Below are 53,376 nucleotides of genomic sequence, written 5' to 3'. Positions count from 1 at the left end.
GAATTCTTGAAACTGGCATTGTTTCAACAGGAACTTTTATTGAGAGACAGTAAAAGCAGAAAATCAAAGAAAGATCTGAATAACTCTCACACGAAACATTACATTAAAACTCCCCTTTCAAATCCCTCCCCAGTGCCCAACTTTGATTTCAGCCAATCCACAGGTGTGAAGTTGTTATGGGAACCGGAGTGATAAGGCACGGTTCTCAGGCATTTCAGTTTCTTCCCAGTCTCTTCCAGTGGGCAAAGATAAAGCAGATGGTCCCAGGCACATTCCTTCCCCCTCCTTTCACACCTAGAGAGATACATCAAAGGTGAAGAGAACAAAGTAAAAAAAATACATCCCAGAGCCCACAAGATTTATCCCCTCCCAACAGAGTGGATCTTCCTCCTTCCCAACAGAATGACAGAGCCCTGAGAATGAGGTTTGAGGGGACCTGACATGCTGCCCACCTTAAAAGAAGGAGAAATCCACCAGGGGGTTGTCATCATAGTCACTGTCGGATGTCCCCGGCTTTTTCTCTGGTGGAGTCGGGGTTCCCCATCCCAATTTTGGGCAAGGAGGGAACTCTATGAACTCCAGGCTCTTCAGGGCTGCATCTTTTGGGCACTGGAAGGGCTTGGTCAGTTTCCCCCCCCCCGATGGTCATTCTGTCTTTTTCATGAGGGTTCTCATAAGGCATTCCACAGCCTAGTGGCCTTTCTTGCCACATTTGAAGCAAGTGATTGAGCGCAGTGTGGCTGCCAAAGGCTTTGTTGCTTCCCTTTTGCCTTCTGGCGGGGATTGTCTCTACACTCTGCCCAATCGATACTGATTCTGAGCTTGGTCAATCTCTGCTTCTTCAGCCAAAATGCACCAGTCATGGAGGCGGGCAGAGGCCCCTCGAGCAATGCAGGCATGGTACAAGTTGTTGTTAAGCCCGTCTTTGAAACAGCTCATCAGGATGTCTTCTGGCCAGTTGAAGTGGCACACCAGGTCCCAAAACTCTTTGGTGTATTCAGCTATGGGCCGGCAGCCTTTCTTGATGCAGTCCTGTGCCTTCCAATCCACTAAGGGGTCTTCAAACTGCCTTCTCAGTGCTGCCATGAAGCAGTTGAAGTTTCGAAGGTCAGGTGCATCAATTTTGTGTAAGGTCACCATCCATCTGGCCATGGCACCTCCCAGGGCTAGGGTGACGGCCCTGACTCTGGCTCCTTTGCTGAGAAGTTCCCGCCCATACTCCTGAATGTAGGTGAGAATGTGGACAAGGAAGAATCCCAGTTATTGAGGGTCCCCATCAAACGTAATGCCAAGCATGGAGCTCCCTTTCCACTGACTTTCTGGACATTACACCCTGGCACAGCTCAAGCTGGAGTAGCTGTGGTGGTTGTCACTCCTCCTGCAGAAGCTGCAGTGTCTGCCAAGGTCTCGGGAATGGGAGACTCGCTTTCCCCTCATGCAGACCCCTCTGCCAGTTCCTCACTTGCTTCTCCATGGCTGCCAACTTCTTGCCATTTCAAGTTCTGGAAGGCTTCCACCATCATGTTTATAACCCGCTTTGGGAACCGGTTAGCTTACCTGCTTCCATGGGCAAAAGTTCTCTTAGATGGAAAAGAAATTTATAGTTTCCACTATTCCGTGCCAATTCTTTTTCAAATGTTGGATGTCACTTTGCACTTCCAGTCAGGTTTTGAAGCACATACCTCTCAAAATTCTTCACAGCCATGGTCTGCCTCAGTACATAACCACTGGTTGCCCATTTTCAAGGGTTGTTTCCTGCCTTAGCTCTTAGTTCAGTGCATCCAGGTTTGTAATGTCCAATTGAGGTTAGCCAGTATGCAAGCCAGGCTATTAAATTTTCTTAAATTGCAAATAGTGAGCCCTAGGACTCTCAGTCTGAATCCACCAGTGCAAGATATTCAGGGCTTGGGTTTGGCGATCTCTTTTCTGCTACCTCCTCAGTGAGGGCATATGAATTGCAAGTCACCTGAGGGGGGCTGGTTCCATAAACCTTGGAATTTGCAGGAACTTGTGCATGCAAAGCTTTAATGACACAGGGCAAGAATCAGGCTGGAGCTTTACTGAAAGTAGGTGAAAGAGATAGACTCAGTGTGATTATGAATGGTGTGTGCGCGCGTGTGTGTGCAGCTACTAATACAAAACAGGCAATACAAACATTCTGGATAAATTTTCCTCTCACCAGACAGAAATCCAAGGTGTTCAGGACTTGCTGTGTCAACTATTCCCAAATGCCGTCACTCCATAAATACATTCAACTGGCTTATTACAATACAAATGGGGCAAGAAAGAAGACCTGAGAATGAGTTTCTGCCCTCCACCCCCTAGTCTTCCCCTGTTCTCTTCTGAGGCTTCACATGAGGGCCAATGGCTCCAGGACTCCTTCCTTCCTCTGCAGCTTTCACAGGCCTCTGGGGGAATGGTAGGACCTGGGAAGATCTGTCCCACTCTGGTTGCATGGTGGCTTTTTAGTGGATGGCTGGATTCAAACCCAATTCTCTGGCTCAAATGAATGGAGGCAGCATCTGGGTCACTGTGCTCTGCTTTCAAAGGTTGTGTGTGTGTGTGGGTCATCTGTGTAGGGCTGAAAGACATGAGAGCAAGATCTCCCCCCTTTCTGGGTGGACTCCCCCAGGAGAGGCAGACAAAGGCAGGGAGAACAGAGGATAAGAAAAGGAGAAGTAGAATTGGGACGGGGGGGGGGGTAGCTTGCAGGCAGAGTTTGGAAAGGCATTAATACTGCAATGGTTAAAGAAACAGATAGGCAGACAAAATGAGGACATCATGTTTCAGGAAAAGGAGACAGATAAAACCCATTTACAACACATACAGTAAATGCGAGAGAAACTTTTCCAGCAAATGAACTTAAAACATTCCCTCCTGGTAACACTGGGCTGTTCTTAAGAGTACAGAGAGAAAAATGCCTTGTTGAATGCCTTGCTGAGTCTAAGTATATTATGTCCACAGCATTTCGCTGGTCTACTATTAATATAGTCACTCTGTCAAAAAATGAAATATTGGTTTGGCATGATCTGTTCTTAACAAACCCATGCTGGCTTTTAGTTATAACTTTTTTTGTTTCTAGATGTTCACAGATCTGTTTTTTTAATTATTTTTCCAGGATCTTCCCAGGTATTGAAGTTAGGCTGATTGGTCTATAGTTTTTTGTGTCTGTTTTTTTTCCTTTTTTGAAGATGAGAACTACATCAGCTCTTTTCCAATCCTCAGGTAATTTCCCCCGTGTTCCAGGATTTTCTAAAGATATGGTACAATGGTTCCGAGTTAACATCTGCCAGCTCCTTCCGAACTCTGGGATGTAATGGATCAGGTGTCAGGGCTGCCTCTACCCAAATCCTAGGGAAGAAAAACCTTCACTCCATAAATTTAGAGAAAAGGTACTTTTACTAGGAAAGAAGTGATTGCGGTTATTTAGGCAAGATGTGAGACAAAACAATTTGAAGCATCAAATTGTAACAAATGCAAAATCCCACCCCCTTGCAACTAGGTAACCAGAGTTCACCCAGCAGCCAAAAATGTTTTGGGAAAGTCTTTGAATCAGGTGCACCATCTCTGGCTGCTGCATACCAAGCTTAAAAGAAACGACTTCGGAGAGATGAGCGAAGTCCAAGCTGGCTGTTACACAACTTCATGAAGAATTTCCACCATCTCTGTCTCCTGAAGCGCATTTCCCTCTTTCAACTGCTTATTGCTCCCTCTCCCCTCCCCGTTGCCATGACAGCTGACAGCAAGCAAGCAAAGATGGAGGCTGACATCAAGTCCTGGTGATGTATATTCATCAAGGACAGATAGGTGTTCTTGCTTATTTTTATTTTTATTTCTAGTCTGTCTTTTACAGCTATGTTTTTGGAAGGTTGAGCTATAGTTTCTTTTTGCGTTAAGACTGATGCAAAGAATGAGTTAAGCAGTTCTGCTTTCTCTCTGCAGCCTGCTACTTCCTTGTTATCTTCTCTCTTAACTCTCTCTCTCTCTCTCTCTCTCTCTCTCTAATTGTGGGAAGTCAGCCTCACCGAGAAGGAAATATTAAAAGGTCAGAAAAAACATATTTCCTCAAAGGATCTTAAAGAGGCAGAAAAGCATGTCCAGTTTTTCTTAATAGCCCCAAATCTCCCTCCCCCAAGCAGAAACCAGTGCTATAGAAATGCAGATGTAAATAATCCTGGAAGGTTGGAGGCCCCCAGCTAGAAGATTAAGAAGACACCTAAAATCTACATAGCCCACCCAAACTCTAAGACAGGACATAACAGGATTAACCCACAGATGCCAAAGGGACACAGGTCAAAATACATGACACAGGAAATACAAAGCCTCAAATCGGAACAGGAAACACCCTCAAGAGCCCCAGAGGGTATAAAAACCCACTCTCTACATGTGCTCCCTCTCTTTTCTCCCAGAGCCATCTTCCTGTCTGGCTCTCCTCTTCAATAAACTGTGACCTTCTTTCTAAAACAGTCACCATGTTGTTTGTTCCTGGCTTGGACTGAACCACAATGAATACTTTTCCTTCAACACAATGTAAAAGACTAAATGGAAACAAAGGAATGCCCCTTTGAGCCAACCTGAGTTTTGATTTTTAAAATTTTCACTATTTAAAAAAAGTGCCAGTAATGTCATTTGACAAGCTGCTTCCAACATACTTTACAAATTGAAGGGCTATTGACAAACTGGGGCAACATGTAAGTTATTAGGTGGCCTACAGACACGGTGGCTCAGTGGGTTAGGATGCTGAGCTTGTTGATCAGATGGTTGGCAGTTTGGCGGGTCGAATCCCGAGTGCCGCATAACAGTGAGCGCCTGTTACTCGTCCCAGCTTCTGCCAACCTAGCAGTTCGAAAGCACGTCAAAACGCAAGTAGAAAAATAGGGACCACTACGGTGGGAAGGTAACAGCGTTCCGTGCGCCTTTGGCATCTAGTCATGCCGACCACATGACCATGGAGACGTCCTCGGACAAGCGCTGGCTCTTCGGCTTTGAAACGGAGATGAGCACCGGCCCCTAGAGTCGGAAGCGACTAGCACACATGTGCGGGGGAACCTTTACCTTTACCTTTACAGTGTATCAAGTGGATCTTATAATCATGGATATCACTAAGCTAGGTTTAATCTGTTGTGGGAACATGCTCCAGAGTGATCAGTGATACTGATTCAGCCAAAAAGTACTAGTCTTCATTCATGTGTAAAAAATGGATGCTTTAGATCAGGGGTGTCAAACTTGCAATGTCATGTGACGTATCGTGACTTTTCCCCCATTGCCAGCAATAGGGTGGGTGCAGTTTCACTATGATACATCTGGCCTGTGGGCTGGCAGTTTGACACCCCTGCTTTAGATTTACAACATTTAACAACTAAATAGGATGCAAGATATTCAAGACAATCACAAAACTTTGGAACCACCTATTCAATTGGGAAACAAAATAACTTTGAGGTGCAATGCATTGTTAGCATTAGCGAACTCTTTTTTTTCCTAAGCATTTTACAAAGTCTTACAAAAATCTGGGATGCTTTTGAAAGCATAAAATGTGAAGGGAGACTCCCAGTGGTAACTAGCAGCAATATCATGGCAAAGGGAAGCAGCAACCCAAACTTCCAACAAATAGGGGTCAGTCCGAAGAGTCCTCTGCATTCTCCTCATTGCCAAATGGATCCCCTCCTCTTTGACCAAGGGACAGGTGAACACAAAGGCCCAGACAGATCCACCCAGTCCCACCAAAGGAAATGACCTCCCCATTTATTATCAGTGACATGTTTTTCCAAGCATATTTTTCCTCCTAACTAATTGCCAGGAGAGACATTACAGATTGGAGATGAGGTGAATGAAGGTTATCACCTGCCTTTCAACCAGAGACCCACACCTCACACTGCATGTGTTGCTTGTGTCTGGAGTCAAAAAAGAAAACCACAATTCAGAAACCATGGCTAGGTATATATTAGTATTTTCCACTTCAATAAATCCCAGTGCTTTTTAGTGCTTTCACTGTTTTTCAATAATTTGTGAAAAATAGATGAAAGTCATATTCTTCAAATTTTATTTACTGTTATCAGCTCCATCTTCAAGAGATTTGCCAAATCCAGTTAAGGTGGAAAACTTCATGTGTGCTTTTTAAAATCAATATTTTTCCGTCTTGTGTCACATTAACCAGGAAGACAAAGTTCAAGAGAACTTCCCGGGGGAAAAAGAATCACCAAACTTCTGAACAAGATGTCAAGACTTGTGTTTATCACAGTGCAGATGAATTGCAACCTTCATTTGTAGTATGACTTCAAAATCCTTTGAAAACCGAGATTCAGTGTTAGTTTCAAGATCTTGAGAGATCATTATAGGTCACAGACACTCATCTCACTTTCCTTTGCATTTTGATATTGATGTCAACCTCCAGCTGAAAAGACCAACTAAGAAAAACACCAGAGCCATTAATTACACTAAGGTAAACTTTTTTGGATAGAATCATTACCACCGGTTTAAAGTGAAAGCTAGCTCTGAAGAAGCGGTGGGAAGCAGTTAATAGAACGAATCTCCTCCTCTCTCTGACAATTCAGGTCACATTATCCAATACATCTCCCTGTGATTAGTACGAGAAGACACTTTAGTTCACCAAAAGAAATTTTCGTGTCTCACAATGGTAAGAACACCTCTGGTTTCAAAGTTCTCCCCACCTTCCTCCCATCTCTCTTAGCAAGCTAGAAGCACGCAGCCGTCCTACAGGCAGTAGGGTCCATAGCCTGACAATTGAAACCTGCTGTATCCATCAGAGAAGAAACTATAGAGCAAGACCATCCTAGCTATTTTCAGCTTTCAGAAAAAAGTGCAAATTTGGAGAGCCTTCTGGATTGTAGGAAAATTAATACAGCAGGAGAACCCTTGGACCTACTTCTCACATGCCCAACTGATCTTTTTATGGAACAAGAGTCCAAAAGGTCATCTTGTCACAAGACAGGACGGAAAAGTTGGTTGTTTGGCTCTGCCTTTCAAAGCAGAAGCTCCCTCAGTTAGAGCTAAACAAAGCGATCACCCCAGGCCCTATTCAAGGTGGAATCCCTATATCCGGTCCTCAACTAGCCATGTGCCTGAATCTAAAGTTCTTGTTCACATTTGAATAATACTTTTTTTAAAAATCCCATTTATATCCCGCCCTTCTCCGAAGACTCAGGGCGGCTTACAATCTAAAGCACAAATCAATGTGCTTAGCAATAGCCTTCATTCTATGTACATGCCTGCTTATTAGGGCTTTCGGGGGGGCCCAAGCGGCATTATTACAAAGTCAGCTTATTGCCCCCAACATTCTGGGTCCTCATTTTACCTACCTCGGAAGGATGGAAGGCTGAGTCAACCTTGAGCCTGGTGGGACTCAAACCTGCACTAATTGCAGGCAGCTGGTGTTACTTAAGGAGGCATTAGCCCACTGCTCCACCAAAAGTTTGCAAACTTTGTTGGACATTACCTGACAGCACATGGAAGAAAAAGAATGTGAAAACATGGGGGGCGGGACCCTCTAATTGTCTCACTTCAGCTCTCTGAAAGCTGACTCTTTCCATCAGAGTAAAGCTCAAGTAATGGCCAGAGGTGGATCTTCACAGTTGGATGACCAATCAACAAAGCCCAGGCTTCACCGAACTCCATCAGGAAGGATGATCATCACGAGGCAAGGCACAGAAGTGAGAGCTGTTGATCGCTGTAATAACATGCTATTAGCCCTTTGAGCAGAGAGGTCACACTGGCTTTTTATGGTAGCATTCAGAGCCTGTACATGTGGTGGGATGCAGTTTTTGGCTCCAGACAACGACCGCCAGCCAAATGCTGTTTTCTTTGATGCAGAGCTACCAAAAGGCAACTGAATTCTAATTCAGATCCAACTTTGTCACCCACAGTGTGCTCTAGAAATTGTAAGTGACCTCAACAAGTTGCAACCTAGACAAGACCTGCAACCTCTCATTTCATGTATTTCTCATTCATTGGCAGCTCTGATGTGAGGCTCTCCTTCGCCCTCCTATGACCTCTGGATCTAACAGTGACGCAAAGGGATTCTGATGGCAGCTGAGATGGGCTCACATTGAAGTCAAAAGGACACCCAATTCATCTGTTTCTCAATCGTTAAAAAACTTAATTCATTTTTGCTATATGCAAACATTAAGTGCCAACTAGGTGTAATATGCAAGTGTCTCTCTCGAGGTCAGTTGAAACTCAAAAGGGGGTTAAACAGGGGTGCATTTTGGCCCCCTTGCTCTTCAATTTTTACATAAATATGGTAAAATGGTTAAATAATCCAAATTACCACCCCCCCCCAAAAAAAATAGGTGACCGAAGAATTGCTCTGCTGCTCTATGCAGAGGACGCTGTGATTCTCTCCAGGACTCCAGTTGGCCTTCAAAGAGCCTTGCAAGCCCTTGTCCAGTATTGCAAATATAATAAACTGGACATAAATTATGAGAAATCAAAGGTTATGGCTTTTGCAAAAAGGCCCAAACGGTACTCATGGTATTTAAATAGCCACAAAATAGAGCAGGTAACCACCTTTTAAGTACCTAGGGGTGGTCATCCATGCCACCAGCTCACAAAAAGCCCATGGAGAATACACAGCTGCCTCTGGCCAACGATCAGCGAATGCCATTTTTAACTTTTTCCGCACAAAGGGAGGCCACTGTGTTCCAGCTCCAGTTAAGCTCTTTCTTGCCAAGTCACTAGCACAGCTTCTCTACGGGACCTTGCTCAGACCCTCAGCTTTGTGTTTTACACTACTGGAGAGAATTCAATCCAAATTTATCAGAACAATTCTCCAGATGCTGCGCTGTGTCCCAAATGCACTTCTGCGCCTGGAGACAGGATTGACCAAAGTTGAAGCAAGAACCTGTAGAGCTTCCTTTAACATCTGGCTAAGGTTTAATAGCTTTCTGCAAGGCCTTGGTCCATTAATTCTTCAAGATAAATTCTCCTCTTCATGGATCATGGCAGTCGAGTCCAACCTTGCCAAATTAGGCTTCTCATCAGCCTCAATTCTCAAATTGGACTACGACTAATCAAAACAAACCTTGCGTCAAAGAATAGAGGACATCGAGAGGCAAGCGGACTTAGGTATAGCTCCGCTGTTTCTGGCTCCAGACTCTATTAGATACGTGGTTACACTTGCCAGGTATCTTAGTCAGTTGGAGTCAGTAAACCACCGGAAAGCACTCTCACTCGCACGGTGCCATGCGTCTCCATTGGCTGTCCTGTATGGCAACTATAAAAAGACACCGTCTGAAAGACTCTGCTCCTGTGGCTGAGGAGAGGTGGAGACCATTGGATACATACTCCTTTGATGTTCTTTCTACAGAGCCATTCAGAAAAACCATAGGTAAAGGTAAAGGTTCCCCTGCACATGCGTGCTAGTCATTTCCTACTCTAGGGGCCGGTGCTCATCTCCATTTCAAAGCCGAAGAACCAGCGCTTGTCCGAGGACATCTCCGTGGTCATGTGGCCGGCATGACTAGACGCCAAAGGCGCACGGAATGCTGTTACCTTCCCACTGTAGTGGTCCCTATTTTTCTACTTGCATTTTTACGTGCTTTCGAACTGCTAGTTTGGCAGAAGCTGGGACGAGTAACAGCCGCTCACTCTGCTACGCGGCACTAGGGATTCAACCCGCCAAACTGCCGACCTTCTGATCAACAAGCTCAGCGTCCTAACCCACTGAGCCACCACGTCCCATATCCTCCCCATAATTGATAGTAGCCTGGTCATTCGGAAAGTATTTATCTCCAGTGGCTGCTTAAGGATAAGTAGGCAGTGATCACGGCACAGGTGGCCAGATTCTGTGCAGCAGCATTGGGAATTCACCAGAAACATAAAACATTTTAGATTGCTTTATTAATCTTTTATAATTAATTTTATTACGTGTTCTTATCCAGCATTAGACCATACTCAATATATATTTACTGTCAGGTCAATATAATTCAGTTTTTCTGAAGCTAGCTAGTTTTTGTTATATTGTCTGTAAAACTAGGCAGACCTTGGTCACCCATTGATTACATCATTAATTGTAATATATTGCTAGGTCTTCTTATGTTGGTTCTGTTTAGTTTTGTTTTATTTGAATGTTTATGTGTTGGCCTTTGGCTGTAATAATAAATTGATTGATTGAACTAGGTTATTCGTTTTATTTTCCTGAGAGTTCTGTGGGTCTAAAGGTGCCAGGTAGGTGATACTCGCTCCCTGGGGCATCTTCCGGCAGGCTCATATACATGTTCCTCACCCCTGCTTTCCAAAATGGGTTTACATAGGGCAATTCATACCATGATGCTATACCAGAAAATGCCCCCCAGGATAGACATGGGACACCTATGGGGAAAGTCAAGTGACATTATGAGCATCAGCAACATTATGGAAACAATGTGAATTACATAATATGCAGCAGAAGCCACAGCGATGGTTATGCATCAAGACATCATCAGAGTCTATATGCAGATATTACATACTTCACATCCACTGTGTAATGTCATCATGATGCTTGTAGCATCCACCAGATGCTAATGTTATGCCAGGGAGTTGGAAAGTCGCCACTTGTTCACCTTGACAGAAGGATGATTTCAGATGCCAGAAAGTCTTGCTCACAAACAATGAGAGAGGAGGTCAGTCTGTAGGAAAAGGCAAGTACATTTCTGAGGATGTATGGAAGGGCACGAGGAAAGATTTCTTTCATTTCTTGTGGGTTTCGCAAGTAGAGGTAGTCTATAAGGGCACACCCCATCTCTCTGATACCATATTGGCACAAAGGCTAGGATCCCATTCACTCAGGACCAAGTGAAGAAAGAGGGGCAAATATTGGGTTGCAATTGGTAGTAACTCCCCTCTCTCTGGCATAACATAAGCAGCGGAAGCAGACCGTGAGAAGAGGAGAAGCCAGAAAGCCTAAAACGCCACTGAAAAAGGCTTCTGAAAAATGCCACTGCCAGGCTCCATTAAGACAGGGCCCCATTCACTTGCATCCTCCTTTAAGCTAGCCCTGGCCTGCTGGCTTAAGCAGAATAACCTGAGCAAGTCCAGTTCACATCTGAATTGGGGCAAAATATTCTGGCATATGGAACTCCTGGAGGAATTCTGGGGTGCGGCTTTCCACACTTGGAGTACTCTGCCACGCATCTCATGGCCAGAGCAGGTGCTGATTACTTGGAGGAAGTAGGAGAAGTCCAGCAAGTTGGTTTCGTTCAGTTCAAGATCATGTTGCAATGGAAGCTTCCCATCCAACACCAAAGGCTCAGATTGGGATTTCCCCAAAGTGCTGCCAGCCTGTTTATTTTTCCATGTTCTTCCCAGATTGATCTGGAAAGTAAAAGAGAGATAGCAAGTTCAACAGTTCTCATTCCAGACAGAATTATAGGAGCTGCTTTGCTACAGATAAAATTTGAAGCGTTCTTCGGCAGCAAGTCAAAATAGATCCAGTAAACCAGGGGTGTCAAACTCAATTTCATTGAGGGCCGCATGAGCATTGTGGTTGCCCTCAGGGGGCCAGGTGGGTGTGGCCAGGGTGGGTGTGTCCTACTGGGTAGGCGTGGCTAGAGTGCATATGGCCTACTGGGTGGGCGTGGCCAGCTCTACATCGTTCGCATCAAGGGTGCCTATGGGGGCCTGGGCAGGAGTGGGACAGATCTGAGGGTCTCTGGCAGAAGGAGGGTCTCTGGGCCAGGGCCAAGGCAGTGGGGGCCGTTCCCTCACTGTTTCCAGGATGGCTTTGCGGGCCGCATGAAACCACCTCGCGGGCCGGATCTGGCCCCCGGGCCTTGTGTTTGACATGTCTGCAGTAAACTGTTGAATGTTAAAATGTACACTGCCCTTGACTTTAACAGTTGGACTTTCCACTGTGAAAAATTGGGCAACTAACATTCCACCATATTTGGGGAGAGTTTCAAGGTCAGCTGCCCAGAGCATTTGCTGGTGAAGAATCGTGCGCAGGGGTACCTGGTTTGTATATCTGATGGATGATCTCCTTTTTTGGGAAAAGGGAATTCAGCTATAGAAGATGGGCAGGAAGAGTAGACTGGTCCCCATGTTTCAATTATTTTGAGGGAACGGATGGGGATCATGGGGCTTAAGGATTTTGTGTCTATTTCTTTCCCAACCTGGGAAAATTCAACCCAATTTGGATAGTTTATAGATTGAATGGAACCCTTAAACACCAGCCCTTAAACCCTGCCCAGAGCTTAGCACAGTGGATGGATAGAAGAATGGATAGCCTCTAATACAATTCTGGAAAGGCTTGCTGTGTTACTGAAAGCTACTGGTACATTTTCTGATCATTTAGAACTCTTCGCAGTGAAACTGCATGGAGTCCACAGAACGTTGTGGCCAAAACTATTTTCCCAAATATTACATTATAAGATAGTATTAAAAATAATTTTACAATCTGGGAAAGGTAGCGGAGGTGGTAGGTTAACAATACCTTTATGAACAAATGTGAGAGAACTGCTAAATATTCAGAAACGAGATTGGCTCTTTTGGGGGCCATCGTCGAGGAATTCATGACCCAGGCCATTCCCACACTTGCCACATGAGACCTGCAAGGAAATTAGTGGGAAATAAAAGTAAAAACTCTCTGCTGTCATTTATCAGCTGCTTCTATACAAAGACCCTTTTCTTGAAATCAGCTGAAAAGCAGAATTGCAGCCCATAACAGAGTACTCCATGTCCAATCCCATAGTTTTTCCTACAAGGTTTGTTCAGAAGGAAATGCTATTCCCTCTGCAGTCCCTTCTTCTAATTGCTTCCTTACTATTCATTCCTTGGGTTTTTAGTCTTCCTCATGGAAAGCAGTCTTTGATTATTTACAATATCTAATTATTGATCAATATATTCAAGAAGCTTCTAATTGAAAATGTGGTATCTACAAAATACCTCAAAAGCACTATAATATTTTCTAAACACACTTACAAAATTTCATAAGGCTTTAAAAATCTGGCTATGTGTCAGAGCCTGGTGCCCTGAATGTGTTAAGGGTCCCGTTTCTTGGCTTTACTGACAATTAGTCTGATACTGTAATTTTCTCAGCTGCTGTACATATTTATTTTGTACAGTTTTCATTGTTTTAGAATTAAAACAATTTGAATCACTTGGGTGAGATGGGTGTCTAGAGAAAATAAATAAATACAGTTTTTGAGGAAAACCCGTAGACCTGATCTAAAAAAAAAGAGAAAGACAAGAACTGTTTAAACTGTAATCCACTGGCATCGACACTGGCTATAAAAAAGTAGGCAAAAACAAGAGGATAATTCTACCTCGCGCCATTATGAAGGAAGATACCCTGTTAAAGAAGCTGCTTGCATTCTGAATAAACAGGTTCTCTTCAAAGCCAAACCTTGGAAACAATCCCTACAATTTCAAATGCAACTCTGGGAATCACCAGATTTACCAGGCAACTTCAGCTGCATTTGGGATACTGATTCAAGAACTCTGCCCTTGACAAGGTTTGAGTCCGTTGCAACACAACCCAAGTCCTCACCTTGAAAGCTCCTGGCCGTTCTAGGTACTTGGAGATGCTGTCACTGTGAACAGGATGGGTAAAGGCTGGCCAAGGGGACGAATGAAGGAATTTGGACTGGCTGGAGAATAATTCATAGCCGCATTTGGAACAAACGTATATACCTGTGACGGAGGCAGGGAAGAAGAAGAATATGTATGACATGGAGGAATTAAATAGGCATGCATTCACAGGAAGGCTGGGGTGCAGAGGGAAGCATGTCTCATTACACTCATCTCAAACATCAGCCAAAAATTTATAACCATCACAGGTTTTCTATAAAGTTGCCATATTTTTTCCTTCTGCACACATTCCTACAGATAGTTCTTGACTTACGACTGGTCACTTAGTGACTGTTTGAAGTTATATTGGATCCCCGCATTACTTAAGACCCAATTCTGAGGTTCCAATGCCCCCTCACCACGGTCACATGGCTGCACTTTGGGTGATAGGCAACTGGCCCATATGACCATTTGCAGCATCCCACAGTCATACAACTGACATTTATGATGATTTACCTGGAAACTGATGTTTATTTTTGGTTTATGTAATGTAATTCAGTGGTGAGAAAAGGTCTTACACTTAGATGAAAAAAATCAAATGCACAGGCATAGAATGGATGGTACCTAGCTCAACAGTAGTTAACTGTGACGGAGATCTAGTTGTCCTACTGGAAAACCATTTAAATATGAGCCAGCAGTGTGCTGCAGATGCAAAATAGCCAATGTAATCCTAGTATTCATGAACAGAGGAATAATATCAAGACCATATGAAGTATTAGTACCATTAGTACCACTGTACTAGTAAAATCACACTTGGAATACTGTGTTCAGTTGTGCTCACCACAATACAAAAACAATGTTGAAGCTCTAGAAAGAGTGCAGAAAAGAGTAACAAAGACCATAAGGGGTCTGGAGGCTAAACCGTATGATGAGAGAACTAGTCTAACAAAGAGAAGGATTAGAGGTGACATAATAGTGGTCTTCCAATATTTGAGGGGCTGTCACAGAGAAGAGGGGATCAAATTATTCTCCAAAGCACCCAAGTGGAGGACAAGAAGCAATGGGGAAATGCCTGTTAAAGAGAGAAGCAACCTGAAATTAAGGAGAAATTTCCTGACAGTGAGAACAATCAGCCAGTGGAACGGAAGTTGCCTCCAGAAGTTGTGAGTGCTCCATCACTGGAGGCTTTTAAAAAGAGAATGGACAGCCATTTGTCTGGAATGATATAGGGTCTGCTGCCTGGGCCACGAAGGAGACAACAGTGAATCCACTGGAATGTAGGACATGAGAAGCAGCAGCCATGGGTTGAGATTGCATCAAGAGGAAGAATGTTTCAAGAATGCTTCACAAGGAACCTGGATTCTCATGTTGGTAAAGAGCAATCAACAGCTGGTGCAGCTTCATTATATTATGGAGCCCTGTGGTGCAGTGGTTCAAGTACAGTATTGCAGGCTAATTCTGCCTACAGCCAGGAGTTCGATCCTGACTGGCTCAAGGTTGAGGAGCCTGATTGTTGGGGGCAACAGGCTGATTCTGTAAACCACTTAGAGGGGGCTCTAAAGCTCTACAGAGCAGTATATGTCTAAGTGCTATTATAAGTGCTATTGCTACTAAAGATTAACATTAAGTATACCATATCCTATGTCCGAAAAGACTTAGGTTAAATCTAAGCTTAGTTTTCTCCTTGTGTTGTCCCCTTTCACACCGTTTGGAAAGTGGGAAAACATTTATTCCAAAATATAAATAATAATTAGCTGTGCAGCACCAAGCCAATTCTAATTTGGACACATAATCAGATATCCCAGAGCCGAAACATCCCAGACTCTGCCATGACGCTGCAATTAGTTAGGACTGCAGAGCCAGAAACCTAAAATTAAGTTGTTACTGGACAGTTCCATATTTTTTCTTTTGCTAGGGAAGAAGAGTAAAACTGACAAATGTAGGGAAACCAGCAACTGACACAAGCCTTGACTTTCTTTGTCACATGAAGCTGTGGGAAATGATGGAAGAAACTCTTTTATTCTTGAGTGTGAAGTGGTGGCATAAATCAGGGCCTGTGAATGTGCAATCAAGGAATTTGCTACTGGCTGCCAGGGCGTGAAGGAGCCACCATAAATGGGAAAGTGGGACTGCAGGCTGGAGATGGCAACTCTATTGCGACAGTGGAGAAGGCAAAGATCCAGGGTGGGAGGTCTCTGAGCTTGGGGATCGATCTGTGTCCTCAACAACGTGTGTGAGAATGAAAGAAGCCCCAGGAGGAAGGCCCGAATCGTTAACTGCTGCCAGAAATGAAATCCGTATTGTAAACAGCCAAACTATGATATAAACTTAGAGAGAGACACGTATTTGGCATCTCCATAGAATGATTTTGAAATATTCTCATGAATGAAAAAAATGGCATTACTATCTCTCGCTATGAAGATTCCACAAGCATCAGACATCATTATTTGCAGAGGGATTTTCTTGCACAAGGAGGCTGACTGAGGCTGACTCTTCTCTCCTCCAGGATATTTTCATGAGAAACCACCTGAACAGTTTTTCCACTTTGAGACAGCAACGGGCCTAGAGGTCCAGAGGAATTTTACTGCAATGTTAAAGCAAAAAAGCAATGGGAGGAAACAGCGCTGCATCCCATAATATGTGGATTGCAGCTTTTGCAGGGCATGACTGCATCCAAATTTGAAAATGCCCAGAAAGTGGGAGCAGTACGGTAGCTTTTAATGGAAAAACTGATGTCGAGACTCTAGAAAGAGTACACAGAAGAGCAACAAAGATGATTGGGGGACTGGAGGCTAAAACATATAGGGAACGGTTGCTGGAATTGGGTATGTGTAGTTTAATGAAGAGAAGGGTGAGGGGTGACATGATAGCAGTGTTCCAATATCTCAGGGGCTCCTACAAAGATGAGAGGGAGCCAAGCTCTTCTCCAAAGCACCTGAAGGCAGGACAAGAAGCAACGGATGGAAACTAGTCAAGGAGAGAAGCAACCTAGAACTAAGGAGAAACTTCCTGACAGTTAGAACAATTAACCAGTGGAACAACCTGCCTCCAGAAGTGGTGAATGCTCCAACACTGGAAGTTTTAAGAAGAGACTGGACAGCCATTTGTCTGAAATGGTATAGGGTTTCCTGCCTTAACAGGGGGTTGGATGAGATGACCTCCAGGGTCCCTTCCAACTTATTATTATTATAACTCACTTGATACCCAAGGAGTCTTCTTAAAAATAATACTGATCATTTTAGCTTTTGACTTAGTCTCTTGACTGTCAGCAACTAAACAACTTATTTCCTTCCCCAAAATGGAAAAGCAGATTGCATAAGTTGATCTGCCCCATTTGCTTCATGCTCCAAGGTAACAGTTTGGGAGAATATTGGAGGCATTTCTGGTATAGAGGACCCTTCTCTCATGATTAACATATCAACATATAACTACTGCATCAAATTGAGCCTCCTTAGGATAAATATGAGGAGGAGGAGGAGGAGGAGGAGGAGGAGGAGCTGGTCCTGGCTTGACAAGAGCAGCCACAGCTGGAATGGCCAGAGGACTAGCAGGCTGAGCCCAAACAGAGGGAGCCACAGCTGCAGCAGCTCAGCAGGAGGCTTCAAGCAAAGAACAAGAACAGCCAGGATGAGGAGGGGGAGTCCACCCCTTCCCCCCATCCAAGGACACACAGGGCGGAGAGGCGACAGGCACAATGCCGGTCGGCCAGTTTACTCACAAGGAGGCAGTCTTCCCCATGTGAGGAGCTATAACATGTTGCCTATTTAATCCCACCCAAAGAGATGAGCATTGCTGGAACACCGTGTGTGTCAGCCTCCATTGTCGCTTACTTACTGTCAGTTGCCATAGAAAAGCTGGGGGGGGGCAGCTTTGCAGGGGCCAGCTTAGATTTTGCATCTCTCTCCAAGGTCATTTCTGGCACCTGATGATGCACCTGAATCAGAGACTTTGCCAAAACATCTTCTGGCCATTGATTGAACTCTGGTTGCCTAGTGACAAGGGGGCATGGACTCTAGGATTTCTTTCAATTTGAATGCTCCATGCAGTTTTGTCTCAGATCTTGCCTGAATTAATTGCAGTCGCTTCTTTCCTAGCAAAAGTACCTTTTCTCTAAATCTATGGAATGAAGGGTTTTCCTTTCCTGGGATTTTCGTGTTGAACTTTGGACCTCTGGTTCGTGCCTTGACCTGGTGCCATTCAAGGCCTTGGAACTCTTGCCTCATCCAGCACCCTCCTTCTGGCTTCTGCCTGGCTTCAGGAATTGAGACCACCCCTCTTGCCCGTTCCTTAGAACTCCGGGTGGAACTTAAGAGGGGGGAACCTAGAGGGTGTGTGTGTGTGTGGCTTTTGTTATTCAAGAGCTGCTGGGAATTGTATATTTGGTTCGGGCAGCTCAATAAAGACCCTTTGACCTATTGCTGTGTGTGTGTGTGTGTGTGTGTGTGTGTGAGAGAGGGACCAGAGCAGCACACTTTCTCCTGTCAAGCCTGGGGACCTTCTGAGAACTTTCTCTTCCTCCCTGCAAGTCCATCAGCAACTGCTGACCAGAGACAGACACAGGAGAGGCTCTCTTCAGGGAGGAACGCAGGGGGCTGAGGCAGGCCGGCCCCTTCAGACCCACTGGGGCATAAGAGGGAGGGGAGGAGAAGGGGCTTGCAAGATTCTGTCCCTTTAGCCAGTCTCCATAAGAACCGCTGGTCTTCCTGTGGACTCAAGTTTACCCCACACCCCAGGGGGCCCCAGGGCTCACACACACACACCTCTCCCTCCCATTTCACTTATAGATAAACAGGAAGGAAGAGAAAATATGAAGCTGGAAAAACAGCAAGTCAGAAGTGGCCTGCACGCCAAGGGAAATGTGAGCAAGGGGGGAAGTTGTGCTGCAAACATTTCTGCATTTGCTAGGACAAATATTCAGTGCACACGCACACACCCTCCCCAACATGCTTGCACTGGGGACAGGGTGAGAACTCAAGCTGTGACAAGGTGTTTTAGCATAGTTCAAAAGCATTTTTTTCTGAACATCAATGATGGGGATGTTACCAGGGTCTTACCCTGTTCTACCTCATAGGGGTGTGGTCTGCTTTAAACAGATGGCTGGGGGGGCAAAACCAGTAGATCTTTAATTTCTGATCCCTCTCGAGATCTGGCCTTTGTCCAGGACACAGGAGCTGCTCCTGCCTGGGCAGGGAGGGGGCTGCACTAGAAGACCTCCACGGTCCCTCCCAGCCCTGGGATTCTTCTGTAACCTCCCGGGAGCACCAAACGCAAAGGGTGCAACTTGCCCGATCTCGGTTTCCTCTGCTTTTGCATCGGGGAGGGGGCGGCGGCGGCCACAGCGAGGGGATCGGGCAGCCATCTCTAGGGACGAAGGGTGGGGGGGATGGTGCCACTTCCTCCAGCCCCCCCCCCCAAACACACACAACCCAGAGCTTCTTTCTCCAGCTGCTGCCCTCCGGCGGCGCCCAACTCCGATGCCTGCTTAGGACCGAAGGCAGCTGGGAGCGCGACCCCTCCGGGAGGGCCGGCTCAAGGAGTAGCCGCGAGCCGCCCGGGACGCCCTCCGCCGTCGGAGTCGCGACAAGAGCCGGGCGGGGCCGCCGCGATGGCGCCTTACCGGGCTCGAAGTGACCTTGATAGATCTCCCCGCCGAAGAACCTGCAGAAGGCCATGGCTGCCTCGCTAGCCCGCCTGCCGCCGCCGCCGCCGCTCCTCCTCCGGCCGCCTGCCCGGGGCGTTGCTGCGCAGGTAGCGCCTCCCCGGCTCGGAGGGCAGGCCAAGCGGGAGAGAGGAGGGCGACGCGCTGGAGCTTTATTGGCCTGCGTGACAAACATTGCAGCCAGAAACGGAAAAGAACACGTACTTAGGCCTCCTTTTTCCAGCATTAGAAAAAGAGGTTCTCCGATCACAGTATTTTTTCAGTAGATCTTTATTTTCAAGAACGTAGGTAATATGCAATTGCCAGCGCGTTTTTCAAAAGGAGAGTCTAGCAATCTGCAGACTCCAGGGATCATAGATTTGAGGGGGCTGGATTGAAGCCCATTGCCGAATCAGGATATAAACACCGTCAGTTTAGGCTGCTGAGTCTTGCTGTTGAGACAAGGAAAAGAAAGAAGCAGATAATTTAAGAGGTCACAATACACAAATGTTTGAACGACAACTGTAGTGAAAACAGTCCATAAAACAAGATACCCCCAAAAGTCAGAAGATATTTTATTTTAAGCCAGACAAAGGACATGAGGACAAAAAAGAGGGCATGCCCACCTTTTTTGCTGGACATCTGACAATCCTAAACCAGTTGGACTGTTATTCCATAAAAAGATCAGTCAGGCATGTGAGAAGTAGGTCAAAGGGTTCTCTTGCTTTGCTAATTTTCCTACAATCTCAAAGGCTCTCCAAAATGGAGGAACTGGCCAATTTGCACTCTTAGTTTGTTCTGAAGGGAGTTGAAAATAGCTAGGGTCGTTTTATTGTCTTGTTTTATTGTTACCTTTTCTCTGAAGGATACAGCAGGTTTCAACACCATCTGCAAAATGTTAGCAGAGGAAAGAGGGATGAGAGTTTGTGACCTATTATAATTTTATAATCTTTCAAAATTGTGAAAGTTCTTTGTGAAACAAATCTTTCTGTTTTCAAAGAGATTTTGAAGACATACTACAAAAGAGGTTTGCAATTTGTCTGCACTGCATAAAATACAAATACACATCTTGACATCTTGTTCAGTAATTTGGTGGGGTTTTTCTCAGAATGTTCTCTTGAACTTAGTGTTCTTGATTAATGTAACTCATAGTAAAATTTGTGATTTAAAAAGCATACCTGAATGCAGTTTCCAGCTTAGCATTTGGATTTGGCAGATAAAAATGGAGCTGACACATTCCTTTAGTTTACCAACAGTTTACAAATTCAGGAAATGTGCATTGTGCTGCCCAAGGAACTGCTGATACAGTTCTACAAAGGAATTACTGAGTCTGTCATTTGCACCTCAATCAAACTAGTCAGACACAGACTTCAACGGATAGTTAGGCCTACAGAAAAAAACAATCACAACCAGCCTGCTTTCCACCAAGGACCTGTGTACTGCACAAGCCAGAAAGAGGGCTGTGAAAGTATTTACAGACTCCTCAAATCCTGGACATAAACTGTTTCAACTTCTTCCCTCAGGATGGCGTTATAGGGCATCGCACGCCAAAACAACTTGTCTTAGACGCTTCCCCTTCCAGATTGGCCGTGACCACGTTGACCATAGTAACTGGATTTGGGTAGAAATTGGCATTGTAATTCATGTGGGAACATATTTGATTAAGGAAGAAGATCAGCTTCGCTGGATCACCATCAAAAGTCACTCTAAGGGGTGGCACCATCGTGGGCTGCTGCCCCCCCATTGCGGCTGCATTCTCAGTGGTTGTTGGCCTCCTTGCTGCAGTTGTTCCTTGCATTCCTGTGTAGACATTTGGTCCACACGGTGCCTGTGTTGGGTCCGGAGCGCTTCTGCTGCATCTGGACAGTCTTGGGCGGACTGTAAAACTTCCAAGCTTCCCTCTGTGGCGTGCAGAAGGAAGCCATCTGTGCTCTCACCTGGAGCGGAGCTTGCTTCAGGGGCTAGGGCTGTTGATCTTGATTGAAGACTCCTGGTCACAATCTGGGATCTCCGGCCATCCATTTCAGTTTCAAATCTAGGGATCTTACTGCTATCTGCAAGCTTGGAAGCTTTACCTTAAACCATCCTCTGCTACCAACTTATGGGGAGAAGCTCTGACGAGAGATCGATGGGTCGTTAAGGTGCTTCCAAGTAAAAAAGGCAGGATGCAGAGATGCAATCATTATGAAGCTTTATTCACCGATAGGTTATATAAAAAGAGCTATGTGGCATGGAGGCATCCATGCTTGTATGATAGAGAGAGAATGCATGCAAGAGAGAGAGAAAGATGAGAAGGGCTAGAACTAGGAGCAGCCCCTGAGCAGAGGTATCTATGGGGGGTCTCGGCCCCTCCCTAACCATAAAACACTCTCTCCAATGGGGCTGCAGGGGTCTGAGACCCCTGACTCATCAGTGAAAGCAAAGAAGCCTCTTTGCTCCCATCTGATGACCTTTTTGGGTAACTGCCAATGGCTGGCACAAAACATCTAACAGTTGGCCTCCTTGCTGCAGTTGTTGCACTCCCAGCAGCTGCTGACCTCCCAACGGTGGCTGCGGCATCCCCAATTGCTGTAGACCCCATGCGGTTGTTGCACATTCAGGGGCTGTTGCCACCCCCACTGCTGCTGTGCTCCCAACGGCTGCTTACCTCCTGGCGGTGGCGGCTGCAGCATCCCCAGTTGCTGCAGGGCCCCCAACAGTTGCGGCGCCCCAACCTGTTGCTGCCTGGCCAACAGGTAGCGCAGCTGTTGTATTAAACCTTGTTGAACATTCACATCTGGATCTCCTCCCTGCGTAGGCCTCGGGCTTGGGTGGCGCCGACGGTGATGCACTGGGCTGTGTGACTGACAGTGATGGTTGAGGCTCTTACGGTGCCGGTGACAATCCGGACTTCGGCTGCCCTGGTGTGGGCTCGGGCTTTGGTAGTGGGGCCGTCTGTTGGGGCTGTCATCATAATCCCACCGCCTGGAATCATCACGGCAGCGGTGCCTGTCGAGGGATTGTGACAACCAATGCCAACCAGAGCTTCTCCGGTGGCTGGGGCTCTTGTGTCATGATTGACGCTCTGGAGTCTTGGAGGAGTGGTGACGGACTGCCATGTTTAGAGTGACAGCAGGGACTCTCCTTTCTCGCAGGGCTGGAGGTCAATGCTGGTGGCTTTGAGGCCGGGGAAACCGCCTGCGCTCCATCAGCGGGGCTGGGGATTCTCTTAGGCACAGATTGGTGTTGGCCCCGCTGATCGTGTTCACTAGCATGTGAAGAGTGAGAAAGTTGTTCCCCGCTCCTCACCTCCAGCCCTTCAAATCTCTTCACCAACTTCTCCACCGATTGGCTATGGACTGCGAACAGGCACTTCCATTCTCCAGAGTCCTCAGTAGTCATCAATCTTTTGCCCCCCCTACGGTCCGGGGAGCGTGATCGTTGAGAGGATCCTACCTGCAAGTTGGCTTCGGATGCTTTCAAAGAACTTCCCTTTGGCAGGGTTGCCTCGAGCTGCTTGGAGTCTCCACTGGGCAGGGTCCACTCCGATGACCAGATCAGGTCTCGCGTCTTTGGTCTTGCCCTCTGCTTTAAGGCACCAAACGTTTCTCCGCCGGTGTGCTGGCTTGAGCTCCCTCTGCTGAGGCAGCAGCCATGGCCGGGGTGCTGGTTACAGGTGCTTCTACCTTCTCCATGCTGAGATCTTCCCCGAGTCTTTGTCAGCCTACCCCCCTGCCCCCAACCTAGGGAAGGTGACTGGAACTCAGGACCCCAAGGTGGCTAAGGTAGAAAGGTTGCTTTTTGGGTTAATGTCATGGTTCTGATAGATGAAACCCATCAAAAGAGACTTGGCTTAAAAACAGTAACTGTGAGAGGCACCTTGGAGTCCTACTGGACGATCGCTTGACCATGAGCATTAGAATTTGCATACTTTAATGATGGCAAGGGATGTTCTGTGTGACTTTGCAGGAAGCTCCCAGGTTTGACTGACCTAGCAGGCAGATGACTGAAAGATTAAGCCTAGCTCAAACCATTCATGTTCCACGTGGCAGGAATCTTCAAGCATTTTCTTGAGGACACTAGAAACTTTGCTGAAAACAATTAAAATTAAATCTCACAGATCAAGGATATTTCTTGTATTTCTGGGATGTTATTCAAACATGACAAATCACTGAAAGATTGCAATGGGTTGGTGTTTTTTTTTAACCAATTGTTGAATGCAAGCCAAACTCAGAGTGATCCCAAAACGGCGACACACAGGGACATTTTTCCCTTGTGCCGTCAATCTGCTGAACATACACATATGTAGTATATAGTATGTTTAAATGTGTGTTATGTGTGTGTACACTTTGAGAGCAAGCAACTAAATTTCATTTTTAATGTGTGCCATTGTGCCCACAGTAAAAAATGACAATAAAGGTTATCTTTCTGTCTGTCTAATTCTTACAGTGCTGTCTAGTGTCTGTGCATATGGCTGTGGTATTCATATTTATCCTTATTATCTTCTTTACTCCCCCCTCCAATTGGTATTATTATTATTATGACAAATTCTTTTTTTTTACATATTGGTTAATCCCTTTTGAGCTGTACTTTCTGAAATGTTCTTCATTGGCTGAATTTAGAAAACAGGCCAGGCAAAACGTGCAATGTGAGCTCTGATCCTGGCCTCTCTGGCTGAAGGAGAGGATGATAGTCTCTCCTCCCCTCCCCTCCCCTCCCCTCCAACGGGTAATCTCTACCCTGGTAATCAGTTACCAGAAAAAACATGCCTGGAAAATAGGCTACTAATAATGAAGGCACGGGGTCCTAATAATCATCACACCACATTGGCAAAGGATTCTGCCTACTTGACCTAGTAAAAACGTCAGAACAAACAAGAAACGGATGTTACACGTCGAGGAAGACCACACGGAGCAGAATAAAATCATTCCACACAAAATCTTACAAGGGCTCCCCCCACCCTGCCCAAGATCTGGGAGAGCAGCCGGGTTTTCGGTGCCTTGCAGAACATTATGAGGATGGCAACTCGATGGAGCACCCGGGGGAAGCCGTACTCGGAAGGCAGGTGTAACATGCTAAGCAGCAGAATCCAAAGAGAAGTTATGAAAAAGTCATAATGGCAGCGGAAACTGCAACTAGGCAGAGGTTCAGTTGCACAATTGTGCTCCCCCCTAGCCGAGTAAAGATTTAGCTGAGGGATTTGTACAACAAGCTTTCTTTTACGTAACATGCTAAGCTGCTAGGTGGGGCAGGGTTTTTTAGAGCTTAGTGCATTAGTATATCAGGTTACATACACACCAGAAAAGAGTACAAATCTGTAATCAGTGTTGTGCAAATGCAACTAAGATTTTCTCTTATTTATTTATTTATTTAATTGGATTTGTATACCGCCGTTTCCCGAAGGACTCAGGGCGGTTAACAGGGTAATTAAAACAAGAAATACAAAAATTAAAAACAATTAAAAAGATTATAACAGTCCCTGAAAAAATAAAAACCCCCAATTAAAATTAGAATTAAAATTTTCAGCCTGGGCCAGAGAGCTCGAAGAGCCAGGTCTTCAGGTCCCGGTGGAATGGAGGTCGGGGGCAGTCCTCAGCTCCACGGGCAGCTGGTTCCAGAGGGCAGGCGCACCCACTGAGAAGGCCCTCCCCCTGGGTGTTACCCGCCGGCAATCTTTTACCGGCGGCACCCTGAGAAGACCCTCCCTGTGGGAGCGCACTGGACGAAGGGAACTTGATGCTGGCAGCAGGTGTTCCCTCAGATATCCCAGACCCAAGCCATTTAGGGCTTTATAGGTCATCACCAGCACCTTGAATCTCACCCGGAGGGCAACCGGAAGCCAATGCAGCTCGTGGAGTAGAGGTGTTACATGGGAGTATCGGGAAACCCCCATCACAACTCACGCGGCTGCATTCTGCACCAGCTGAAGCCTCCGAGTGGTCCTCAAGGGCAGCCCCATGTAGAGAGCGTTGCAGTAGTCTAAACGGGAGGTCACGAGCGCATGAGTGACTGTGCGTAGGGCATCTCGGTCCAGGTAGGGTCACAACTGGCGCACCAGGCGAACCTGGGCAAAAGCCCCCCTGGTCACGGCTCCTATATGGTCTTTAAAATTGAGCCGGGAGTCAAGGAGGACGCCCAAGTTGCGAGCCCTATCAACGGGGGGTAACACCTCACCCCCATCGTTAAAGGTGGAATGGTCTGGTTAACCCGAGATGCCGATATGTACAGCCACTCAGTCTTGGCAGGATTGAGACGAAGCCTGTTTCTCCCCATCCAGACCTGGACTGCCTCCAGGCAATGGGACATCACGGCGAGGGCATCGCTGGGTTGGTTCGGGGTGGAAAGAAAATGTTGGGTATCATCAGCGTACTGATGATACCCCACCCCGAAACCACGAATGATCTCACCCAGCGGCTTCATATAGATGTTGAACAGGAGGGGCGAGAGAACCGACCCCTGAGGAACTCCACAAACAAGAGGCCTCGGGGTGGATCTCTGCCCTCCCGCCAACACCGACTGCGAGTGGACCAGGAGATAGGAGGAGAACCACCGTAAAACGGTGCCTCCCACTCCCAACCCCCTGAGACGCCACAGATGGTATCAAAAGCCGCTGAGAGATCTAATAGGACTAGGACAGAGGAACAACCCCTGTCCCGAGCCCGCCAGAGATCATTCACCAGCGCGACCAATGCCGTCTCCGTGCTGTGTCCGGGCCTGAAACCCGATTGGTACGGGTCCAGATAATCAGTTTCCTCCAGGAACAGAGGAAGCTGATGCACCACCACACTCTCAACAACCTTCGCCAAAAAGCGAAGGTTGGAGACTGGACGATAATTATTTAAAACAGCCGGGTCCAGGGCAGGCTTTTTGAGGAGGGGTCTCACCACCGCCTCCTTCAAGGCGGCAGGGAAGACACCCTCCTTCAAAGAAGCAGTTATTACTGCCTGGAACCAGCCAGGAGGGGCACGTATCCAACAAACAGGTGGTGGTGCTCAGCCTCCCCATGATCCTGTCCACATCATCAGGGGAAACAGGATCAAACTCAGTCCAGATAACATGCTCAAGACCGTCCGATTCCTCCACGTCAGACTCTGCCCAGTCAGAGTCCAGACCGGTCCGGATCTGAGAGATTTTGTCCGCCAGATGATGACTAAACTCCTCAGCTCGTCCCCGTAAGGGATCCTCCCTCACCTCCTGGTTAAGGAGGGAGCGAGTCACCCTAAACAGGGCGGCTGGGCGATTATCTGCGGACGCGATGAGGGCAGCGAAGTAGTTAGACTTCGCCGTCCTTATCGCCGCAAGATAAGATCTTATAAAGGTTCTTAACTGCAATCGGTCAGATTTGGATCGGCTGGACCTCCAACCGCTCTCTAGACCCCGTCTCCGACGCTTCATCTCCCGGAGCTCTGCAGAGAACCACGGAGCCCAACGGGATCTGCACCGGGTCAGAGGTCGCAAGGGTACAACACAGTCAAGTGCCCCAGCGGCCGCCCTTTCCCAGGCATCCATCAGGGCATCGACTGGGCTGTGGGTGAGGGCAATGGGTATAGACCCAAGCACCATCTGGAACTGTTCCGGGTCCATTAGGCGCCTGGGGCGGAACCACCTGGTCGGTTCTGCAGCCCAGCGGCGGGGGGTGGCATAACGGAAGACCAGCCGCAGGAGATAATGATCTGACCATGACAGGGGAACAATAGTTGATGAACCCCCTCCTAGATCATCCAACCACTGTCCAGACAGGAACACCAAGTCGAGAGTATGATCCCCCACATGAGTCGGGCCCTGAATTACTTGGGTCAGGCCCATGGCCGTCATGGAGGCCATGAACTCCCTGTGGGAGTTCAAAGGAGTATGTATCCAATGGTCTCCACCTCTCCTCAGCCACAGGAGCAGAGTCTTTCAGACGGTGTCTTTTTATAGTTGCCATACAGGACAGCCAATGGAGACGCATGGCACCGTGCGAGTGAGAGTGCTTTCCGGTGGTTTACTGACTCCAACTGACTAAGATACCTGGCAAGTGTAACCACGTATCTAATAGAGTCTGGAGCCAGAAACAGCGGAGCTATACCTAAGTCCGCTTGCCTCTCGATGTCCTCTATTCTTTGACGCAAGGTTTGTTTTGATTAGTCGTAGTCCAATTTGAGAATTGAGGCTGATGAGAAGCCTAATTTGGCAAGGTTAGACTCGACTGCCATGATCCATGAAGAGGAGAATTTATCTTGAAGAATTAATGGACCAAGGCCTTGCAGAAAGCTATTAAACCTTAGCCAGATGTTAAAGGAAGCTCTACAGGTTCTTGCTTCAACTTTGGTCAATCCTGTCTCCAGGCGCAGAAGTGCATTTGGGACACAGCGCAGCATCTGGAGAATTGTTCTGATAAATTTGGATTGAATTCTCTCCAGTAGTGTAAAACACAAAGCTGAGGGTCTGAGCAAGGTCCCGTAGAGAAGCTGTGCTAGTGACTTGGCAAGAAAGAGCTTAACTGGAGCTGGAACACAGTGGCCTCCCTTTGTGCGGAAAAAGTTAAAAATGGCATTCGCTGATTGTTGGCCAGAGGCAGCTGTGTATTCTCCATGGGCTTTTTGTGAGCTGGTGGCATGGATGACCACCCCTAGGTACTTAAAAGGTGGTTACCTGCTCTATTTTGTGGCTATTTAAATACCATGAGTACCGTTTGGGCCTTTTTGCAAAAGCCATAACCTTTGATTTCTCATAATTTATGTCCAGTTTATTATATTTGCAATACTGGACAAGGGCTTGCAAGGCTCTTTGAAGGCCAACTGGAGTCCTGGAGAGAATCACAGCGTCCTCTGCATAGAGCAGCAGAGCAATTCTTCGGTCACCTATTTTTTTTTGGGGGGGGCTGGTAATTTGGATTATTTAACCATTTTACCATATTTATGTAAAAATTGAAGAGCAAGGGGGCCAAAATGCACCCCTGTTTAACCCCCTTTTGAGTTTCAACTGACCTCGAGAGAGACACTTGCATATTACACCTAGTTGGCACTTAATGTTTGCATATAGCAAAAATGAATTAAGTTTTTTAACGATTGAGAAACAGATGAATTGGGTGTCCTTTTGACTTCAATGTGAGCCCATCTCAGCTGCCATCAGAATCCCTTTGCGTCACTGTTAGATCCAGAGGTCATAGGAGGGCGAAGGAGAGCCTCACATCAGAGCTGCCAATGAATGAGAAATACATGAAATGAGAGGTTGCAGGTCTTGTCTAGGTTGCAACTTGTTGAGGTCACTTACAATTTCTAGAGCACACTGTGGGTGACAAAGTTGGATCTGAATTAGAATTCGGTTGCCTTTTGGTAGCTCTGCATCAAAGAAAACAGCATTTGGCTGGCGGTCGTTCTCTGGAGCCAAAAACTGCATCCCACCACACGTACAGGCTCTGAATGCTACCATAAAAAGCCAGTGTGACCTCTCTGCTCAAAGGGCTAATAGCATGTTATTACAGCGATCAACAGCTCTCACTTCTGTGCCTTGCCTCGTGATGATCATCCTTCCTGATGGAGTTCGGTGAAGCCTGAGCTTTGTTGATTGGTCATCCAACTGTGAAGATCCACCTCTGGCCATTACTTGAGCTTTACTCTGATGGAAAGAGTCAGCTTTCAGAGAGCTGAAGTGAGACAATTAGAGGGTCCCGCCCCCCATGTTTTCACATTCTTTTTCTTCCATGTGCTGTCAGGTAATGTCCAACAAAGTTTGCAAACTTTTGGTGGAGCAGTGGGCTAATGCCTCCTTAAGTAACACCAGCTGCCTGCAATTAGTGCAGGTTCGAGTCCCACCAGGCTCAAGGTTGACTCAGCCTTCCATCCTTCCGAGGTAGGTAAAATGAGGACCCAGAATGTTGGGGGCAATAAGCTGACTTTGTAATAATGCCGCTTGGGCCCCCCCGAAAGCCCTAATAAGCAGGCATGTACATAGAATGAAGGCTATTGCTAAGCACATTGATTTGTGCTTTAGATTGTAAGCCGCCCTGAGTCTTCGGAGAAGGGCGGGATATAAATGGGATTTTTAAAAAAAGTATTATTCAAATGTGAACAAGAACTTTAGATTCAGGCACATGGCTAGTTGAGGACCGGATATAGGGATTCCACCTTGAATAGGGCCTGGGGTGATCGCTTTGTTTAGCTCTAACTGAGGGAGCTTCTGCTTTGAAAGGCAGAGCCAAACAACCAACTTTTCCGTCCTGTCTTGTGACAAGATGACCTTTAGGACCTGTATGACCTGTAGGACGGGCTGCGTGCTTCTAGCTTGCTAAGAGAGATGGGAGGAAGGTGGGGAGAACTTTGAAACCAGAGGTGTTCTTACCATTGTGAGACACGAAAATTTCTTTTGGTGAACTAAAGTGTCTTCTCGTACTAATCACAGGGAGATGTATTGGATAATGTGACCTGAATTGTCAGAGAGAGGAGGAGATTCGTTCTATTAACTGCTTCCCACCGCTTCTTCAGAGCTAGCTTTCACTTTAAACCGGTGGTAATGATTCTATCCAAAAAGGTTTACCTTAGTGTAATTAATGGCTCTGGTGTTTTTCTTAGTTGGTCTTTTCAGCTGGAGGTTGACATCAATATCAAAATGCAAAGGAAAGTGAGATGAGTGTCTGTGACCTATAATGATCTCTCAAGATCTTGAAACTAACACTGAATCTCGGTTTTCAAAGGATTTTGAAGTCATACTACAAATGAAGGTTGCAATTCATCTGCACTGTGATAAACACAAGTCTTGACATCTTGTTCAGAAGTTTGGTGATTCTTTTTCCCCCGGGAAGTTCTCTTGAACTTTGTCTTCCTGGTTAATGTGACACAAGACGGAAAAATATTGATTTTAAAAAGCACACATGAAGTTTTCCACCTTAACTGGATTTGGCAAATCTCTTGAAGATGGAGCTGATAACAGTAAATAAAATTTGAAGAATATGACTTTCATCTATTTTTCACAAATTATTGAAAAACAGTGAAAGCACTAAAAAGCACTGGGATTTATTGAAGTGGAAAATACTAATATATACCTAGCCACGGTTTCTGAATTGTGGTTTTCTTTTTTGACTCCAGACACAAGCAACACATGCAGTGTGAGGTGTGGGTCTCTGGTTGAAAGGCAGGTGATAACCTTCATTCACCTCATCTCCAATCTGTAATGTCTCTCCTGGCAATTAGTTAGGAGGAAAAATATGCTTGGAAAAACATGTCACTGATAATAAATGGGGAGGTCATTTCCTTTGGTGGGACTGGGTGGATCTGTCTGGGCCTTTGTGTTCACCTGTCCCTTGGTCAAAGAGGAGGGGATCCATTTGGCAATGAGGAGAATGCAGAGGACTCTTCGGACTGACCCCTATTTGTTGGAAGTTTGGGTTGCTGCTTCCCTTTGCCATGATATTGCTGCTAGTTACCACTGGGAGTCTCCCTTCACATTTTATGCTTTCAAAAGCATCCCAATTCTGAGGTTCCAATGCCCCCTCACCACGGTCACATGGCTGCACTTTGGGTGATAGGCAACTGGCCCATATGACCATTTGCAGCATCCCACAGTCATACAACTGACATTTATGATGATTTACCTGGAAACTGATGTTTATTTTTGGTTTATGTAATGTAATTCAGTGGTGAGAAAAGGTCTTACACTTAGATGAAAAAAATCAAATGCACAGGCATAGAATGGATGGTACCTAGCTCAACAGTAGTTAACTGTGACGGAGATCTACTTGTCCTAGTGGAAAACCATTTAAATATGAGCCAGCAGTGTGCTGCAGATGCAAAATAGCCAATGTAATCCTAGTATTCATGAACAGAGGTGTTCTGAACCAGCCCTCCTCTGGCCTTGTAATAAGGCAAACCCCTATTCAGAAAGAAGAGACTGGAGAGCGTCCAAGGCTAAAAGGCATCTGCCAAGATTTATTACGCAGTTAACAAAAACACTAGAGCTTGTCTTCTCAAGCGGAAAAGTTGCTTTCAGCAACCAGCCCCTCCCCAAACACTCCTTTTATAGAGAGCTCAGGGCGTGGTCTCCCTGTGCCTCCTCCCGAGGAGTCCCGCAGCCTTTCTTTGTTTGTTCCTGCTCGACTGCCTCCTGCGTCGGGCGTCCTTGAACAGGGCCAGCTGTGGGTCATCTTCCTCCGCACTCTCGGGCTCACGCAGCTGAGAAGAGGTCCCCGGCTGAGGGCTCTGCAAAGCCTCCAAACCGTCATCAGCCGGTTCGTTTCCCTCCTCCCCCTCATCTGAGTCATCCGATACATCGGAGCCGGCTGTCGGACCCACAGGCTGACCCTGAGTCACAACACTATCCCGCACCGCAGGGCCCTTCCCCCGGGTCTGCCGATCTGGATGCGGTCGGGATGGGAACTGTTCGTGAAAAGCAGTCACCAACGCAGGGGCATGAACGGCGGTCGCGTCTTCCCATGTGAAGTCCTCCGGCCCGTACCCTTTCCACTCGATCAGGTACTGGAAGCGACCTTTCAGCCAGCGGGAATCCCTGATGCTGGCGACCTCGTACTCGGGGGTGCTGTCGCCATCACCAGGTCCTGATGGGGGAGGTTCCGCTTGGCGAAGTGGACAAGCCGGTTGTTCGGGGACCAACAAGGACCGATGGAAGACGGGGTGCACGCGCAGGGAACGTGGCAGAGTTAAACGATAGGCGACCGGGTTGATGACGGCCTCGACTGGGAACGGTCCAAGGTAACGGTGGTCCAGCTTCCTCGCCGGCCGAGTGGATGGTAGGTTCCTGGTGGACAGCCAGACCCGATCCCCCACCGATAATGGAGGCGTATCCCTTCTCGACCGATCGGCGAACCTCTTGTAGTCGGCCTTGGCCTTCTCCAGCTGCCGTCGCACCAACCGATGGATCACCTGTAATTCCGCCATGAATTCGTTCGCTGCCGGCTCCGGTGAGTCCACGGGAGAAAGGGGGAAAAACCTGGGGTGATAACCCACGTTGGCCAAGAACGGTGTCATCTGCGTGGAGGTGTGCTGCGAGTTGTTAAAGGCAAACTCGGCTATGGCCAAATAGTCCACCCAATTGTCCTGCTGCAGGTTAACGTAGCAGCGCAGATACTGCTCTAAGATGCCGATGACCTTCTCGGTACCCCCGTCGGTCTGAGGATGATGCGCGGACGAGAGGCAAACCTTAATGTCCAACGCCCGCATCAACTCCTGCCAGAAGCGGGCTGTAAACTGGGCCCCCCTATCGGAGACGACCCTATCGGGAAGGCCGTGCAGCCGGAACACCTGTTGGATGAACATGCGACTAGTGGCGCGAGCTGACGGTAAGCCGCGACAGGGGATGAAGTGCGCCATCTTGGTCAACATGTCCACCACCACAAACACTGTCGTGAAGCCGGAGGATGGGGGTAGATCCGTCAGAAAGTCCATGGACACAGCCCCCCAGGGTCTCTTGGGCGTTGGCAAAGGCTGCAGTAAACCAGGCGGGGCCCCCGTCGCTGACTTGGCCTGCCTGCATGGGACGCAGGAGGTGACATAAGACTGGACATCGTGTCGGACTCGGGGCCACCAGAAGGTACGGGAGACCAGGTTCAGAGTCTTGAACAGGCCAAAATGCCCCGCAGCTGGGTTATCATGACATTGGCTGAGGACGAGTCCCCTGAGTGGCCCTCCTGGAACATAGAGCCGGTCACGATAATACAGGAGTCCATCCGTGACCGACCAAGGCGAATCTGGCCCCACCTCTTCCTTCCGCTGAGCCACCCACGCCTCCTGCTGCTGCGCCTCCCGGATCCGAGCCCGTATATCCACCGGCTCCCGCACCGCAGCAAAAGACTCGACGGGGATCACTGTCCTGGGCGGAAGCTTGTCTTCCACTCGGGTGTACTCGGGCTTCCTGGACAGAGCATCCGCTCTCTGGTTGTGCCCGCTTGGTATGTACCGCACCCGGAAGTCAAACCTCGCAAAGAAGAGGGACCACCGGATCTGGCGTTGGTTCAAATTCCGAGCGGTCTGCAGGCTTTCCAGATTCTTGTGGTCCGTCCGGACCTCGATTTGATGCCGCGCCCCCTCCAGATGATGCCTCCAAGCCTCGAACGCCGCCTTAATGGCCAGCAGCTCCTTCTCCCAGATGGTATAGTTGCGCTCCGAGGGGTTCAATTTCCGAGAGTGATACGCGCAAGGGAAAAGGGTACCGCTGGGCGTCGTTGCCTGGAGTAACACGGCCCCAATGGCAATGTCGGAGGCGTCCGCCTCCACGACAAACGGCCGTTGCGGGTCAGGATGCTTCAAGATGGGCTCCTTCATGAAGGCGTCCTTCAAAGCTTGGAACGCCTGTTGTTCGGGGGCGTTCCACTGGAACCGAGTCTTCTTCTGCAGGAGCCGGGTAAGGGGGGCTGTCAAGGCAGCAAAGCCAGGAATGAATGTTCGATAGTAGTTGGCAAATCCAAGAAGTCGCTGAACATCCTTCACGCGACGTGGGGGTTGCCAACTCTGCAACGACTCAACTTTACTCGGTTCCATGGCGATGCCCTCAGGAGAAATGCGGTGACCCAAGAAATCGATGGTCACCTGGTAAAACTGGCACTTCTCCAACTTGGCAAACAGCCGATGTTTCCGGAGGCGCTGCAGGACCTGACGGAGATGCTGATGATGCGCTTCACGCGACGGGGAGTAAATCAGGATGTCGTCCAGGTAAATCACGACAAACTGGTCCAACAGATCTCGAAAGATGTCGTTCATAAAATGCTGAAACACAGCGGGGGCGTTGGTCAGGCCAAACGGCATCACCGTGTACTCGAAATGTCCATAGCGAGTACCAAACGCCGTCTTCCACTCATCACCCGGCCGAACCCTGACGAGGTTGTAAGCTCCACGCAGGTCCAGTTTCGTGAAGATCTTAGCCTCCCGGAGTCGGTCCAAGAGCTCGGGGATGAGGGGCAGCGGGTAGCGGTTACGCACCGTGATGGCGTTGAGTTTCCGGTAGTCACAGCAGAGCCGTAACTCGCCCGACTTCTTTTTGACGAAGAGCACGGGCGCAGACACTGGCGAGGACAAGGGCCGGATGAAACCACGAGCCAAATTCTTTGTCAAGAAGTCCCGCAATGCAGCCAACTCGGGCTCCGACATGGAATACAAACGCCCCACTGGGAGAGGCGCATCAGGAACTAGTTCAATGGAACAGTCATAGGGCCTGTGCGGGGGTAATTGGTCCGCCTCTGACTCGCTGAACACATCAGCAAAGTCGGACAGTTCGGGAGGCAAAGAAACTCCTGAGGAGCCCTCCACCTGGCCGGCACAGATATGGCGGGTGTGGTCCACGCACTGCAAACTTGGGAAGGTGACCAAGTTCTGAGACCAATAGATCTGTGGATCATGCGCCCGGAGCCACGCCAGTCCCAGGACCACGGGGAAGTGCAGATCCGAAGTGATGTAGAACTGAATGGCCTCCACATGGGTACTGATAGCCATACTCACTGGTTGCGTGGCGGCCGTAATAGGCCCGGACAGGAGCACTCGACCATCAATAGTCTCCACTAGCATGGGCGGATCCACCGGACACTGAGGAACAGCCCATTTGGCCACGAAGGCCGAGTCCATAAAGTTAGTGGTAGCCCCAGAGTCAATTAAGGCATGGACCGGAATCCCCTCTGGCTTGCCAGGAAGGATCAGTCGTGCCTCCAAAATCAAATGCCGTGGAGGTTCACAGGCACCATCGGAATGGCGTCGCTCGGCGTGGTCATGGTGGGTCGTCCGATCTATCACACCGTCTAGATCGGGCTCGGGCCGTTTCCCGACAGCAAAGCAGGGGACTTTCTCGGGGCCGGCTTGGTCACTGATGCCCGCTGACGCTTCTTTGGACAAGAAGCAGCCAAATGTCCAGGGTCCCCACAGTAAAAACACAACCCCTCCGATCGTCGTCTGTCCATTTCCGTCACCGATAGACGGGACCTGGTGGCACCCAGCTCCATTGGCTCCTCCCTCTGGACTGGGGGCTCACGCACAACAGGGGCGGCAGGGGTCTGTGGGGTGGCACGGCGACTCTTTCGCTGCTGCAGCCGGGCATCGATCCGCAGACAAAGATGGATCAGCCCATTCAGATCTGAGGGAATGTCCACGCGGGCCAGCTCATCCAACATCTCCTCTGACAAGCCATCCTGAAAGGCATCCACGAGCGCAGCCTCATTCCAGGCGGAATCCTGGCTAAGCAGCCGGAAATCGCTGATATAGGCCTGTAGAGGGCGCTGACCCTGCCTCAAAGCTTTCAGGCGTCGGGTGGCAGTCTGCGCCTTAATCGGGTCCTCGTACATGAGGCGCATATGGTCACAAAACCCCCCAAAGTTATCCAACAAAGGGCTAGGCTGTGCCAACAGAGGCGTGCCCCAACGAGCTGCATCTCCCGACAGAAGGCTCAACACGAATCCCACCTTATCTCGGTCAGTGGGGAAATCAGCTGCTCTCACGCTGATAAAAAGCTGGCATTGTCCCAGGAAGGCAGGAAACAGTTCTGGCTTACCAGCAAATTTATCCGGCATAGCTATCTGACATTTCCTCCTGGGTGGGGGTGCAGCAGGTACCTGAGCTTGCAGTTGAGCCACCTGAGCTGCCAGCAAAGTGAGTTGCTGGGTGAGCTGGGCATTCTCGGCAAGAAGCTGCTCCATCGTAGTAATAAGGGGTGGGTGGCTGAAAGCAAACTGTTCTGAACCAGCCCTCTTCTGGCCTTGTAATAAGGCAAACCCCTATTCAGAAAGAAGAGACTGGAGAGCGTCCAAGGCTAAAAGGCATCTGCCAAGATTTATTACGCAGTTAACAAAAACACTAGAGCTTGTCTTCTCAAGCGGAAAAGTTGCTTTCAGCAACCAGCCCCTCCCCAAACACTCCTTTTATAGAGAGCTCAGGGCGTGGTCTCCCTGTGCCTCCTCCCGAGGAGTCCCGCAGCCTTTCTTTGTTTGTTCCTGCTCGACTGCCTCCTGCGTCGGGCGTCCTTGAACAGGGCCAGCTGTGGGTCATCTTCCTCCGCACTCTCGGGCTCACGCAGCTGAGAAGAGGTCCCCGGCTGAGGGCTCTGCAAAGCCTCCAAACCGTCATCAGCCGGTTCGTTTCCCTCCTCCCCCTCATCTGAGTCATCCGATACATCGGAGCCGGCTGTCGGACCCACAGGCTGACCCTGAGTCACAACAAGAGGAATAATATCAAGACCATATGAAGTATTAGTACCATTAGTACCACTGTACTAGTAAAATCACACTTGGAATACTGTGTTCAGTTGTGCTCACCACAATACAAAAACAATGTTGAAGCTCTAGAAAGAGTGCAGAAAAGAGTAACAAAGACCATAAGGGGTCTGGAGGCTAAACCGTATGATGAGAGAACTAGTCTAACAAAGAGAAGGATTAGAGGTGACATAATAGTGGTCTTCCAATATTTGAGGGGCTGTCACAGAGAAGAGGGGATCAAATTATTCTCCAAAGCACCCAAGTGGAGGACAAGAAGCAATGGGGAAATGCCTGTTAAAGAGAGAAGCAACCTGAAATTAAGGAGAAATTTCCTGACAGTGAGAACAATCAGCCAGTGGAACGGAAGTTGCCTCCAGAAGTTGTGAGTGCTCCATCACTGGAGGCTTTTAAAAAGAGAATGGACAGCCATTTGTCTGGAATGATATAGGGTCTGCTGCCTGGGCCACGAAGGAGACAACAGTGAATCCACTGGAATGTAGGACATGAGAAGCAGCAGCCATGGGTTGAGATTGCATCAAGAGGAAGAATGTTTCAAGAATGCTTCACAAGGAACCTGGATTCTCATGTTGGTAAAGAGCAATCAACAGCTGGTGCAGCTTCATTATATTATGGAGCCCTGTGGTGCAGTGGTTCAAGTACAGTATTGCAGGCTAATTCTGCCTACAGCCAGGAGTTCGATCCTGACTGGCTCAAGGTTGAGGAGCCTGATTGTTGGGGGCAACAGGCTGATTCTGTAAACCACTTAGAGGGGGCTCTAAAGCTCTACAGAGCAGTATATGTCTAAGTGCTATTATAAGTGCTATTGCTACTAAAGATTAACATTAAGTATACCATATCCTATGTCCGAAAAGACTTAGGTTAAATCTAAGCTTAGTTTTCTCCTTGTGTTGTCCCCTTTCACACCGTTTGGAAAGTGGGAAAACATTTATTCCAAAATATAAATAATAATTAGCTGTGCAGCACCAAGCCAATTCTAATTTGGACACATAATCAGATATCCCAGAGCCGAAACATCCCAGACTCTGCCATGACGCTGCAATTAGTTAGGACTGCAGAGCCAGAAACCTAAAATTAAGTTGTTACTGGACAGTTCCATATTTTTTCTTTTGCTAGGGAAGAAGAGTAAAACTGACAAATGTAGGGAAACCAGCAACTGACACAAGCCTTGACTTTCTTTGTCACATGAAGCTGTGGGAAATGATGGAAGAAACTCTTTTATTCTTGAGTGTGAAGTGGTGGCATAAATCAGGGCCTGTGAATGTGCAATCAAGGAATTTGCTACTGGCTGCCAGGGCGTGAAGGAGCCACCATAAATGGGAAAGTGGGACTGCAGGCTGGAGATGGCAACTCTATTGCGACAGTGGAGAAGGCAAAGATCCAGGGTGGGAGGTCTCTGAGCTTGGGGATCGATCTGTGTCCTCAACAACGTGTGTGAGAATGAAAGAAGCCCCAGGAGGAAGGCCCGAATCGTTAACTGCTGCCAGAAATGAAATCCGTATTGTAAACAGCCAAACTATGATATAAACTTAGAGAGAGACACGTATTTGGCATCTCCATAGAATGATTTTGAAATATTCTCATGAATGAAAAAAATGGCATTACTATCTCTCGCTATGAAGATTCCACAAGCATCAGACATCATTATTTGCAGAGGGATTTTCTTGCACAAGGAGGCTGACTGAGGCTGACTCTTCTCTCCTCCAGGATATTTTCACGAGAAACCACCTGAACAGTTTTTCCACTTTGAGACAGCAACGGGCCTAGAGGTCCAGAGGAATTTTACTGCAATGTTAAAGCAAAAAAGCAATGGGAGGAAACAGCGCTGCATCCCATAATATGTGGATTGCAGCTTTTGCAGGGCATGACTGCATCCAAATTTGAAAATGCCCAGAAAGTGGGAGCAGTACGGTAGCTTTTAATGGAAAAACTGATGTCGAGACTCTAGAAAGAGTACACAGAAGAGCAACAAAGATGATTGGGGGACTGGAGGCTAAAACATATAGGGAACGGTTGCTGGAATTGGGTATGTGTAGTTTAATGAAGAGAAGGGTGAGGGGTGACATGATAGCAGTGTTCCAATATCTCAGGGGCTCCTACAAAGATGAGAGGGAGCCAAGCTCTTCTCCAAAGCACCTGAAGGCAGGACAAGAAGCAACGGATGGAAACTAGTCAAGGAGAGAAGCAACCTAGAACTAAGGAGAAACTTCCTGACAGTTAGAACAATTAACCAGTGGAACAACCTGCCTCCAGAAGTGGTGAATGCTCCAACACTGGAAGTTTTAAGAAGAGACTGGACAGCCATTTGTCTGAAATGGTATAGGGTTTCCTGCCTTAACAGGGGGTTGGATGAGATGACCTCCAGGGTCCCTTCCAACTTATTATTATTATAACTCACTTGATACCCAAGGAGTCTTCTTAAAAATAATACTGATCATTTTAGCTTTTGACTTAGTCTCTTGACTGTCAGCAACTAAACAACTTATTTCCTTCCCCAAAATGGAAAAGCAGATTGCATAAGTTGATCTGCCCCATTTGCTTCATGCTCCAAGGTAACAGTTTGGGAGAATATTGGAGGCATTTCTGGTATAGAGGACCCTTCTCTCATGATTAACATATCAACATATAACTACTGCATCAAATTGAGCCTCCTTAGGATAAATATGAGGAGGAGGAGGAGGAGGAGGAGGAGGAGGAGCTGGTCCTGGCTTGACAAGAGCAGCCACAGCTGGAATGGCCAGAGGACTAGCAGGCTGAGCCCAAACAGAGGGAGCCACAGCTGCAGCAGCTCAGCAGGAGGCTTCAAGCAAAGAACAAGAACAGCCAGGATGAGGAGGGGGAGTCCACCCCTTCCCCCCATCCAAGGACACACAGGGCGGAGAGGCGACAGGCACAATGCCGGTCGGCCAGTTTACTCACAAGGAGGCAGTCTTCCCCATGTGAGGAGCTATAACATGTTGCCTATTTAATCCCACCCAAAGAGATGAGCATTGCTGGAACACCGTGTGTGTCAGCCTCCATTGTCGCTTACTTACTGTCAGTTGCCATAGAAAAGCTGGGGGGGGGCAGCTTTGCAGGGGCCAGCTTAGATTTTGCATCTCTCTCCAAGGTCATTTCTGGCACCTGATGATGCACCTGAATCAGAGACTTTGCCAAAACATCTTCTGGCCATTGATTGAACTCTGGTTGCCTAGTGACAAGGGGGCATGGACTCTAGGATTTCTTTCAATTTGAATGCTCCATGCAGTTTTGTCTCAGATCTTGCCTGAATTAATTGCAGTCGCTTCTTTCCTAGCAAAAGTACCTTTTCTCTAAATCTATGGAATGAAGGGTTTTCCTTTCCTGGGATTTTCGTGTTGAACTTTGGACCTCTGGTTCGTGCCTTGACCTGGTGCCATTCAAGGCCTTGGAACTCTTGCCTCATCCAGCACCCTCCTTCTGGCTTCTGCCTGGCTTCAGGAATTGAGACCACCCCTCTTGCCCGTTCCTTAGAACTCCGGGTGGACCTTAAGAGGGGGGAACCTAGAGGGTGTGTGTGTGTGTGGCTTTTGTTATTCAAGAGCTGCTGGGAATTGTATATTTGGTTCGGGCAGCTCAATAAAGACCCTTTGACCTATTGCTGTGTGTGTGTGTGTGTGTGTGTGTGAGAGAGAGGGACCAGAGCAGCACACTTTCTCCTGTCAAGCCTGGGGACCTTCTGAGAACTTTCTCTTCTTCCCTGCAAGTCCATCAGCAACTGCTGACCAGAGACAGACACAGGAGAGGCTCTCTTCAGGGAGGAACGCAGGGGGCTGAGGCAGGCCGGCCCCTTCAGACCCACTGGGGCATAAGAGGGAGGGGAGGAGAAGGGGCTTGCAAGATTCTGTCCCTTTAGCCAGTCTCCATAAGAACCGCTGGTCTTCCTGTGGACTCAAGTTTACCCCACTCCCCAGGGGGCCCCAGGGCTCACACACACACACCTCTCCCTCCCATTTCACTTATAGATAAACAGGAAGGAAGAGAAAATATGAAGCTGGAAAAACAGCAAGTCAGAAGTGGCCTGCACGCCAAGGGAAATGTGAGCAAGGGGGGAAGTTGTGCTGCAAACATTTCTGCATTTGCTAGGACAAATATTCAGTGCACACGCACACACCCTCCCCAACATGCTTGCACTGGGGACAGGGTGAGAACTCAAGCTGTGACAAGGTGTTTTAGCATAGTTCAAAAGCATTTTTTTCTGAACATCAATGATGGGGATGTTACCAGGGTCTTACCCTGTTCTACCTCATAGGGGTGTGGTCTGCTTTAAACAGATGGCTGGGGGGGCAAAACCAGTAGATCTTTAATTTCTGATCCCTCTCGAGATCTGGCCTTTGTCCAGGACACAGGAGCTGCTCCTGCCTGGGCAGGGAGGGGGCTGCACTAGAAGACCTCCACGGTCCCTCCCAGCCCTGGGATTCTTCTGTAACCTCCCGGGAGCACCAAACGCAAAGGGTGCAACTTGCCCGATCTCGGTTTCCTCTGCTTTTGCATCGGGGAGGGGGCGGCGGCGGCCACAGCGAGGGGATCGGGCAGCCATCTCTAGGGACGAAGGGTGGGGGGGATGGTGCCACTTCCTCCAGCCCCCCCCCAAACACACACAACCCAGAGCTTCTTTCTCCAGCTGATGCCCTCCGGCGGCGCCCAACTCCGATGCCTGCTTAGGACCGAAGGCAGCTGGGAGCGCGACCCCTCCGGGAGGGCCGGCTCAAGGAGTAGCCGCGAGCCGCCCGGGACGCCCTCCGCCGTCGGAGTCGCGACAAGAGCCGGGCGGGGCCGCCGCGATGGCGCCTTACCGGGCTCGAAGTGACCTTGATAGATCTCCCCGCCGAAGAACCTGCAGAAGGCCATGGCTGCCCCGCTCGCTCGCTAGCCCGCCTGCCGCCGCCGCCGCCGCTCCTCCTCCGGCCGCCTGCCCGGGGCGTTGCTGCGCAGGTAGCGCCTCCCCGGCTCGGAGGGCAGGCCAAGCGGGAGAGAGGAGGGCGACGCGCTGGAGCTTTATTGGCCTGCGTGACAAACATTGCAGCCAGAAACGGAAAAGAACACGTACTTAGGCCTCCTTTTTCCAGCATTAGAAAAAGAGGTTCTCCGATCACAGTATTTTTTCAGTAGATCTTTATTTTCAAGAACGTAGGTAATATGCAATTGCCAGCGCGTTTTTCAAAAGGAGAGTCTAGCAATCTGCAGACTCCAGGGATCATAGATTTGAGGGGGCTGGATTGAAGCCCATTGCCGAATCAGGATATAAACACCGTCAGTTTAGGCTGCTGAGTCTTGCTGTTGAGACAAGGAAAAGAAAGAAGCAGATAATTTAAGAGGTCACAATACACAAATGTTTGAACGACAACTGTAGTGAAAACAGTCCATAAAACAAGATACCCCCAAAAGTCAGAAGATATTTTATTTTAAGCCAGACAAAGGACATGAGGACAAAAAAGAGGGCATGCCCACCTTTTTTGCTGGACATCTGACAATCCTAAACCAGTTGGACTGTTATTCCATAAAAAGATCAGTCAGGCATGTGAGAAGTAGGTCAAAGGGTTCTCTTGCTTTGCTAATTTTCCTACAATCTCAAAGGCTCTCCAAAATGGAGGAACTGGCCAATTTGCACTCTTAGTTTGTTCTGAAGGGAGTTGAAAATAGCTAGGGTCGTTTTATTGTCTTGTTTTATTGTTACCTTTTCTCTGAAGGATACAGCAGGTTTCAACACCATCTGCAAAATGTTAGCAGAGGAAAGAGGGATGAGAGTTTGTGACCTATTATAATTTTATAATCTTTCAAAATTGTGAAAGTTCTTTGTGAAACAAATCTTTCTGTTTTCAAAGAGATTTTGAAGACATACTACAAAAGAGGTTTGCAATTTGTCTGCACTGCATAAAATACAAATACACATCTTGACATCTTGTTCAGTAATTTGGTGGGGTTTTTCTCAGAATGTTCTCTTGAACTTAGTGTTCTTGATTAATGTAACTCATAGTAAAATTTGTGATTTAAAAAGCATACCTGAATGCAGTTTCCAGCTTAGCATTTGGATTTGGCAGATAAAAATGGAGCTGACACATTCCTTTAGTTTACCAACAGTTTACAAATTCAGGAAATGTGCATTGTGCTGCCCAAGGAACTGCTGATACAGTTCTACAAAGGAATTACTGAGTCTGTCATTTGCACCTCAATCAAACTAGTCAGACACAGACTTCAACGGATAGTTAGGCCTACAGAAAAAAACAATCACAACCAGCCTGCTTTCCACCAAGGACCTGTGTACTGCACAAGCCAGAAAGAGGGCTGTGAAAGTATTTACAGACTCCTCAAATCCTGGACATAAACTGTTTCAACTTCTTCCCTCAGGATGGCGTTATAGGGCATCGCACGCCAAAACAACTTGTCTTAGACGCTTCCCCTTCCAGATTGGCCGTGACCACGTTGACCATAGTAACTGGATTTGGGTAGAAATTGGCATTGTAATTCATGTGGGAACATATTTGATTAAGGAAGAAGATCAGCTTCGCTGGATCACCATCAAAAGTCACTCTAAGGGGTGGCACCATCGTGGGCTGCTGCCCCCCCATTGCGGCTGCATTCTCAGTGGTTGTTGGCCTCCTTGCTGCAGTTGTTCCTTGCATTCCTGTGTAGACATTTGGTCCACACGGTGCCTGTGTTGGGTCCGGAGCGCTTCTGCTGCATCTGGACAGTCTTGGGCGGACTGTAAAACTTCCAAGCTTCCCTCTGTGGCGTGCAGAAGGAAGCCATCTGTGCTCTCACCTGGAGCGGAGCTTGCTTCAGGGGCTAGGGCTGTTGATCTTGATTGAAGACTCCTGGTCACAATCTGGGATCTCCGGCCATCCATTTCAGTTTCAAATCTAGGGATCTTACTGCTATCTGCAAGCTTGGAAGCTTTACCTTAAACCATCCTCTGCTACCAACTTATGGGGAGAAGCTCTGACGAGAGATCGATGGGTCGTTAAGGTGCTTCCAAGTAAAAAAGGCAGGATGCAGAGATGCAATCATTATGAAGCTTTATTCACCGATAGGTTATATAAAAAGAGCTATGTGGCATGGAGGCATCCATGCTTGTATGATAGAGAGAGAATGCATGCAAGAGAGAGAGAAAGATGAGAAGGGCTAGAACTAGGAGCAGCCCCTGAGCAGAGGTATCTATGGGGGGTCTCGGCCCCTCCCTAACCATAAAACACTCTCTCCAATGGGGCTGCAGGGGTCTGAGACCCCTGACTCATCAGTGAAAGCAAAGAAGCCTCTTTGCTCCCATCTGATGACCTTTTTGGGTAACTGCCAATGGCTGGCACAAAACATCTAACAGTTGGCCTCCTTGCTGCAGTTGTTGCACTCCCAGCAGCTGCTGACCTCCCAACGGTGGCTGCGGCATCCCCAATTGCTGTAGACCCCATGCGGTTGTTGCACATTCAGGGGCTGTTGCCACCCCCACTGCTGCTGTGCTCCCAACGGCTGCTTACCTCCTGGCGGTGGCGGCTGCAGCATCCCCAGTTGCTGCAGGGCCCCCAACAGTTGCGGCGCCCCAACCTGTTGCTGCCTGGCCAACAGGTAGCGCAGCTGTTGTATTAAACCTTGTTGAACATTCACATCTGGATCTCCTCCCTGCGTAGGCCTCGGGCTTGGGTGGCGCCGACGGTGATGCACTGGGCTGTGTGACTGACAGTGATGGTTGAGGCTCTTACGGTGCCGGTGACAATCCGGACTTCGGCTGCCCTGGTGTGGGCTCGGGCTTTGGTAGTGGGGCCGTCTGTTGGGGCTGTCATCATAATCCCACCGCCTGGAATCATCACGGCAGCGGTGCCTGTCGAGGGATTGTGACAACCAATGCCAACCAGAGCTTCTCCGGTGGCTGGGGCTCTTGTGTCATGATTGACGCTCTGGAGTCTTGGAGGAGTGGTGACGGACTGCCATGTTTAGAGTGACAGCAGGGACTCTCCTTTCTCGCAGGGCTGGAGGTCAATGCTGGTGGCTTTGAGGCCGGGGAAACCGCCTGCGCTCCATCAGCGGGGCTGGGGATTCTCTTAGGCACAGATTGGTGTTGGCCCCGCTGATCGTGTTCACTAGCATGTGAAGAGTGAGAAAGTTGTTCCCCGCTCCTCACCTCCAGCCCTTCAAATCTCTTCACCAACTTCTCCACCGATTGGCTATGGACTGCGAACAGGCACTTCCATTCTCCAGAGTCCTCAGTAGTCATCAATCTTTTGCCCCCCCTACGGTCCGGGGAGCGTGATCGTTGAGAGGATCCTACCTGCAAGTTGGCTTCGGATGCTTTCAAAGAACTTCCCTTTGGCAGGGTTGCCTCGAGCTGCTTGGAGTCTCCACTGGGCAGGGTCCACTCCGATGACCAGATCAGGTCTCGCGTCTTTGGTCTTGCCCTCTGCTTTAAGGCACCAAACGTTTCTCCGCCGGTGTGCTGGCTTGAGCTCCCTCTGCTGAGGCAGCAGCCATGGCCGGGGTGCTGGTTACAGGTGCTTCTACCTTCTCCATGCTGAGATCTTCCCCGAGTCTTTGTCAGCCTACCCCCCTGCCCCCAACCTAGGGAAGGTGACTGGAACTCAGGACCCCAAGGTGGCTAAGGTAGAAAGGTTGCTTTTTGGGTTAATGTCATGGTTCTGATAGATGAAACCCATCAAAAGAGACTTGGCTTAAAAACAGTAACTGTGAGAGGCACCTTGGAGTCCTACTGGACGATCGCTTGACCATGAGCATTAGAATTTGCATACTTTAATGATGGCAAGGGATGTTCTGTGTGACTTTGCAGGAAGCTCCCAGGTTTGACTGACCTAGCAGGCAGATGACTGAAAGATTAAGCCTAGCTCAAACCATTCATGTTCCACGTGGCAGGAATCTTCAAGCATTTTCTTGAGGACACTAGAAACTTTGCTGAAAACAATTAAAATTAAATCTCACAGATCAAGGATATTTCTTGTATTTCTGGGATGTTATTCAAACATGACAAATCACTGAAAGATTGCAATGGGTTGGTGTTTTTTTTTAACCAATTGTTGAATGCAAGCCAAACTCAGAGTGATCCCAAAACGGCGACACACAGGGACATTTTTCCCTTGTGCCGTCAATCTGCTGAACATACACATATGTAGTATATAGTATGTTTAAATGTGTGTTATGTGTGTGTACACTTTGAGAGCAAGCAACTAAATTTCATTTTTAATGTGTGCCATTGTGCCCACAGTAAAAAATGACAATAAAGGTTATCTTTCTGTCTGTCTAATTCTTACAGTGCTGTCTAGTGTCTGTGCATATGGCTGTGGTATTCATATTTATCCTTATTATCTTCTTTACTCCCCCCTCCAATTGGTATTATTATTATTATGACAAATTCTTTTTTTTTACATATTGGTTAATCCCTTTTGAGCTGTACTTTCTGAAATGTTCTTCATTGGCTGAATTTAGAAAACAGGCCAGGCAAAACGTGCAATGTGAGCTCTGATCCTGGCCTCTCTGGCTGAAGGAGAGGATGATAGTCTCTCCTCCCCTCCCCTCCCCTCCCCTCCAACGGGTAATCTCTACCCTGGTAATCAGTTACCAGAAAAAACATGCCTGGAAAATAGGCTACTAATAATGAAGGCACGGGGTCCTAATAATCATCACACCACATTGGCAAAGGATTCTGCCTACTTGACCTAGTAAAAACGTCAGAACAAACAAGAAACGGATGTTACACGTCGAGGAAGACCACACGGAGCAGAATAAAATCATTCCACACAAAATCTTACAAGGGCTCCCCCCACCCTGCCCAAGATCTGGGAGAGCAGCCGGGTTTTCGGTGCCTTGCAGAACATTATGAGGATGGCAACTCGATGGAGCACCCGGGGGAAGCCGTACTCGGAAGGCAGGTGTAACATGCTAAGCAGCAGAATCCAAAGAGAAGTTATGAAAAAGTCATAATGGCAGCGGAAACTGCAACTAGGCAGAGGTTCAGTTGCACAATTGTGCTCCCCCCTAGCCGAGTAAAGATTTAGCTGAGGGATTTGTACAACAAGCTTTCTTTTACGTAACATGCTAAGCTGCTAGGTGGGGCAGGGTTTTTTAGAGCTTAGTGCATTAGTATATCAGGTTACATACACACCAGAAAAGAGTACAAATCTGTAATCAGTGTTGTGCAAATGCAACTAAGATTTTCTCTTATTTATTTATTTATTTAATTGGATTTGTATACCGCCGTTTCCCGAAGGACTCAGGGCGGTTAACAGGGTAATTAAAACAAGAAATACAAAAATTAAAAACAATTAAAAAGATTATAACAGTCCCTGAAAAAATAAAAACCCCCAATTAAAATTAGAATTAAAATTTTCAGCCTGGGCCAGAGAGCTCGAAGAGCCAGGTCTTCAGGTCCCGGTGGAATGGAGGTCGGGGGCAGTCCTCAGCTCCACGGGCAGCTGGTTCCAGAGGGCAGGCGCACCCACTGAGAAGGCCCTCCCCCTGGGTGTTACCCGCCGGCAATCTTTTACCGGCGGCACCCTGAGAAGACCCTCCCTGTGGGAGCGCACTGGACGAAGGGAACTTGATGCTGGCAGCAGGTGTTCCCTCAGATATCCCAGACCCAAGCCATTTAGGGCTTTATAGGTCATCACCAGCACCTTGAATCTCACCCGGAGGGCAACCGGAAGCCAATGCAGCTCGTGGAGTAGAGGTGTTACATGGGAGTATCGGGAAACCCCCATCACAACTCACGCGGCTGCATTCTGCACCAGCTGAAGCCTCCGAGTGGTCCTCAAGGGCAGCCCCATGTAGAGAGCGTTGCAGTAGTCTAAACGGGAGGTCACGAGCGCATGAGTGACTGTGCGTAGGGCATCTCGGTCCAGGTAGGGTCACAACTGGCGCACCAGGCGAACCTGGGCAAAAGCCCCCCTGGTCACGGCTCCTATATGGTCTTTAAAATTGAGCCGGGAGTCAAGGAGGACGCCCAAGTTGCGAGCCCTATCAACGGGGGGTAACACCTCACCCCCATCGTTAAAGGTGGAATGGTCTGGTTAACCCGAGATGCCGATATGTACAGCCACTCAGTCTTGGCAGGATTGAGACGAAGCCTGTTTCTCCCCATCCAGACCTGGACTGCCTCCAGGCACCGGGACATCACGGCGAGGGCATCGCTGGGTTGGTTCGGGGTGGAAAGAAAATGTTGGGTATCATCAGCGTACTGATGATACCCCACCCCGAAACCACGAATGATCTCACCCAGCGGCTTCATATAGATGTTGAACAGGAGGGGCGAGAGAACCGACCCCTGAGGAACTCCACAAACAAGAGGCCTCGGGGTGGATCTCTGCCCTCCCGCCAACACCGACTGCGAGTGGACCAGGAGATAGGAGGAGAACCACCGTAAAACGGTGCCTCCCACTCCCAACCCCCTGAGACGCCACAGATGGTATCAAAAGCCGCTGAGAGATCTAATAGGACTAGGACAGAGGAACAACCCCTGTCCCGAGCCCGCCAGAGATCATTCACCAGCGCGACCAATGCCGTCTCCGTGCTGTGTCCGGGCCTGAAACCCGATTGGTACGGGTCCAGATAATCAGTTTCCTCCAGGAACAGAGGAAGCTGATGCACCACCACACTCTCAACAACCTTCGCCAAAAAGCGAAGGTTGGAGACTGGACGATAATTATTTAAAACAGCCGGGTCCAGGGCAGGCTTTTTGAGGAGGGGTCTCACCACCGCCTCCTTCAAGGCGGCAGGGAAGACACCCTCCTTCAAAGAAGCAGTTATTACTGCCTGGAACCAGCCAGGAGGGGCACGTATCCAACAAACAGGTGGTGGTGCTCAGCCTCCCCATGATCCTGTCCACATCATCAGGGGAAACAGGATCAAACTCAGTCCAGATAACATGCTCAAGACCGTCCGATTCCTCCACGTCAGACTCTGCCCAGTCAGAGTCCAGACCGGTCCGGATCTGAGAGATTTTGTCCGCCAGATGATGACTAAACTCCTCAGCTCGTCCCCGTAAGGGATCCTCCCTCACCTCCTGGTTAAGGAGGGAGCGAGTCACCCTAAACAGGGCGGCTGGGCGATTATCTGCGGACGCGATGAGGGCAGCGAAGTAGTTAGACTTCGCCGTCCTTATCGCCGCAAGATAAGATCTTATAAAGGTTCTTAACTGCAATCGGTCAGATTTGGATCGGCTGGACCTCCAACCGCTCTCTAGACCCCGTCTCCGACGCTTCATCTCCCGGAGCTCTGCAGAGAACCACGGAGCCCAACGGGATCTGCACCGGGTCAGAGGTCGCAAGGGTACAACACAGTCAAGTGCCCCAGCGGCCGCCCTTTCCCAGGCATCCATCAGGGCATCGACTGGGCTGTGGGTGAGGGCAATGGGTATAGACCCAAGCACCATCTGGAACTGTTCCGGGTCCATTAGGCGCCTGGGGCGGAACCACCTGGTCGGTTCTGCAGCCCAGCGGCGGGGGGTGGCATAACGGAAGACCAGCCGCAGGAGATAATGATCTGACCATGACAGGGGAACAATAGTTGATGAACCCCCTCCTAGATCATCCAACCACTGTCCAGACAGGAACACCAAGTCGAGAGTATGATCCCCCACATGAGTCGGGCCCTGAATTACTTGGGTCAGGCCCATGGCCGTCATGGAGGCCATGAACTCCCAAGCCAGTGAAGGCAGGTTGAAGTCACCCAGAACTATAAGCCTGGGGAACTCCACCGCCAACCCTGAGAGAGTGTTGAGCAGCTCGGGCAGGGCTGTTGCCACACAGCTGGGCGCCAGGTATGTGAGCAACAAGCCCAACTGTTCAAGCCTTGAACAGTTGCCTAAGACCCAGGGATTAACCCCCCTCCCCATTTGGGGATTTTGGCTCTGGAGCAGAGCTGCTCCACCTGCAGGCCAAGCCTTCTCCTGGGGCATGCAAGTAGTGGCTCTCGTGGGCCCCCAGGCGCCTTAAGGCCAGGAGCCAGGCAGGGAAGACTCCTTTACCCCAATTCCTCCTTAAGCTGCTAATGGAAAAGAAAGAGGTGGTGTTTAGTTGGACAGAACAGGAATTGCAGGCTGGGAAACCATTTCCCCAACAACGAAAACCTGAGAAGGGATCCGCACCGCAGAGTTGCCTCTGTGCATATTGGTTTCCCTTGGTTGGCTGTTCAGGAAAGAGATGCACTGAGGCACAGCCCCCCCCCCCAGCTGCCCTGGACTGACCCACATTGCAAAAGGGGAGAGGAAGGGAAGCCGACCCTTCTGTCAGGAATGGCTGGCTCAGCTTTTGTCTGTACTAATAGGCTGTGGAAGGGGGGGAGGACTGGAGTCCCACCATTGGGGGCGCTTGGAATAAAGTCAGGGGTCTAGAAAGATGGCTATTTTTAGCAACCATCACTGTAGGATATGAAGTGGGGCTGGGTATGTGGGAACCAGGACAGCCCTGCTGTTATTTTCCATCCCTGCAAGATCACCTGTGTGCGAAAGTGCTTTATGCTGTGTTTCTCCTTCCTCTCCCAGAGGCTGCAAGCAGCATGACTGAATTGCCTGGGCGTCAAGGGGACTTGCCAGGCTGGTGGGGTATGACACTTCTCAGAAGCAGCCCTCTCCCCCCCCCCCCCGCAGCTGGACCCAGGCTGCAGCAACAGCAGCAGCAGTTCCCAGATCATCCGGAACGCTCCACATTTGGGGCTGAAGTGTAGGGGCTTCCACCGTTTCTCCCACCTGGCTGCAGCCCTGGTGGGAATGGGTATGGCAGCGGCACTGGCCTATGGTTCCCAGAAGCTCGGCTTTGATGTGGTCACGGCACAAGCAAGCAGCAGCAGGGCAAGCTGCAGTGCTCCCATTCGAACAGGGGGAATAGTCTGGTGTCCACCAGCTGCAAAGCCACGTGAAGAGGGTCCCTGCAAGCCTCAATCCTGTGCCCGGAGAGTTGGAAAAGATTGGTGAGTTTAGCGAAGATGGGGACAGGCATATGCAGGCTTTATTTCATTCCATTTCGTTCTCATCGGACATGCAGGCTGCAGGCTTCAAATATGCACTTTGCAGAATTCAGAGGCCAAATAAGAAAGGCATCACATCTTGTTGGATAAACTGCTGCGAAGGAAAAAAGTAGAGAAGGGTTTATAGGCAGGGAGGGATTGTGTGTGTGAGTGTGATAGAGAGAATACTATAAGTATCTGACACAAGGACAAATTTCTTTGCATATCATTTAGTTTTCATGCTAAACAAATGACTTAGGAAAGGGAGTCTGATGCTCACGCCATAAAACAGCCAGCTGAGAATAAGGAAAAAGGGGAAAGGAGGCTCTTAACTCCGTTTTCGGAAGCTTAAATGGTTCTGCACTGAAGGTGGTGCCCTCTTTTTGGGGGAGGCATTTCAAACTTGGTTCGTCTCTTCTTCCCTTTCTCCTGCTTGGAAGAGAACAGCTTCCAACCGTTCCCCACCATCAGCAGATTCCCTGTTGTGCATGTTGCCTTCCAGCTGGAAAGGTGCTGATTCCATTCAGGAGGCAGGTGCAGTGCCTCCTTTGCACCCTCCCAGTCGATTCCCTGCAGAAGGGAAGGGTCAGCAGGAGGAGGGGGAGGAGGGGGAGGAGGAGGGGGGGAGGGGGGTGGGGGAGGAGGAGGAAAGGTCTCTGTAGGGGAAAGAGGCACCTGCCTGCCCTTCCTCCCAGCACCCCCTTCTTGATGTAGCCTGGCCGGGGGAGTCAATGAAAACTGTGGAATGTATGGGACTCTCGATCCTGTCTTGCCCCTCATTAGTGTGGACCTCTCCTGCCTTCATTAACCACTTAAACTGCCCAACATCTGCCAGTCAGGGAAGTACGATCTAACCAAGATGGCAGGTGTGATTGTGCCATCAAAGCTCTACCCATTCAGATGGCCCTCTTGACTCTTTTGACCTCCCTCCATCCCCCAGATGCCACACTTAGCCTTTAATGGTGAGCTGGAAGTCACACGTCACAAAGCAAAACAAAAATTAACTTGGATTTACATATAAAGTTTTGTTTTTATTTATTACAATATTCAAATTCGTTACGAGCTTTCAACTTCTTGTCTTCTTCAAGACAAAATGACTTCTAATTTCTATTGATTCCAAGCTGTGTAGTTTTCTATGTAATAGGAATTGTTAATATTATTATGGTTGTTATTTAGATTTATGAGACTGTAACCAGAAATATTCCAAGTATGGCCGGGGGTTTCATTGCTTTCTTCTGGGATTTTTTTTTAAACTTAGCACTTTAGAAGCTGAGATTCCCTGATGGTCTCCCATCCAAATATCAACCAGGCCAAACTGACATCAGAGCTTAGAGTAGGTTGGTTAGCTGTTGCCATCAGCTAGATATTATTTACATATAATTAAAATAAAGCATAATTAGTAAGCTTCAGTCTTTTATTTAGTAATTCCCCATCCCATGTACAGTTTGATCACACCTGGAGGTTTTTTTAGGTCAAAACCCAAGACTTGAAGCTCTGGGTGCTCAGGTGTTGTATCTGATTTAAAGAAAGAGTTGGGAGTGTTCCTTTTGTTCAGCTGGCAATGTATTTAGGGTTGTCCAGCATAATAGTGCTGAATTCAGCATGGAAGAACTGCCTATCTCATTCTTGGCCCTCAGCTGTCCATCATTTGCCAATAAAATGCTGCAGTGGACTGTTGCATCCAAGCTGCAAAGAAGACAGCAGGATTAAGTACAAAAATGGGCTCATGTTCGTTCAATAAACCTGCAAAATCTACATCTTTGCTTGGCAGTGTTTATACAGGCACACCACTGCACCCGACTCTTTGTCATATAAAGGGGGGGGGAAAGAGGGGGGGGAGATAGAGATTTTTCACATGAGGAAACAATGGAGGGAGAGAGGAAGAGAAGGGGCTAGGAGAAGATGGTGGTCCCCATAGCCACTTAAATGCAGATCATTATGAGAATTATAGTATATCATAATGACTTTATTACATTACTGTCTTGATTTATTGAACTGTGGTTTGATTTTAACTGTGTACCAGCTGGTGTATGCAAATATAAAAATATAGCACGGGTAGTCCTTGACTTATGACCATAATTGAGCCTGGAATTATAGTCATAAGTCATGGCAATCATTAAGTGGGTCACCACATGACCATGACCATTTTTATGATCTTTTTTGTGGTGATTACATGGTCGTTGAATGAATTAATTGTATCCACTGGGCATTTTTTGCCACATATACAAGTAAATACGGAAGCCATCAAGACCCACCATTTCGATGGTTTCTGTAAATGTGAGCTGGTTGCCAAGCACCCAAAATGTCATGTGATCAGAGGGGTAGAGCCATCATAACTTTGAAAACAGGTCATAAATTGCTCTTCAAATGGTTGCTAAGTTACCAGTCATTAAGCAAGGACTTACTGTGGGCATAATTAATTTAGAGTGGGCATCTGTATTTGCATTCCCTTCTGAAATACATTGTTTTCATATTGCTTGGGGTTAATTGTAAACAAGCTCTATGGCAAATAGGCCTGTTCAGTCATTGGTTCCACTCCCAAGTGGACTTTTTAAATTACAGGTTTTGTGCTGTGCAGCTTTTGAAAATACTAAGTAAAAATGGTACGATGATTTCTCCGAATTGGCTCATAAATTAGCTGCTGAGGAAAGTTAACATTTAAAAATGTGTTCTGGAAATTAAACACTAGAGTGTTTTTTGATTGTGATGCCAGTAAACTAGATGAAACTGGCAAAACAAATCCAGGAGCTTCTGCTGAGCAGCTTTATTGCAGAAGAGCTAAGAAACCCTCAGATGCAAGTTCTATTTACAGTAAATTAGGTGCTCAAATTTTTGCTCCACTTGCAGGAGGCTGCAGCAGCAGGCAGGGGAGGATGGGCTTGCTGGTACATCAACTTGGCAGTGGTTTGCCTTATTCTTAGATTGTGGAAGACTAAAAGTTGGAACTTCTTATACTTAAGAAGTATATTTAGTTCTGGTCCACTAGGACACCTAGATCCTACTCACAATTATTACTGTTGAACCAGGTACCCCCTAATCTATACCTAAGCATTTGGTTAATTGTCTCTGAGTGCCTGACCTCACTTTTCTCAAATTGGCTGTGGCCTAATGCTCAAATCTT

General features: G+C 48.2%; 1 protein-coding gene across 2 annotated transcripts; it reads right to left on the bottom strand.

The window, feature by feature from the left end:
• Window positions 1–9,846: 9,846 nt before the first annotated feature.
• On the bottom strand, window positions 9,847–41,245 carry MSRB1 (methionine sulfoxide reductase B1). 2 transcript variants are annotated; one of them, XM_081338422.1, is made up of 4 exons: window positions 41,114–41,245; window positions 13,481–13,623; window positions 12,425–12,539; window positions 9,847–11,307 (listed from the first exon to the last, which is right to left on the bottom strand). In XM_081338422.1, the coding sequence occupies exons 1-4, from the start codon at window positions 41,166–41,168 to the stop codon at window positions 11,279–11,281; spliced, it is 342 nt and encodes a 113-aa protein (XP_081194548.1). In that variant the 5' UTR covers window positions 41,169–41,245; the 3' UTR covers window positions 9,847–11,278. The 2 variants fall into 2 exon arrangements, with proteins under 2 accessions (XP_081194548.1, XP_081194547.1); XM_081338421.1 differs by lacking the exon at window positions 41,114–41,245 and adding an exon at window positions 19,118–19,278.
• Window positions 41,246–53,376: the final 12,131 nt, after the last annotated feature.

Source organism: Vipera berus, assembly GCF_964194415.1.
Source record: "Vipera berus genome assembly, chromosome: 13".
Taxonomy (NCBI): Eukaryota; Metazoa; Chordata; class Lepidosauria; order Squamata; family Viperidae; genus Vipera; species Vipera berus.
The sequence above is the reverse complement of the archived record's forward strand: the minus strand, read 5'-3'. Positions and strand labels throughout refer to the sequence as shown.